The sequence below is a fragment of the Triturus cristatus genome, chromosome 6 (genome assembly GCF_964204655.1).
Source record: "Triturus cristatus chromosome 6, aTriCri1.1, whole genome shotgun sequence".
In the NCBI taxonomy this organism is placed as follows: domain Eukaryota; kingdom Metazoa; phylum Chordata; class Amphibia; order Caudata; family Salamandridae; genus Triturus; species Triturus cristatus.
This window is the reverse complement of record NC_140589.1, coordinates 1,935,361,267-1,935,433,355: the sequence shown is the minus strand read 5'-3', so window position 1 is coordinate 1,935,433,355 and position 72,089 is coordinate 1,935,361,267.

Here is a 72,089-nt window from a genome sequence, read left to right as displayed (position 1 = left end):
CCGCCTGACCCAGGACCACCTCACTTTCAGGAAGCAGCTCAAAACCTGGCTGTTCGAGCAGTAGCGGACCCCCCTCCCCCAGCGCCTTGAGACCCTCTGGGTGAGTAGTGCGCTATATAAATGCATTGATTGATTGATTGAATGGGTTTACAGATGGATAGGTCTCTACTGATGCCTCTGAAGAGAGTAAAAGGTTAGTGTGGAAGGTTTTAGACAAACACTAGGCCTTCTGCTTCCAGATTTAGGCAGGATACACTTTGGTGGTGGTATTGTCTCATGAAAGAGTAACTCCCTCTCAAACAGGCCCATACAGAGTGAATGGTTCACATCTGAAGCCGTGCACCTTCTTTCCTGACAGCCCTATACAGGTTACACAGTGGCTGTAAATGAATTCATTATTAGGTCCATATCTCTCAACAGATATTTTTTTAAACTGAGAGGGTGCTTGCTTCAGATCATAATGAGCTATCTATGTGCTGACACTTCTGAACAGGATAAGGGATGCATGTACAAAGATCTAAGAAAAATATTGCCTCTATTATCACACCTTAACAAGTATCAGATTATATATACATTATTTTCAGGAGAGAGAAGCTCATTTTCTTATACGTGTATATACTCTAAATGCATTACAAACCACCTCTCTACTGACACCTCTGTGTATGTTAAATACAGAATGCAAAAAACTCTTCTATAATTGAAAACAGTACCAGACAAACACTGTTCTGACAAAGTGGCCTCTATACTGAAAGCTTTCAACATGTTAAATGCTGGTTATAAAATAGTTTTATTATAACCCTGCTCCTCCATAAAATGTTTTAAAAAATGTCAGAAAACCACATGTATTACACTGCAGAATACAATACATTTTAACAGCCTTAAGATTAAATAAAGTGCAATTTGATAAAACCTTCAATGTCCATCATTCAACATTATAGAGTATGAACGCTTCACTTTAATGTTAACAAACACGCTGTACAAAATACCTTTGCACAAGGTGAAATCTCAGTGCTAAACAGTTTAGAGACCAATTCATTCATTATCCAAACATATGATCTCGGAGTGACCTGAATGTATGGTTAAATGTACTTAGTGCACACTCTTTAGTGTAAAAGCACTCTAGTATATATTTGACTGTATCTAGGATACCCACTGTCTAAAAATAAATGTTCTGCGGTTACAGTATGCATTAGCCATGCTTGAAAAACACCTAGAACTTAAATTAAAACTATCCCTATAGATTCAAGAATATGCACCTATAAACAGCATCAGCTAACTTTAAATTGAAGCACTTTTGAGTTCTATTTTGCTTTTTAAACATCCAGATCACTCATAATGGTATAGTAAACAAATATTTTAAAAGCTTTTCCTAAATTCATTATTTTATCTTAATATTTAGTCAGAGACTTCATGATTAATTTACATTACATTTGTAATTACCTGCAAATGAAGCTGTGGCTTGAAAGTAGCCGAATACACCAATCACTTTTAATCAAAAGTCAAATGACCTCTGCAGAGCACAAGGTAAACAGATTACACTTGCTTCTCCCCCACACCACCAAGGACATTCTCCGGTGCTGCTTCCTTTTCATTTTGCAGAGAGAAAGCCAACAATTGATTGCCCCTTGATATAACCTCAGTCTTGCATTCTACACATAAGATATGTATCTGTTTCACAGGACTTGTACTACATGTATCATAATCCCCTTTAATAGTTTTTGTAACCTTTTATTTTTGATTAATAATTAACATTCACTACCTATACTTAACTTGTATTGGTTTATGCTTGTTTTAACCAGTTAACAACACTTTTGCTGTTGTTATACAGATTATTTTCTTTCCCTGTACAATCTGACTCATGACACTCAAGCGAGATCAAAAGAAACATCTCATGCCAGGGTCACTTGTGCAAGTTCAATGCGACTCTCGCAAGAAACTTGTGGGATCGTACAAGGACTCCTTATCAAGCTTCACCTGTTGAAGCTTGTCAGTGACTCTTGCGAGACCCTAACAGGATCGTAACAAAATTTAAAAGTCAGCCATTAGAAAAGCTCATACTTTTTTAATCAAGTAATTGTGCACAATACAGAGAACAATTGGTCACAACCTAACTTGCTCTTGTAACTGCAAAACCTACCGATTACATTTATCATTTTTCCACCCTCTCATTTTTCTTTCCTGATATACCACTATCTTGCCCTTTGAGCTTACTCATTCTGTTGAGCACTCCTCTTGTGACTGAGATCTCAATACTGCACCAAGGTTCACCTCTGGATTTTGGGACACAGCTTCATCCACTGGGCTACAGAATATGCTATTAATTGTGATATTGACAAGAATCTTGGATTGCCAAACTTGGACAATACTTGTATTGGCCATAAAAGTATGAAGTGACATAGTTGTTACCAATTGTTGAAAGCAATTTGGATTGCCTGATGATTGTGCACTGTGGTGGCAATGATCTAGGCACAATCACATGTGTTGCACTTGAAATACAAATGAAGGAGACCTTTTCTCAATTGATGTCTCTCTTTCCTCAAATTGATTTTGTATATTCTAATATATTTCAAAGACAGAAATGGCAATGGTTCAAATAGTTTTGTCCTAAGATTGAGAAGTCCCGGAAACATGTTACATGTTACTAAAGCAGTTACTACATTTCTTCGTGACTATGGCATGTGCTTTATATATTACAACAACATACAGTTTGATACGCCTGTGTCTACAGGAGAGATGAAGTGCACTTCACAGCAGAAGGGAACAGGATATTTATTTTTTTCCAAAGTTTTATATAGCGCGAACTTGACCTGAAATCAGGTATCAGAGTGCTTTGCATGAGCACCAGTTGTGTTACGTGAGGACACATTCATTTTTGTTAGGCACAGGAAGATTAAGTGATTTGCCCCAACCGCTAGGCTACTTCCTCTCCCCACTTCCTCAGTAACATCACCGAATGCATCAGTTTCTATGTGTAGCTCAACACTCCTCAGTGTAAACACAAAAACGTGCAGAAAGAAGCAAGAACAGTTCTGTAAGAAACAACAGAGATACAGAAGAAGGAAAGAGATGTGCAAAAAGAGGGAAGAGCAGTGCAGAAAGAACCAATAAACGTGCAGGAAAATGGAAAAAGGGTGCAGAAAGAGGCATGAGAGGTGCAGAAATAAGAAAAAGAAATGCAGAAAGAAGCAACAGGTACTCAAAGAAGCAAGGGAGGTGCATAAAGAGGGAAGAGAGTTACAGAAAGAGGCAAGTGAACTTCAGAAGGAGGCAAGAGAACTACAGAAAGAGGCAACAGAAGTGTAGAAAGAGGCAAGTGAGGTGCAGAAAGAAACAAGATACGTGCAGAAAGAAGTAACAGAAATACAGAAAGAGGAAAGAGGGGTATACTTAGAGGGAAGAGGGGTACAAAAAGAAGCAAGAGAAGTGCAGAAACAAGCAAGAAAGGTGCATAAAGAAACAACAGATATACAAAACGGGGGTAGTGGGGGTCAGGAAGATGCAAAAGGGATACTGAAACAAACAAGAGAGGTGCAGAAAGAAACAAAAGAAGTGCAGAAAAAAGGAACAAAGGTGCAGAAAGTGGCAAGAGGGATGCAGAAAAAGCAAAGAGGGGTGTGAAAGACAATCAAGGGATACACAAAGAAGCAACAGAAGGTGTACAAAGAAGCAAGAGGAGTTCACAAAAAGAAGCAACAGAGGTGCAGAAAGAGGCAAGGGGGTGCAAAAAGAGAAAAGAGGGGTGCAGAAAGAGGCATAAGTGGTGCAGAAAGAAGAAGCAAGAGATGTACAGAAAAAACAAAGGAAGTGCAGAAAGAATAAACAGAGGTGTAGAAAGAGTCAACAAGGATGCAGAAAGAGAAACCAGCATGGGTAATGCCTTGGTGATTACATGAGTGCATAGGTAGTACCTGGCTAATTGCATGAGTGCCGCAATGATGTCTGAGTAATTACAGCAGTGCATATGTAGTACCTGGATCATTAGAAGACTCCATGGGAAGTACTTGGGTGTTTTTATAACTGGATAAGTGTTGGGCCTAATTTGAATCAACAGACTATTGCATGACTCAACTACAAGTCTTTCCATATTGTTAGGAGCATGCATACACATGTCTCCACGTTTTCAAAGCAACATCATCACTAAAACAAATATGTATACAATATTTTATAAGTCCAAGAGTACTACCTGGGTGATTACAGAAGTACAAAGATAGTTCCTGAATGATTCCAGGAGTGCAAAGGTAGTGCCTGGGTGATTTTATGATTACATAGGTACTTCTTGGGTGATTGCAGGACTACTGAGTTAGAACCTGAGTGAATAAAGGAGTGCAAACATACTGCCTGGGTCAGTTCTTATCAACATAGGTATTGCATGACTGCAGGGATAGTACATAACTAGTGCCTAGGCGATTGCATGACTGCAGGCTTAATATCTGGAGGATTATTGGAATACATACAAAGTGAATGGGTGTTTTTATACGTCCATGAGTACTGCCTGAGTGATTGCAAAAGTACTATGTACTACCTGAGTGATTACAGGAGTGCAAAGGTAGTGACTACATGATTTTATAAGTATGTGACTACTGGCTGAATGATTACATAAGTACAAGAGTAGTGCCTGCATGATTCAAAGAGTGGAAAGATAGTGCCTGGATGAATGAAGCCCCTATACCTAATGCATTGGTGATTGCATGAGTACATGGGTAGTGTCTGAGGGATTAAAGGATACATAGGTAACACCTGGGTGATTGCATGACTAAAGGGGTAATATCTAGGGATTTACATGACTAAATAGGAAGTGAATGGGTGATTTTAAAAGTATATGGGTACTACTTGGGTGATTGCAGAACTACTAGGGTAGTACCTGAGTGAATAAAGGAGTGCAAAGTTAGTGCCTGGGAGATTTCTTATCACATGACTACTGGCTGAGTGATTACATAAGTACAAGGGTAGTGCCTCCATCATTGAAGTAGTACAACGGTAATGGCTGGGTGATTATATAAGAGCATGAGTGGTGCCTACATGATTGAAAGAGTGCATGGGTAATACCTTGCTGATTGCATGATTGCATGGGCAGTACATAACTAGTGCCTGGGTGATTATTGGAATACAAAGAAAGTGAATGGCTGATTTTATAAGTCTGTGAGTACTGCCTGAGTGATTACAAATGTATTAAGGTACTACCCGAGTGATTACAGGAGTGCAAAGGTAGTGGCTAGGTGATTTTATAAGTACGTCAGCACTGGCTGAATGATTACATAAGTGCAAGAGTACTGCCTGCATGCTTGAAAGATTGGAAAGATAGTCGCTGGCTAAATGACCCTCTGTATATCTAATGCATTGGTGATTGCATGAGCACAAGGGTAAGGTCTGGGAGATTAAAGGAGTACATTGGTAACGCCTGAGTGATTGCATGACTACAGGTGTATTATCTTGGGATTTACAAGACTACATAGGAAGTGACTGGCTGGTTTTATAAGTGTGTGGGTACTTCTTGGTTGATTGCAGGACTACTGAAGTAGTGCCTGAGTGACTAAAGACGTGCAAAGGTAGTGTCTGGGAGATTTCATAACAGCGTGACTACTGGCTGAGTGATTACATAAGTACAAGGGTACTGCCTCCATGATTGAAGTAGTGCAACGGTAGTGGCTGGGTGATTATATAGGTGCATGAGTAGTCCCTACATGATTGAAAGAGTGTCACAGTGATGCCTGAGTGATTACAGCAGTGCACCTGTAGTACCTGAATCATTAGAAGACTGCATGGGTAGCACTTGGGTGTTTCTATAACTTCATAAGTGCTGGGCCTAGCAAAATATAAAGCAACAGACTATTACTTGACTCAACTACAAGTCTCTCCATATTATTAGAAGCATGCATACATATATCTCTATGTTTTCAAACCAACATCATATCTAAAAGAAATATGTATACAATATTTTGTACGTCCAGGAGTACTGCCTGGGTGATTACAGAAGTACTAAGGTACTACCTGAGTGATTACAGGAGTGATTTTATAAGTGTATGTGTATTTCTTAGGTAATTGCAGGACTACTGAGTTAGTACCTAAGTGAATAGAGGAGTGCAAACATACTGCCTGGGTGAATTCTTATCAATATAGGTACAGCCTGCATATTTGCATGACTGCAGAGATAGGACAAACCTAGTGCCTGTGTGATTGCATGACTGCAGGGGTAATATCTGGGGGATTACTGGAATACATGTGGAGAGGTGTGGCTCACTGGTTAGAGGCGGCAGATCCGCAAGCAGAGAATCGGCCAGGGACCAGGGTTCAATTCCCGACGCGGCAGGGTCGTGGACCAGGGTCAAAACGGACTCGATAATTCTCGCCTCGGTACCTACTCTAACCAGGAACACACTCGGCAACTCTGGGCATTAGCTTGCCTCATCTCCACAACGGCCCCCCACATTCGCTGGGGATGCCTGGTTTCACCTTGGAGATACCCAGGAGGGACCATCTCACAGGGATAGCCAGGACGGGTTCCCCAGCGGTCTACAGCGCCACGACGCCTCAGGGCAGCAGTGCGCTTTACAAGACACATACATTTACATTTACATTTACATAGAAAGTGAATGGCTGAATTTATAAATTCATGATACTGACTGAGCGATTATAAAAGTACTAGGGTACTACCTCTGTGATTATAGGAGTGCAAAGGTAGTGACTACGTGATTTTATAAGTAATTGAGTGCTGACTGAATGATTACATAAGTACAAGAGTAGTGCCTGCATAATTGAAAGATTGGAAAGTTGCTGGCTGGATGAACCAATGTATACCTAATGCATTGGTGATTGCATGAGTTCAGTGGTAACGTCTGGGGGATTAAAAGAGTACATAGGTAAAGCCTGGGTGATTGCATGACTACTGGGGTAATAACTAAGGATTTACATGACTTCATAGGAAGTGGCTGGGCGGTTGTTTAAGTTTACGAGTACTTCTTGGGTGATTGCAAGACTACTGAGGTAGTATCTGAGTGAATAAAGGAGTAGATTAGGCTCCGCCCTTATGCATGGGAGGAGATCGTTCATAACTTGTCGGAGTTATAGGAAAAGGAGCATCAGCCACATCTGGCTCTCTTTATTCCTGGGAGTAGGACGAGGGAAGAGGACGCCAAGAGGAGGGATTATGATAGATCAGCTGACTGCTGGGCCATTCCTCCAGAAGGTCTTATGAGCAATACACATGGCCTTGATTTGGATTCTCTCCCTGACAGGCAGCCAGTGCAGGCTCCTCAGTGCTGGTTTGTCGGATTGCCGATGAGGGGTCTGGAGGAGCAGGAAGGCTGCACAGTTTTGAATGATCTGAAGCTTGTGTGTAGTGGATTGAGGGGCTCCTAAATAAAGGATGTTCCCATTGTTCAAGCGGGATAGAATGAGAGCCTGTACCTTGATTATTTTTGCCTGAAATGGGAGGAGAGGAAGTATTTTGAATAGCATCCTCAGCAAGCCATAGCATGTGGCAGATAGTTTATCCGCTTGTTAGTTGAAGCTAAGGGAGCAGTCCAATCAGATGCAGAGGCTTTTAATCTGGTCTTTGGGAACTGGAGCAGGGCCAAGGCATTTTGGCCAAAGTAGCTCAGAATTAAAAGGAGGAGAATTACCGAGGAGCATAAGCTTGGTCTTGTCCCCATTGAGTTTTAGGCAAGAGAGTTCCATCCATGTGGCTACTTCCTCTAGGCAACTTCCTAGGTCGCTTGGTGACTTCTTGGGGTGGTTTAGTGCCACCACGAGCTGGGTGTCATCAGCGTAAGTAATGATTTTTATGCCAAATGGACAGACAATCTCTGCCAAAGGGCTCATATAGACATTAAACAGTGTGGGACTCAGGGAGGAGCCCTGAGACACACCACAGCTGAGGGGCATACGTTTGGATACAACATCACCCTCAAAGACCTGAAAATATTGTTCTCCTAGGAAGGACTGTATCCAGGCGATGGCGCTTCCTGTCATTCCCAGGCTCCTGAGTCAAAGGATCAGTATGTCGTGGTTGACCGTGTCAAATGCGGCACTGAGGTTGAGAAGAATGATCGCTGCAGTGCTGCCTTAATCCAGGATCCTCCTGGCCCCCTCAGTTACTGCGAGGAGGGCGGTCTTGGTCCTATGTTGGGGACGGAAGCCGGTCTGTGAGGGATGAAGTAAGTTGTTGGTCTCTAGAAACACTATATGCACCGAGTTGACGTGCTTTGCACAATTGATGTTGCTTTTTCCTCAAACTGTCTTTGTATACTATTACATATGCCAAAGACAGAAATAGAAGTGGTCAAATCAATTCTGTCCACAGATTGAGAAAGCTAGAAAGAATGTCAATAAATCTGTTTCTGCTTACCTCAGAGACCATAGGATGGCTCCATATATAACAACAATCTACGTTTTGATATGGATGACATCTACAGAAGTGAAGAAGTACACATCACAGATCAAGAAAACAGAGTCTTTCTCAACAACCTAAAGCTCTTCATCAGCACTTACATGTAGCTACAACAAACTCACAATGAAAACAAGGGCTCTTTTTAGAGCCACCCTATATCATAATACTGATTATACATTTTTTTTACACATAACATTTTTTTAAATTTTGGGGGAATTTGCGAACCTGTTGCGAATTCACAAAACAAAAGCACAAACTCAATGTACTACAACACAACACACTTTTCAAGTTTAGCTATTAATTTTTAATTTAATATATTTTTAACAACTCTCTCAATTGTAAGCTTGTCATTAACTTCAATCACAGTACCTCTTAAAAACAACTTCACAAAAACAATACTACCTTCTATATTATATACTACCTAATTATTTATTTAAGGTGGTTTCGTGAAGCCAACGTGATGTTACACGGGGGGAGCACTGAGAGCTGCGTTGGAGTCGCAACTCCAAACTCGAAAGAAGAAAAAAAGCCTCACTTCCATTATTCGGTATTCACCCCAGGGACTATATCCCCATGGAGGCTTCCAATATTTATATATTTTTATTTTTAAAAAAGGGGGACCGCGTTGCCCCCCTCCTCAGGCCAATATTGACCCGGGGACCCCATCCCCCGGAGCCTAGCCTTGTTTTTTTTATGGACTTCCCTGGGCCACTATTAGCCCTGGAGACCCCATCCCCTGGGGCCTGGCCTCCTTGATGGGACCATGGGGGGAACCCCACTGCCCCTATGGTCCCTGCTGGCTCCCTGCATCCTGCAAGAGCTGGCATTGCTTTTGGGCAAGGGGAGCTGCTAACATGCAGCTCCCCTGCAATGTCCCGGGGGTGGATACCCCAGGACATTGCCGGAGCTGGCCCTGGGGGGTGGCGGTCCCCAGGGCCATTAACAGCTCCAAGAGGCCCCCCTCCCAACAATTAACATAGCCCCGGGGAGGTGGTGGTCCCCGGGGCCTGGGGGGCCCATGAGACCCCCCTCATTAACGAAGGAAGCCCCAGGGAGGTGTGGTCCCTGGGGCTGCTGGGGGCCACATGCCCCCACATACAATTAACTAAGCCCCGGGGAGGTGGCGGTCCCCGGGGCTGGAGGGGACCATGTGCCCCTGCATACAATTAACTAAGCCCTGGGGAGGTGGTGTCCCCGGTGATTGCCCCCGGGACCTGGCCCACCTGGGGGCTTAACTACAAGTAAGCGCGGGCTTCGTTTTTTTCAATTTTTTTCAATTTTGTCATCCAGATTCCCGCACACAGCGCAAATTTGGCTGTTTAAAAAAAATGTAAAAACGCTTCTTTTGGGCCTGGGGGTCCTTGTTGAACCCACTGAGCAGGCCTAGGGGGTCAGGGTGTTTCTACCCTTCCCCTTTTCTTGTTTTTTATCATGGCTGCCAACACATTCTGGGTTGGAGTATTGGCAGCCAATCAGAGTGAAGCTCATGCCCGGGAGGGTTCACAAATTCTCCTCGGTGCTCAGATATCGATATTTAGATTTTTTTAATTTCTCAGGAAGTACTGAACCTCCCATGCACCTCACAAGTGAAATACTCTGCACAAATCCCACACTACCCAGTGCCTGCCTCAGGCCCACCCCCCCTGGAAAGAGTGCCCCCGTTCCCTCCTTCCTTCCTTCCCCCATACACCAAAAACATAGGCAATCAGACATAGCCTGAGCGTTGTGTGTCTGAAAAACTGCCCCACCGTCCCCCTTGATATAATTAAAAATACAATATTAATACTGACTGCCCATACTCATTTGTTTCTAAATAGCCTTGCATAATCCTGCAGTGAATAACCCATTCACTTAAGAGGTTCCCCCCTTTTTCTGTACTTGTTATTTCTTCCAGGAAACCCTGTGCCTGGATCTCAGATAAAAGGCTACGAAAGGCTCCTTTATATTTAATTTTAAGTCTAGCCGTGTTCTGAAGGAAGACCTCTGCCCCTACTTTTTGAAAGGGAGAAATTAACTGCCGTAAATGCCAATGTTGTTCCACAGTTGCATGGGCAAAGTCTGGCTTAACAAAAAATGAGACCCCGTTATTAGATTTCGGAATGTTAGGACGGGCTTGGTCGTACACCAATTGTCTCAGCAGGACATTTTCAAACAATACCAATATAGCCCAGGTTTTTCATCATTAATGGGACTCTGTGAGCACGTTGGATTTCACTATCCTAGTCTAACTTCATTTGCTCAGGGAAAGTGTTCTTCAAAAGATACACTATGTACAGTCTGGGGTTACTACCTTCCACTCCCTCCAGAACCCCCAAAAAGCACAAGTTGTTTCTTCGCTGCCTATTTTCCTGTTCCTCCAATTTGAGCATTACATCAGACAAAGCATCTCTCTGGCCTGTGTTTTGAGCTTTTAGGGACTCTACCTCAACTTCCAGAGTCTCATTCACGTTTCCACAGATGTCAACTGCTCAGCGATGTCCCCACATTTTTTATTTATTTTATGGATTCCTGCTTGTACATTTTTAGTTGTAACTCTGACTCTGCGCCCGTCAGTCCTAAATTCTTCTTGTATCTGTTTGATGGACATAAAAATCTCTATTAATGTTTTTGTTTTTGCTTGTGTGTCCATATTTGGCTCTTCTTTCGGGGCGCGTTCCAGTCCTTCTTCTTAAGTTACAAGCCGGCTATCAGTGTAATCCCACTTTAACTGCTTGCTGGCACACTGCCACTGGCTGTCTTTCCTTTTTTTCCCCATAAACTTCTTCCTCTGTGTTGTTTGGATCATGTCTATCCAAGCACTGCTGCCAGAGTCTAAGAAACCCTTACTGCTGCATGAGGTATTTTCCTGCCCGGAGGGGTCTGACTCATCAGTTAGCAAGAAGAACTTCAAACCTACTGCATCAGGTGAAAGTTTCCTCTACATCGTTGCGCAATACTGGGGAGCCCGACACCCGATGGAGTCTCAAATCTTGCCTTTCCCATGCTTTCCTTAATCTGGATGAATGTCTCGCGTTCGGGTTTTTAAGCTCCAGTCCTCTCCATCCCCAGTTTACTCTTTTCCTCATTTTCCTCCTTTTCATTTTCATTTAAAGTCTCAGGACAGGAGGTCAATGAATCAGGAGAACTAGCGGCACCTCCTGATACCTCACCGGATTTTATGTCACCTGCCCCTCCATCACCCAAGGCTTTTTTTACCCTTAATACCGGTTGTACATTATTATTAGTATTTCTTTTATTCGGGTCAAAAGAACAGAGGTTGGCAAACATAGCAACTAGAGTGGGTTGCGCAGGGTTCCCGTCTATCTGAGTTACTGGCTTTGTAGTTATGTTTTTTGCTCCAGTGTCACGCTTTCCTTTTCCCCCGTACTGGTACCACTGCATTGTGCACACTTTGCCGTGACTCCATTAGCCTCCGTTGGCTGAAAGCCCGTCGGTAGTATGGGTCCATTTCAGGAGGTCCCAGCGGCTCGGGTTTTCCCCGCCTTGCCTTCTCTCATCACCATCCATGGTTTCCCCGTAGCAACCGACACCACCAGTCTCTGTGTTTCCAAGCTATGCGGTAAGCCCAAGCTCCAGCAAACCACCGCAGTGCCGCCTGTAGCAAAGGTGTTCAGCAGCCGGCTCTCTGTATCCAGCCTCAGGCTGTGCAGTCGCAACATCTATCCATCAAGGGAGATGGTAGGCTCGATGCAGCTAATCACACGCCATCTTTGCCTTCACTTTGAATGATAATTTATTGTTATTTGTAGACTTTGAGGTCATTAGGTTTATTTTTGCTCTCTATTTGGGTTAGTTTATACTTTTTTATTAACTTATGTATACTTCCTTTTTATATCTTTTTGATAGTTGTTATTTTCAGTAAAAATATAGAAGTTGGATATTATTTTATTAATTATTTGTTATTTATAGTTTTTAAGTTTAATAACAATTACATTTTAGTGTAAGTGAGTTTTGCTTAGTTGGTTAGGTATTAGTTGAAATGTATATATTTTTTCTGTGAGGGTTTGGTGAGAAAATCTATCAGAGTTTCCTTGTCTTACAGCATTTGTCATTTTTGAAGTAGTTAGTCGTTTAAATTAGTGTGCCTTTTACATTGTTGATTTAATTGTTTGTTTGATTTTGTTGGTTAAAGTTGTTTACACCTTTATTTTATTGGTTGGTTTAGTTTTAGTATGATATTTCTTCATCTCTTTGGTCCTTCTATGGTAAAAGCTAATTTAGGTATTCTTTTTGAATGTATAATGTATAGTTTGCTTCTTTTTAATATGTATACTTATATGCACTGACAAAAAGGTTACATGGATGTTATAGTTAGCCTTAGATTTCACTCCTACAAAACCAGTGAATTCAGCAGTTATGCTTACCTGAGATAGCTATAACTTATGCCCTTGCAATGCACTTCTTATAACTTAAGACCTTATATATTACATCACTCATGACATGGATAGTGACATCACTGATGACATCACCGATGGCACCACTGTTGACATCATCCAGTGACATGGATAGTGACATCACTGATGACATCACCGATGACACCACTGTTGACATCATCCAGTGAGTGTGCTTCATAAACGTTTTTGAAACTTAAAGATAGATTCTAGCCTACTGCATAAGTTAAATTACTATTGTTTCTGTAGTAGTAATTTAACATACTATTTCTAACATATCTCATCTGAGTGGCTGCATGAATGTTTGTATCAGTGTGTGAGTGGGTGTCTGACTGGCTGTATGGGTGTGTGAACAGGTGTGTGAATAGCTGTATGGATGTGTTAGTGGGTATGTGAGTAGCTGTACAGCCCCCGGTACAGCCCCCGAGTTCATCTGCGCTGCCATAAAACCGTACCTCCCAGGTCGCGAACTCCGCTCTGCCCACATGGCTCTCCTGACCATTCCTCGCTTCAAGAAAAAGAAATCTGGCGGAGCAAAATTCGCTTCTCTCGCCCCGCTCTTCTGGAACTCTCTTCCTGCCGCTCTCCGTACTTCTCCCTCATATATACAGTTTCGGAAAGATCTTAAAACCCTGTTATTTGAGCAAGCCTACATTGTCTAGCCTCTACTGCCGACTGCTACTGCACCACTTAAAGCGCCATGAAACCGCATGGTATAAGTGCGCTTAATAAATGTTTTTAAATTCAAATTCAAATTCAAATTCTGTATGGGAAAGGGGATGGCTGTGTGAGTGGGTGTGTTAGAGAGTGAGTGGGTGTATGAGAGGCTGTCTGGGTGAGCTAGTGGCTGTGTGAATAACCATATAGGTGAGTGAGTGTATGTGTGATTGGCTATATAGGTAACTGAGTGGCAATGTGGGTGGCTATATGGGTGAGGGAGTGGGTGTCTGAGTGGCTGTATGGGTTTGTCTTTAGCTGAGTTTGTGCACAGGTAAGTGAGCAGTTGTGAGGGGCTGTATTGGAGAGTGAGTATCTTTGTGAGTAGCTGTGAGGGTGAGCAGGCATGTGAGTGGTTGAATGGATGTATAGATGGGTATGTAAGTGGTTCGGTGGGTATGTGAGTGGGTGTGTGAGTGGTTGTATGGATGAATGAGTGTCTGTGTCAGTGGCTGTTATTGTAAGTGAGTAGATATGTGAGTGACTTTATGGATAAATAAGTGGGTGTGAGAGTAGTTGTATTGGTAAGGAAGTACAAGTGTGAGCAGCTGCATCGGAAAATGAGTGGTTGTGTGAGTTTATGTTTGGGTGATTGAGTGGCTGTAAGGGTGACTGAGTAGGTATGTGAGTGGTAGCATGGGTCTGTCAATGAGCATATGAGTGGTTCTACGGGTATATGAGTGGGTTTATGTGATGATGTATGGGTATGTGAATGGGTCTGTCGATGATATCATCAGTAATGTCATTTGAGATGTCATCTGTGATGTCATCAATAATCACACAACCGAGTAATATAAAATGTGTCATAAGCAGTGCATTGTGGGGGAATAAGTTATAGTTAGCTCTGGCAACTTTAACTGCTGAATTTCACTGTTTATGTATGAGAGAAATCTGAGCCTAAATGTAACATTCCTGCAATTTTAGTTTTTTCATAAAATGTCAAAGTTTTTATTTTAATTCTATTCCCTCTATCAAACAATCAGGTGTTTGTGAAAGCACGGCTGCTCACCCATAAGGGTCTTAAGGAGCTAGGGGTGGGGGGTGCAGGTTCCATTCCATCATGGAGGGGGTCTGTCAAAGAGCCAGGGGGCAGATTTATGTTTCCTGGCGCATCCCTGCAAATCAGCAAGGATGCGCCAGGAATGATGCGTCACGCAAGTTTACCCTTGCGCCACACATGATGCGCCGCATTTACAATGCGGCGCATCATGGCGCAGGAATAAACAGATGCGTGACGCATCCGATGGCGTAAGGTTGGCGCAGTGCTTCAGTTGCGTCGCAAGCGCGACGCAACTCCAGCACTGTTCCAACCTACCCTATCCCTAACATGGTGCGTCAAGCCTTACGCCTGCTTCAAGCAGGCGCAGGGTTTTGGCGCATCAGCGTTGGGAAAGTGACTCAGTCAAATCTTATAGATTTGACTGAGTCACTTTTCAGGGGCGTTCCTGCGAGGGAACGCCCCCCCCTCTGTCGACACGCCCACGTGAAACCTGACGCAGGTTTTACGTGGCGCAGGGCTTTACATCGTGACGCATCTCCATAGATGCGTCACGATGTAAATATGGCGCAACGTGGCGCAGGGTTTACACCGCCGCTGCGTCACAAAAGTGACGCAACGGCGGCGTAAGAGTGGCGCATCTTCAATATAGATCTGCCCCCAGGTTTCTTGCAAAGATGGGGACGATGTTGTCTGTCTGTGGTGGACCAGAAGGGCATTCCATGCTTTGTCCGCGAGGAAGGAGAAGGAGAGGCCTCCCGATCTGGTCTTTCTGGTGCAGGGGACCATGGTGTAGGAGGGCAGGGCTGATCGTAGGGTCCTTTGGGGTATGTGGAATTTGAGTCGGCTGTTCAGGTATGCTGGTCTGGTGCTGTGGAGGGCCTTGTGTGCGTGGGTGAGTATCTTGAAGGTGACTCTCACCTCAATGGGGAGCCAGTGGAGTGTGCCCAGGTGCTGAGAGATGTGGCAGTGTTTTGGCAGGTTGAGGACCAGTCTTACGGGGGGTTCTGGATGTTCTGTAGCTTACAGGTAAGGTTTTTGTTTATTCCGGCATAGAGTGCGTTGCCATAGTCGCGTCTGCTGATGACCAGGGCATGAGTGCCGGTTTTTCGGTGTTCCAGGGGGATCCATTTGAAGGTCTTATGAAGGAGGTGGAGGGTGTGAAAGCAGGAAGACGAGACGGAGTTGATCTGGCAGGTCCATTTTGAGCTCAGAGTCCAGGATGATTCCCAGGTTGCGTGCATGGTCCGTGGGGGCTGGCGGATTTCTGAGGGCGGGGGGCCACCAGGTATCGCTCCAGGTGTCAGGGTTTGGGCCCATGATGAGTACTTCTGTTTTGTTGGTGTTCAGTTGTAGGCAGCTGTTTTTCATCCATTTGACTATGGCTTCCATGCCTTCTCGAAAGTTGTGTCTGGTGGTGTTCGTTTTGTTGGATAGGGAGAGAATGAGTTGGGTGTTGTCTGCGTATGACACAATGTTGAGCCCATAGGTTCTGCCGATGGGGGTGAGTGGAGCTATGTACATGTTTAAAAGCTTCGGGCTAAGGGAGGAGCCCTGGGGGACTCTGCAGGTGGCAGATGTAGGGTAACCCTGGGCTTAGTTTGCGTAGGAGCACTACACGTAGCTACGCACATCGTAGCTGATAGCACAGCATCTTGCACACTGCAAGTTACGATAAAATTAGAATGTCTATCTTTATATGCTATAAAGCATATAGTCATTTCACAAAAGTGAAAATGATATATTAGCAAGCAGTGAGAGAGGTGATGATTTTGGGATCCTCCCTAACCTAGGGAGAGAACCAAGCAGATGCCTTGAAAACAAAAAGCACATCTCCTTGAACGATTCGGCGGTGGTCCCATCCTCTGAGGACCACCCCAAGCACAGTTATTGGCAAAAATCCAATCCCAACCAAAGGCCCTGCAATGCATTATGGGACAAGATTAGCAGTGGGCAGTGAATATTATAGTATCCAATATCAAAATAATTCTACACAGAGCTGCAGTTCAACTAGTCATTACTAGATGTCCCTCACGAGTCAAATGCAAAAGCATTGAAATTATTTTTACATCAAGCTGTAGTTCCACTCATCATTACTAGATGTCCCTCACGAGTCACGACACAAGTCAAATGCAAAAGTTTCATGAAAGGGTTTCAATGCTTTTGCATTTGACTCGTGAGGGACATCTAGTAACGACTAGTGGAACTGCAGCTTGATGTAATAATAATGTCAATGCTTTTGCATTTGACTCGTGAGGGACATCTAGTAACGACTAGTTGAACTGCAGCTCTTTGTAGAATTATTTTGATATTGGACACTATAATATTCACTGCCCACTGCTAACCTCGTCCCATAATGCTTTGCAGGGCCTTTGACTGGGATTGTATTTTTGCCCATAACTGTGCTTGGGGTGGTCCTAGGAGGAAGGGACCACCACGGAATCGTTCATCAGCATGATATGCTCTTTGTGTTCAAGGCATCAGCTTGGTCCTCTCCATAGGTTAGGGGGGACCCCAAAATCATCACCTCTCTCATTGCCTAACATTTTTCATTCACAGTTCACTTTTGTGAATTGGTTATATGATTTCTAGCATGTAAAATTGTTGTAGCAATGCATTTGTGGGTTTTGGTGCTATTATTGCTACGCTACGTGTGGTAGCACAGTTTTTGCACTGTGCTATGTCTAACTGTGTTCTACCGGAGAGGAAGGAGCTGATCCAGTCCAGGGCCTTGTCCTGGATTCCTGCATCGTGAAGTATGCCTATTAGGGCGCGGTGAGAAACTGTGTCGAACACTGCTGAGAGGTCAAGGAGGATGAGGGTGGATGTAGTCTGTTGATGTGAGGAGGGCGGTTTCCGTACTGTGTTTTTTTCTGAAGCCGGATTGGGAGGAGTCGAGGAGGTTGTGTTCTCCGATGAATGTGTCGAGTTTGCTGTTGATGGCTTTCTCGACGACTTTCGCTGAGTACGGGAGCAGGGAGATTGGTCTGTATTTTTTTAGGTCGGTGGGTTCCGCTGCGGTTTTCTTTAGGAGGGGATTGACTTTGGCGTGTTTCCAGTCATTGGGGAACGAGGCGATCATCAGGGAGTGGTTGATGGTGTGGCTGAGCATGGGTGCGATGGTGGCTCTGTTGAAGATGTGATGGGGACAGGGGTCCGTGGGGGCCCCTGTGTGGATTGACTTTATTGTCTTCAGTGTGTCTTCGGTGGTGAGGGCTGTCCAGTTGTCAATCGCTGGTTTCCTGGTGTCGTGTGATTGGTGAGGGTTCAGTGTGTTGGTTATCTTTGTCGAGGTTGTCGCAGATGCTCTTGATTTTGTGGTAGAAAAAGGTGCTAAGTTTGTCACAGAGGTCTTGTGAGAGAGGGATGTCAGTAGACTCGCTTGTAGGTTGGACCAACTCCTTGATGATGCTGAAGAGTTTCTTGCTGTTGTGTGTGTGAGTGCAGATTCTGTCTGCAATAGCTTTTTTCCTTGTTTCTCTGATGAGTTGGTGGTTGTGTTGGTGTCGGCTATGAAGTTGTTGTGGGCTTCTATGGATTTGGTGTTCCTCCAAGCCTTTTCGAGGTGGCAGCAAGTACGTCTGGACTTTCAAAGTTTAGTGGTAAACCATCTGGCTTTCTTGGTACGGGTATTGTTGTTTTTCTTGAGGGGGGCTATGGTGTTTGTGCTGTCCAAGATCCATCTATGCAGGGTTCGGGCTGTGGTGTTGGGGTCATCATTTTCCGCAATGGTTGGGGTGGAATTGTTGAGTGAGGAGGTGAGCTGGTCGTCGGGGATTTTGGTCCAGTTTCTTTGTGGGAGCAGGTGCTGGTGTCTGATGATGGTGGGTGTTCTGAAGGTGAAGTGAACACAGCGATGGTCGGTCCATGGGAGTTCGGTGGTGTGGCTGAAGGTGATGGAGTTTCCTGTAGTGAAGAGGGGGTCGAGGTTGTGTCCTGCTGAGTGCGTGGGCTCGGTCATGATCTGGTGGAGTCTAATGTTTTGGAGGTTGTAGTTGGTAAATGCGATGGCCTGTGGGGAGATGATGTCCGTGATGGAGTTGGTGAAGGGTCCACGGTGTCCAGGGGGTTGGTAGATGAGGGTTCCTTGGAGGGTGGCGGTGGGGCTGGCCAGTATCTTGAAGTGAAGGTGTTCCATCAGTTCTCTGGGCTTGTCGGGAGTGTGCTCAAGCAGAGGGTGGATTTGTGGAGGATGGCGATTCGTTCTCCCGGGCGGGTAGGGCAGTCCTTCCTTGAGATCTTGTATCCTTGGGGGATGGCGACGGCGATATCCGGTCCGTAAGTGGTGTTGGTTCAGGTTTGGGTAAAGAACGCTACGTCTGGGGTGGAGCTGTCGAGGAAGTCCCAGATTTTGGTTGCATGTTTGTGGAGGGATCAGACGTTGAGGAAGATGTATTGCAGGGTCTTCGGTTCGGATGTGTTCTTGTGGGCGGGTTGTGCTGGATCTGTGTTCTTGGCAGTGCTGCAGGTGTGCGGGCAGCGGTGACAGCTGAAGGGTCCATGGGTTTCGGCTATTGATGCTAGCTTGCAGTTGTTGCTGCGGCCTTGTTTAAGTGCGTGGAGTGCTGCTGGGTCATAGTGTTGGCAGGGCAGAGGTCCAGGGTTCCTGGCGCTGGTCACGGTCGGGTCACTGACGGGCGCAGAAGAGCTTGCCTTTGGCACACCTTTTGCATGCCAGCGGCATGCCAGCACAGCGGCTGTCATTAAGTAGGGGTTGGGCGGGCTGGACAGCTGGGAGGCAGGAGTGGGGAGGGGAGCTGGATTGGTCACGCTGGTCATGCTGGGGGAAGGGGCTGTGGGGGCAGCAGCGGAGTGGGAGAAATGGGCAGGAAAGGAGGAAAAGTAGGTACAAAGGGAAAAAGAGAAAACAGGAGAAAGCAAAAAAGTGCAGAAAAATAGATTAGAAAAGAGGGTGAAAACGAGTGAAAAAATGAGTGAAAACAAGTGAAAATGAGTGAAAAAACGGAGTGGAAAGCAGGAGACAGAGGTCCACTGGGCCACCAGGGATGAGGCACAGGCGAACCTGCAGGTAGAGGAGGGCCTCGAAAACTCACAGTAGAGAGTGCAGGGGATGGGGTAGGCCTTACTCAATGGTAGAGCTGTGAGGGTGCGAGAGCTGTTTCACTGATACTGAGTCAGTGGTCTTGCTCCTTCCCAAATTATAATGTCCCCGTAACCTTTGTTTCTCCAATGAATTTTAAAGGTTTTTTAAATTCTATTTCTTAACTATAACATCCCTCTAACCTTTGCTTTTTTCAGTAAATATATATATATATATATATCTGAGTCCAAGAAATGGTTGGAAATAACATCTCTTACCAAATACATTGAATTTAAGAGAATTCTATGTGGATTGAGAATCTTTGTAATGCCAACATTTAAAGATGTCAACCCATATTTATTTAAAGAATGGATGTCAAACACAGAAGCTTGCTCCTTTAAGTTAATTGAAACATTAATAACACATGCTAAACAATGTATGGATGAACAAATAGCGACAATAGATATCCTACTGAAAGAAATTGAGGCGGTTAAAGACCAAGAAGACATAAAGGCTCTATTTGATAAAATGGAGGTACACATTGCAAAACATGAAGAGGAAGCAAGTATGCATAAAGCCCTTAAATTCAACCATGATAAACTGGACTACCAGTGAGGCTGAATATATACCTTTGCCAAAACATTTGAACATTTGAGAGATAAGGAGAAGTTGAATGCAATGGCTCAAACAGCAAGAGCCCAAGTTACACAGATGTCCATTCTGAGCCATGCTCCTCAGCCGATCAAACACTGAAAGAAGTGCTGGATTTTCATGAGGAGTTGCACTTAATAAGAATGGTCACACCACAGGGTGGGAGAGGAAGAGGTCACCGATGGGGAGGTGCAAAACAAGAAGGGGCAAAAGGTAAGAAATGGCCTAAGGGCTAGGGTGGTCTACCTCAAATCTGGGGAACCAAGTTTGATTCTTGGCAATGACTCTCAATATCCTGTGATTCTGGGCAAATCACTTGATCTCCCAGTGCCTAACAAAAATGAAGATGTCCTTACGTAAAGTAACTGGTGCTCATGTAAGGTGCTCTGATACCTTATACAAACGGGTCATGTTTGCTCTATATAAAACTCTGAAAACCCCCAAAGATACAAGAAGTAGCAGATTGTGAGGAAAGAGACAAAACTAGTAACACACTTGTTATTAATATATTGAATGTCTCACTAACTGCCACACAAGAGAAGATATTGACTCATGGTTTAAACTGCTGTCCTTCCTCTAGATGGGACTTTGTCAACCTCCTCATTGAAACATACACATTTGTAAGGAAACTAAAACTGCATAATTATTATGTCATGCAAAAACCAACATGCAGTATAAGTGAAAATAGTTCCAAGAAAACAACAACCCAGTTTACAATTGGGGACATCGCTGAATTATTGGCTATGAGAAGCTTGGCTGATGATGGACTGCCAGGCCGTTCCTCACGGACACAGGAGGATATGGATTTGGAACAAGTTGAACAGATGGTATTTTCTACAGAATATACCATTGATAGTGGTCTGAAATCATGCAGCACATTCACTCCAAAGTTACTAAGTGGTAACCTTGTTGATGTTTTTCATGATCAGTTAGTGGATGATATTAACAAATGTAGAAGACCCTCAAAGCTGCAGAAGTCGCAGTAACTTTACTGCCAATAAGTGAGATGCGCTTAAAGCAAACAGCTTACTCATCATCAAGCCTTCTGACAAAGGTGGGAACATCATTTTTATAAATAAAGGCCAATATGTCAGGGAAGCCAATCGACAATTAAAAGTCAAAGATCATTATCAAGAGCTACAAATCAACCGTATTAATGAGTATCAAATCCAATATCTCTCAGTGTTGAAAGGATGGTTGGATCAGGGGCTTCAATCAATGGATAAACACACATATTTGAAGATAGACTTCCCTAAGAACCTAGTGATCTACTTTCTCCCAAAAATACACAAATATCTGCAGAATCAACCAGGGAGACCTATGTGAGTATGGTGGGCTCACTACTTGAGAGCACATCTAGATTCCTGGACCTTTTCCTGTGTCAATATGTGATAAGTCTCTTATATATTTAGGACACTAATTATTTTTTGTGTAAGATCAGCAATATACTATAACAGTTATAACATGGTTACAAAGAATGTCAGTTCATTATATACATCAATAATACATCCATTTGAAATAGAAGCTTGTCAATACTTTATGAGATCACGTTCACTGGCACATGCACAACATATCACCATGCTCATGATGACACTTTCCATCTGCCTTACCCATAACACCTTTCTTTTTAATAAGATCAACCTTCAAAAACAGGGTACTGCTATGGGGGCACCTTTTACCCCCATATATGCCAACCTTTCCCAGGATTGGTGTGAAAAAGAGGTGGCATGGGCTGACAGCAATATGCATTATATGAGAAGCGTTGTGATGATCTTTTTGTAATGTGGGATGGAGAGGAAACAATCTTACATGAATACATTGATGCCCTGAACAAAAATTAATTTAATATAAAATTAACTGCCAACTGGAGTACAGAGGAAATTAAGTTTTTAGATGTCAAGTTGGAAGTTCTGGATGATTCAATCTATACAACCATATTCCATAAGAAAACATCTTACAGCTCAAACCTACATGGCAATAGTGGACTCCCCAAATCGTTAAAATGGAGCATACCTTATAATCAGTTACTTAGAGCATGAAGAATCTGTTCTACAGATGCCCTATACAAACAGAAGCTAGAGCGATGATCCAAAGATTCTTAGACAGAAGATACCTAGAAAGAATCTTAAGGGAATACCACCAAAGAGTGTCCTTAATTAATAGAGATGAATGTTCTGACCCTGTGCATGCCACATAGAGAGACATCATGTTGGACTAACTGAGCTACAATACAATTCACACTGGTATGGGAGGAGCAAACAGAGGCGTTGAAGGCTGCATTCACAGTGGGGCTAGCCGAGGTCTTGGGTTGTGGACCTGGTGGGTGACGGGTTTGCTGACTTACCAAGTGTGCTACCAATGAGGTTGTGACACAGTTGCTATTGCCTGCCATCTCTGCACACGCTCAATCGGCCACCTCGCTGGTATCTATTGTAGACCGCTCACCTCAACATATTGCAGCAAATCTCACCGGAGAACTGAGGGGCTCACCCCCTGCAATTCTTCTATAGAAATCCTGTTTATTAATTAGGGTAGGTCTCCACCTCCAACCGCTGCCAGGGTTTCTCTATTTCTTACTTTCCTGTTTTTGTACTGCATGCTATTAAATACTGCTGCACATATTTCTCCTGTGCTTGAACTGTTCTGTATGTCACACAGTAAGTATGCGCCCAGCAATGAATCTGTTGAGCGGAGCATGTGGGCATCCATGCAGGATACACTGTACTGCTCCTCCGCTCTTCACGTCTGTGATGTCAGAGCAGTATTGCAATAAAAAAAGTTTTTATAAAAAGAATAGAGATGAATAAAGAACACGAGAAACAGATGGACTGGTCACTGGACTCAAAATTCGAGAATGAAACCACTCGCTTTTTCATTGATTGCAATAGTGAACATCACCAAATTTGCTCTCTTTTAATATGCAATTGACACATGTTGCAACATGATAAGCATCTCAGACACCAGCTTGGTCGCCATCTCAATTTTACTTTTTCCAAGGCTCTGTCACTAGGTGATGTTTTAACAAAATCTATGGTCATTGAAAGTGATGGAGCAGAATGGTTTAACAACAGAAATCGGGGTTTTAAAAAATGCAATATCTCTAAAGCTTGTACATTTGGAGTTAACAGAACATCAAATGGCACATTTGATGGAAGAATTGTCACCATTAGAGTAAGAATCACATGTGAGACAGAATTTGTTATTTACATTTTGGAATGTGGTAGCAAAATGCGATATGTTGGGAGCACGGTGAACAAAGTTAAGGTTCAAATTCTACAGTATAAAAGGCCCATAAAACATCAGGACAGTACCCATCCTATGGCAACAAATGTTTGGGAGTTACACCAATGTAAATTGAGTAGCCTGCATTACTGTAGTTTTAGGTATATTAGGGCTTATCCCCAAAAAGGAAATAGAGAACTGGAGCTCCGGCGTTGTGAATCGAAGATGATAATTTTGTTGGGAACAGAAAAACCATGGGTACATAATCTGGATGCAGAGTTTCACATGCATTTATATTAGCTTATGTACATTATGGTAAAAGAGAAGAGTAGATTGTAATGTTTGTTCTGAATGTCAAAGAATATTATTAAATAGAAAACATCAGGTGATGGTAAATGTACATCTAGAACAATAGGTTTGTTGAACAATGATAATAGAGCTTCAAGGGGAACAATGCAGGATTGAGCAATTTGCACTTTTTAAGGTGGTTTTGGTGATTTTTAACACACATCAAGAGGAGTTGTATATATATATATATATTCACTGAAAAAAACATGGGTTTCAGGCATGTTATAGTTAGGAATTAGCATTTAAAAACCTTAGAAATTCACTGAAAAAAACATGGGTTTCAGGGGCGTTATAGTTAGCTGGACATTTCACTCGTACAAAACCATTGAAATTCCCCCGTTATAGTTAGTTTAGCTAGCTATAACTCGCGCGCCCGCAATGCACTGCTGATGACGTCACATATTACATCACTCATGACATGGTCAGTGACATCACTCATGACATCACTGATGACATCTCACATGACATCACCGATCGATGACATCGCTGATGACATCATCCAGTGAATGTGTGTTTTTCTGAAAATTAAATATGTTTTATAAATGTATATCTCAAGTTCGATGGAAGAATAAATGGGTAAATAAGTGTGTAAATGGATGATTTGTTTTGTAAAATTGATTGTATAACGGACTGATTAAGTGTATCTTAGTGAATACATGGGTTAGCGAGTAATGTTTAAATATGTAAATATCTGTATCAGTCTCTCACTTTGTGTATAATTGGCTGCATGGGTTGGTGAGTAGCTACACGAGTGTCTATATGGGTTATTAGTTGGTTTTTTGAGTATTAGTATGAGGGTCTGAGTGTCTGTATCGTTCAGTGGGGGTATTACTTAGCTCATAGATGCATGAATGAGTGACTCTTGTATGTGTTTTGAAGAGAGCATGTGTGCAGGACTGTATGGCTGGATGAGTGAGTGAATGGGTGTGTTAGTGAGTGAATGACTGTCTCAATAGTGTCTTTATGAGTAACTACATATGTTTTAAACTAGTGTTGCAGGGATTCTGCTTATACACAGAACTATGCGTAGAACCCCAGGACCTCAGTGAATTGTGGTGTACCAGAAACTCACCTCAGAACCCAGAACCCAGTATCCGGCTAGCATAAGCGTCCCATTCGTTATCCGAGATTTAGCTCGGCGGTCCCAATGAAAAGACAACCCAGAACAAGCGACTCAGTGTACTCTCAGGAATGGTGGGAATCGGAAAAACCTGTTCGTATATTATTCTCACATCAGTCCACAACAAGAATAAACAGAGACATGGTGAAAATAAAAAGAGTTTATTTTTATAGACCACGTGTCCTAAGATGCAGTACTTTGGCTAATACAAGCAGACAAATGATTATAATTAAAACCATCAGCATCGTTACAATACCATAGAATATAAAGGGAGTGATCATATTATAAATGACAGTGGATACCACCACCTTCCCTTTAATAAGAAGCTAATATTATTATTATGCTAATAAAAGGTCTCTTAGGCTTGAATAGGGGACCCCATACCTCACAGATCAGCTTAGTGAAATCACATCACAGGAGCATCAGAAGTCTTCTCGCAGGAAGGCTCGTCTTCGGTCTGAATATTACACATGATGTCTGCAATATTAAAAGCACCAACTTTCAGGTATTCGCAGCTGCCTGTATGTTATGGCTAAATAGTGAGTCGATCAACCTAGAGTGGAAAACATGCATTGTCTAACGACCCAGACTGTTCTTGTTACACCATGTACAGACCAAGGTCGCTGCGCAGAGCTCGGGATGGTAACAACAGATTGCTCTCCTGTGAGGCAAAGCGCGAGCCAGCAGTTTGTTTAAACAATAACATGTAGATGCAGTGTCGTGCACAAAAGCAGCAAGATGGCTTTCTAACATCTAACGTGGTTATGCTAACTTAACAATGTATGTAATTATCAAGGGATTCCTTACTACATGCCCCCTTGATCGAAGCACTAACCAGTAGGGAAGAAATGAGAGAACGCAGAGTTCAAATTCGACAGAGCAGAACAAGGCGTATTCAAATTGAAACCAAGTATCGGTTCAGGGAAAGTTCGAAAAAGAAAAAAGGAAAGTTAAAAAAAAAAAACTCAAAAAGGGAAAGGAAAAAATGAAAAATGCTGCCTTAGCCAGCAATCCAAAGTCACAGGCAATGTTCAAGACATGGTAGAAAAAACATAGTGGATGACAGTTCACTCAATCCATGAACGTGTATGCCGCATACGTAGCAACAGCTTCCAACAGAAAATCGTTGGCACGGCCACTAAAAGTTTCAGCAATCCAGTTAATCAAAGAAAAGGAACATACATATTCTTCAATAAGCGGAGCCTCTAGCAACATCAGAGGGCAACCGACGTGTTCCTCCAGGTAACTCATATCCAAGAAGTCATAGGCAGCCCTTGCGATGTCCCAATTACCCAGGATACCATGCGCCGCACCACAGGCCATAATCCGAACACCAGAACAGGCAAACTCGTGAGACACTAAGGGACTCATCAGTCGATCATAATCCGGCACCGGAGACACCGTGTTGGATAAGCACAAATCCATAGGCCATTCAAAGGGACAATCTAGGCAGTGGACGACAGGTTGCACGCAGGTAAAGTAGGAATCCCGGAAGGATAATCCATATGCCAGGCTCAAAGTCGCCAATGGCAGGGTACCATAACATACAAGCATCCTGTCACGAAGAAGATGCAGACGGGGCAGGTTGTCGTGTGGCAAAGAAAGTGCAGCCATTTCGTAGTATGAAAAGTAAAAGTAGCACACCTGCCACCAGCGCCAGAATCAGCGGGACACCGCCAAAGATGCTCGAAAAAATAGAATGAAAAAATGCCGGAATCACACCAAAAATAGTTTGGAAGGAGATCACGAGGCCTGAGCCTACAAGTTTAAAAAAATGAGCCAGGCCAGTTGTGGATGAGGCATTGAAGATTGTTTGGATCAAAGCTCCAAAATGCAGGGGGAGGTCAGTATTCAAAAGCGCCTGTACCTCAGTGCGCGTATTTGCCACGTGAAGGACAAATGTTTCTCGGGAGGAAGTCAATGGCACCTCCTTTTGGGACAATAGAGCTCTTATTCTGCTCATCTTGTTGAACTCTGCTTTCAAGGTCGGAATCGAAGGCCAGATGGAAACATCCAGCCGCCCATGCGGGGGTGGAAAGAGAACATTATTGCAGCAGACTACTCTCTGCGATACAGTTACTATATATGGGATTCCCACTAACATCCCGCAGCAAGCTTCATTATTCAAAATTAAATAACTACCGTTTGCAAGCAGCGTGAAAGATGGTGTAATCACTGGCACTGGGATATCTTTGAGGACGCAGGCCAAATTTGGGGCGTGTACATTGCATGCACCGTGTAACTGAATGTGCCTACATACCACCGAATGATCAGGTGTCGATGTACACTCCTCACCTTTCAGGTAAACCTCTGTACCGTCTCTTGTACATCTATACGTAAAAGGGAGAGACCAAACCTCATGTAGGAACGCAGTACCCAACTGTTCATATCTACCCAGAGCATAGTGTTTCATGCATGACGTAAACTTAAAAAGCGCGAAAGGGAATGTGATTAACCCATGTACTAACCACACGGCTGAATTCAATTCCGCCACAGAGAAAGGTAACGGCTCCAATTTTTCAATGTGTAACAATGAATATGTAGCATCTTTCATGGACATGAACTGCTGCTTTACAGTAAGGTTAAAGGGAAGGAATAACGATGTCGTATTCAGATAGTCCCAGGGGACCTTTCCTGCCTTTAACGTTTGTAATGTCCATGCAAACTGCATAACAGAACGCAACTGGTTTTGACCATGATACAATACAGACATATCATCATGTACAATATCGACAATTGAAGAAACAATATTGTCTAATGTATAAATTCTGGAAGAAAGTGTGTTAATGCTGTTATCTATAACGGCCAAGGCCTTTTCCATATTTGCTTGATCAATGGCCCTCAATCTTGAAGCCGCCTCAATTTGCGACAATTTCCACACTTCATTGTAAATAGCATACGCCCACCTCTTTGATCTGCCACCCACAGGACCTTTAACAAAATCATTCAAATCTATTTTGTCATGTAATTTCGATAAATGAACTTTGACAGATGCCAAGGTGGAATGTCGCAGCCAGGATTGACATAATTTCCCTACAGAGTAGGTAGTTACTGCATGAGAGGACTCAAACCGAGGGTCCACGCGCTGCCGCGTATACCCCGGTTTCAGACCTAGAAAACGACGTTGACAGGCATCTGAACTGCTTTGCCAAATTAACCACCCTTCACTACTAAATTTCGAAATATTGAAAGATGCATTAGAGACTAATGACTGCAAAGCAGGAAGGGACAGATCTGTTTGGTTATCCCAATTTGGGTAAGTGCCCAGATCTGGAACAGAAGGGAAATTTAGTTTTTTAGAAGTGGCCAATCCGAAACAGGTGGTCTGGAAGATGGTTGAATTTAAAAATAACATATGATTTGGTACAAGACAGGCACGATGTAAAGCTTCAGTTCCCTGAACCTGCCACGGTTTGGAACCCCAAACCGATTTAAGATCAATAGTAGCCTTCCACAAATCATAACCTTTGATTGACAACTCATCCATAAAGGACTTAGAATATAGTAATTTGGTGTGTGTCAGCCTAACCTTCGAGGCAGACTCAGACATCACTTTAAAATAAAAGGATGCTGGGCTGGAAACACTGAAATCAGTAAAATAGGTATACTTATCAACCAATGTAGGCGAACTGCCTAAAGATGGAGTGGGACAGTGTTCCCATTGGGTAAAATTTACAAAATTTCGAAATGTATTCGCTTTATGCAGGAAGTGATTGCCATAATGCTGAAAACAATACTGTTCTGCATAGTTAGCCGCATTTTCATATAAATCTTCTGCATCAAAAGCGGCATAATATTTCAAATCAGAAAACAGTGCTTCAATGGCGTGAACATCCCAATCATCAGAACGAATGTTCTGCTTAACCACATCACCCATAGAAACACGAAATACATTAGGTACATTGATGACCTCCGTAGGACCATGAATTTGGAATTTAACAGCATCCCACGCAATTCCATCCATAACGGGCCAGGCAGTAATATTCACAAAAGTCTGGTCCCTTTTCATGATGTGGGACGAGGAGTGGGGGGCCAAAGTTCCGTTGATAAGTCTAATTGTAGATCTCTCTTTGAGATAGTGGTCATTCACCAGACGGAAAAATACTATTACAAATCCAATGGACATAAACAAAAAAACACCCAGAAGCACCAGCCAAATGTATGTCCAAGGGGGAATCAAAAAATGTCTTTTGAACCAACTAGCAAAAATAGCAATGTTCGAAGGAGAACCAGAAGGCAATGAGTTAGTGTCAAAGGAGAAACGTGACTGGTTAACCGCCGTAGATTGTAAAACAGGCGAGTTACCATTTGTAGGATAAGCATACTCAGTCTCTTCGAGCAGACCACCAGCCGGCGGTATTAACAAGGGATCAGTAACTGACTGCATCTCGATGGCAACATCAGACAAGGTGGTAGAAGCAGGAACCAACACTGAATTTCTTTGCATCGTCTGACATGAAACTGCTGGAGTCAAACTAAGAAGTATCGGCCACTCGCTGAAGTTTGACATTGTCAATAGAGATGTACCTGTTTTCTTTGCGACCAGGAAGTGGAGGTAAAACGACTGTTCTTGTACCCTGCACTCCAAGCACTGGAACCGGTGCACGATAAGAGGGGCTGAACTCCTTCTTGTTCTCCACCTTCTCACGGACCAGGTCTCCAACTCGGGGTAGCCAGCCGACTACCGGAATCTGAAGCTCAGCATCAGACGTGGAGGGCAAGTGTTCCTTCGACAGAGTGTCTCTGGCTTCTTGTAGGTTCTGCAAAACAGCACAGTGATCATCTACGTCAAAGGGTGCGGCCGACGCCGCCATGTCTAGACCATCAAGGTCTGGGACAAACATTCTGATTCCGAAGAGCATCATGTATGGGGTCCGCCCACCCAGAGACCTTCTAGGGAGATTATTAAGTGCACGTTGGACGTTATACAAGTGGGCTAGCCAATTCCGGCCTGTGCCTAATACTCGTGCTGTCAAAGATTGCTTTAAGTCACGGTTCATTCGCTCCACCACACTATTACCCTCAGGTCAGTAGGGGGATGAAAATTTGACTTGGACCCCCAAATTTCTCATAGCCTCCTTGTAAGCCTTAGAGGCATACGCAGGGCCCTGATCAGAATGGAAGGTACCACACGCAAAAGTTCCCACAAAGACACGCAAATCCCTGATGACAGTCCGTGAATCAGCACTCCTTTGTGGCCATACCCAAAGAAAACGTGTACACGAATCCACTGCAACCAAGATATACTTGTACGCAGTATCAGAAGAAAAAGGACCGCAGTGATCTAGATAAACACAACCAAATGGTTTATTAGATATGTACAACTGTGTTTGTGGTGGGCGCGCAACAGTGGAAGGTTTAATCTGTTGGCAAATGTCACAATCAAGAACATAAGCACGCGCTTGTTTGTATAAACCAAACCACCAATAACGTTGTTGTAACAGAGATATAGTAGCGGACACGCCGGCGTGGGCTGACGCCAACCCCTCGTGTGCTGCTAGTATCAGAGATGGTCTGCAGTCCGCGTTGGGAATAATTCTGTCACCAACGTCGTTAATCCTCAGTAACGGGACGTTATCAGGACTTAAGTGATAAAAATAACGAGAAGGAAAACCCTTCGGGTAATCACTTCCCTTCTCTGTAGCAGCAATAGCTGCCAAGATGTCATCATCAATCTTACTTTTAGATCTTGTAACTGCTGCCACTAAGTATGTAGCCACAGCAGTTTTTGCTGCCTCGTCAGCCAAGCTGTTACCGACAGCATGGACACCAAGTCGTTGGTGACCAAGAGTGTGAACAACATTCACAAGAGGGAGACGTTCTTTAAAGTCTGCCACTCGAACCCAAAGCAATTTATGCTTAATTGTGCTACCTTTGGTATCATGATATTTGTTTTGAGACCAGAAGTGTAAGTTGTCATTGTAGGACTGGACACAGTAAAAGGAGTCACTTACTATAAGAGTAGTGACTCGGGGATCAGCAAACTCCAGTGCAAGCACCAGAGCCCGGAGCTCCGCCAATTGCGCGGTACAATCACCCAATGACTGCTTATGCACGGCATCAGATTGGAATTCACCATTCACGAATGTACCCACGACAATTGCGCAAGCCGCAGAATAGGCATGCTTTGATCCAATCGCCGGCTGCACCGAGCCGTCAGTGTATATGACACAATGGTATTCTTCGAGCGGGCGCAAAGACAGAGGAGCCGGATGAACGAATTCATACTGTAAGTACTCCTGAGTCTGTAAAGAGGCGTCAAAGATATAAGTGACATCTTGTGATGTCAGAGTCATGGCCCATTGTATCCACCGTGGATGCAAAGCTTTAGAATTTGGTACACTTGCTTTCGTCACTGCCTCCAGGGCAGGATACGGGGTTACAACCAGTATCTGTTTTCCATGTGACAGTGCGCGTTCTTTAAGGATCGTCATCTGTACTGCCGTCAGAACTTTCTCGACAGTGGAAAAACGCAACTCAGCAGAGGTGTACAAGTGTGATTTATACGCAATGGGGACTGTATCGTCCTCATTGAACGTCAAGTACGTGAAACCCACTGCGCCCGGTACTATTCTTAATACCAGGTTAGTGTGGTTATCACGCGTCAATAAGTATTGAAAAGCAAGAAGATCAGCCTGTAAAGACTGTAGAATAGCAGAATGTTCTAGCTGCCAGCTAGACTTCGAAAAAGAAGGGTGTACCAAGGCGTAAAGCGGCTTGATACGCTGGGCATAATCAGGAATATACGTTCGTCTGAAATTCAGAAAGCCCAGCAAAGACTGTAATTTTTTCAGTGTTGTAGGAGCACGCAGGCATGCGCACTTCTCCAGAAAGTGAGGAGCCAATCCCTTACCTTCATTGTTGAGCTCGTAGCCCAAAAACAACACTGCATATTCCGCGATGTGAGACTTCGCAAAATTAAATTTGTAGCCATAATCCGCAAAACTCACAATAATATTGTCGACTCGAGACAGATGCGGCATCAGCTCATCATCCGTGAGGTAGATATCGTCAACATAGGAGTATGCGTCGGGGTCAATTCTTTCTAAGAGAGAGACCACGCGAGCGGCAAAGACGCCAGGGCTGTTTTTATAGCCCATGGCTAATCTTGTGAACTGTTTTTGTTTGCCGCCTGAAGTAAACGCCGTCCACTGGCTACTCAGTGTGGACAGGTTATGGCTAAAAAAGCTATTGGAGATGTCAAGAGTCGTTTTAAATCTCTTACGCACGAGACTGTCGACAAGAGCCGAGCTGTGAGTAGTTTGTACCGCGCAGGTCCGGCAATGCGAATTTAAGTGCCGGTAATCCAAAACTAAACGGTACGACCCGTCAGGCTTCGTCACAGTGAATAAAGGGTTATTCATAGGGGACACACAAGTTTCAATAACACCCTGATATTCCAATTGGTCAAGGATTGCAGCGACGTGCGGTCTAGCTTCACGACGCATAGGATATTGGGGCTGTGGCTGGGGCATAGACCGCAATGGAATCACATGGCAGGGGGACAACCGGTCCCATCCTACCTGAGTACAATACAATGCCGGCGCTAGCGCCAGTGCCCACTCCTCAGCGTACACTTCAGCCTGGTCCTTAGGCACTGTGTGCGCAAAGGACGGGAGGATTACCTCCTCCCCTCTATGAGCTTCTAAAATGAAAGCTGGGGGCCAATCTGCCTCCGCTAGGAGGATATCATAGGTGGTAGTCAGAATATCCCAAAAAATCCCTTTTATTGTACGTTGTATGCCACCCTCAATTAGTAAGACTATTTCGTAAAGTCTGTCAGGGGGAGCCACTCTGGTGTCAGCTGTTTCAACAGTAACCAATGTATCAGTTGCTGTCGCCGCCAGAAATGGACGCAGAGCTTGACGGACTATGGTAATTTCCGCTGCGCTGTCCAGTAGCGTCAGCGCCCATGTCCGGTTCCGAAGCTGTGTCCGCACTATCTGAGGCATACCGCGCCGTCAGAGCAGCCACTTTCTTCTTCTGAAACGGGGGTCTTTGTCGTGCGAATTCGTCCTGCTTGCCTTTATCTTCAGTCTGTCGGGGTTGGTCACGTGTTTGTGGAGCACCCCGACCTTTGCCACCGCCTCCGCCACCGGACTGTGAAGCCGATGTTTCCTGTGAAGAACGTTGGTCAGAAACCTGAAATCTATCAGGAGACTTAATAGTAGCACGATCACGCAGATCATAAGTGCGCTCACTACCTGACTGAACGGGAGAGGCAGGCCGAGACCCCTGTTTCTGCTGCTGCTATCCCTGTTGTTTTGACCGGCAACTCTGTTTCGGAAAGTTTGGACGGTCATCCTTACCAGAGGCTTCTGCCTTACCCTGCTGCTTAATTTTGGGAGTTTTTACAACTGGTTTAACTCCTAAAGAGCTACGACCCAAATCTTTGTAAGCCGTCGAGATTATTTTCGCGAACTCCCGCGGCTTATCCTCTTCAGCAACTTTCTTCAGTTCATTACGAACTTGGAATTGCATAGCATCACCCTTAAGGTTACGCATTATCATGGTAGCCACCAGGTCAAACTGTCCGAGGAGCCGCATGCCTAATTCTATTGCAGACTCCGCACCGTGGTTATCTTGAACACGTTTAATAACGGAGGGCAGTACCGACATAGACGGAGTGCCAAAGCACTGCGAGTACGTCGCTGCAAAGACCTTGCCCCAGTTTACACAATCATCAATGTCGGGGACCAAGTCTTTAGGCAAACTAATGGTAAGGATCCTGTGTTTCTCCACAGGAGATGTATTCGGGTAAACCGCTTCAATTTGGTCAAATTTTTCAGCAAGCCAAAAAGGGAAATCATCCCTATTTGGGGGGCGCTTGCCCATAAGAGAATTAACCATAACAGGACTAATGACCACTGCGTGGTGGTCAGTATGCTGCCCCGCAACAGCAGGTGTCCCCACCTGCACATTGCGTGACACGTACTGCACCAAAGCCCTATGTACCGTAATAAGGGCAGTGTGCAGTACACGCAAATGAGCCACCGGCACCGTTAGGTAACGGGGATGAGGCGTATATCCGGCTAGTACCGGCCAAGTGGCCCCTGCAATTGACAAAGGGCCCATTCTCGGCGGTATAACCGCATGGGGGAGGGCGCCATTAAACCAAATAAGATGCTGCCAAGCAGATATTGGTATTTCTTGTGTCCTATACGGTGTATAGTTCGCAGGCACGGCAGTGGCAGTGTAAGTATGAAAAGAGTTATCGTCCTCACTCACCGCCGGAAGCGTCACCCAAGAGTAAAACAACTCATAAGGATGAGCCGCATCGGCTCCTACCACAAAGATTACGTTCATACCAGTGTCCGGCACCCCATACTGCATCAAATGACGTTTCAGAGGTGCCCGACTGTGCGCCGCTATATCGACCGCCATAAGGACAAGCTACACTCGAAGTAATCAGTAGCACAAGGGTTCAATAACCTTTTTAATGATCAAGCTTGAAGAAACCTATATCAACAGAAATAGGTAGGTGTAAATCCGTCAGACTTGTTATCCGGAAACAAGAATGAGGGTGTTGTGGACTAATATAAGCACTACTAAGGCGTTTCAACTCATAGACCAAACGTTAGGTGCGCCATGTTGCAGGGATTCTGCTTATACACAGAACTATGCGTAGAACCCCAGGACCTCAGTGAATTGTGGTGTACCAGAAACTCACCTCAGAACCCAGAACCCAGTATCCGGCTAGCATAAGTGTCCCATTCGTTATCCGAGATTTAGCTCGGCGGTCCCAATGAAAAGACAACCCAGAACAAGCGACTCAGTGTACTCTCAGGAATGGTGGGAATCGGAAAAACCTGTTCGTATATTATTCTCACATCAGTCCACAACAAGAATAAACAGAGAGACGGTGAAAATAAAAAGTGTTTATTTTTATAGACCACGTGTCCTAAGATGCAGTACTTTGGCTAATACAAGCAGACAAATGATTATAATTAAAACCATCAGCATCGTTACAATACCATAGAATATAAAGGGAGTGATCATGTTATAAATGACAGTGGATACCACCACCTTCCCTTTAATAAGAAGCTAATATTATTATTATGCTAATAAAAGGTCTCTTAGGCTTGAATAGGGGACCCCATACCTCACAGATCAGCTTAGTGAAATCACATCACAGGAGCATCAGAAGTCTTCTCGCAGGAAGGCTCGTCTTCGGTCTGAATATTACACATGATGTCTGCAATATTAAAAGCACCAACTTTCAGGTATTCGCAGCTGCCTGTATGTTATGGCTAAATAGTGAGTCAATCAACCTAGAGTGGAAAACATGCATTGTCTAACGACCCAGACTGTTCTTGTTACACCATGTACAGACCAAGGTCGCTGCGCAGAGCTCGGGATGGTAACAACAGATTGCTCTCCTGTGAGGCAAAGCGCGAGCCAGCAGATTGTTTAAACAATAACATGTAGATGCAGTGTCGTGCGCAAAAGCAGCAAGATGGCTTTCTAACATCTAACGTGGTTATGCTAACTTAACAATGTATGTAAGTATTAAGGGATTCCTTACTACACTAGTATTTGTGAGTATTGGTGTATATAAGTGAGTATATGTGAGAGTGAGAGATTGGAAGAGTTCCTGTATAAATAAGTATGTGTTTCTATAAGTGATTGTTTAAGAGAGTAAGTATGTGTACGTTTCTGTTGAAGTAGTTGTGTCTGTATAACGGTATATGCAAGTTGTAACTGATATTGGTATGACCATTTTTTTGAAAATTTTAGGTTCTATTTTTGAATGTGTTTATCAAAGGTTATATTAGGGTGAGAGGAGGTCTGCCACTCTATCACAAGGATGATGTCATCAGTGATGTAATTTGAGATGTCATCAGTGATGTCATGAGTGATGTCAATGACCATGTCATGAGGGATGTAATATGTGACGTCATCAGCAGTGCATTGCGGGCGCGCGAGCGAGTTATAGTTAGCTGAACTACCTATAACGAGGGAATTTCAATGGTCAAATGTTCAGCTAACTATAACTCCCCTGAAACCTATGGATTTTTCAGTGAATTTCTAATGTTTTTTATATGCTAATTCCTAAGTATAACGTGCCTGAAACCTGTGGTTTTTCAGTGAATTTCAAAGGTTTTTTAAATGCTAATTTCTAACTTTAACGTAACTGAAACCTATTGTTTTTTAAGTGAATTTCAAAGCTTTTTTAAATGCTAGTTTCTAACTATGCCTACAGAGGTAGGTCATGTGAAGAAAGAAGAAAAAACACACAGAAAGAAGAAAAAGAAATACAGAAAGAAGCAACAAAGGTCCTCAAAGATGAAGAAAAGTGCAGGAAGAAGGAAGACGTGCAGAAATAACAAACAGAGGAGCAGAAAGAGGCCTTTGTTGCAAAATCATCCTGTACCCTCAACTTTTTCAGATGGGTAATGGTGGTAACTGACTCTGACTAACCAGTCCTAGAGCCAGTGCTAAGCTAAAAGACACTTAGAATACAGTTAAAACACCTACATACACTAGAAAACACTATGCGTTGGGGTACCCCTGTCATTAGCATGACCTCCTCTGTAAGTCCCTAGTATATAATAGGGCAGGGGGATTAAAACTACCTCTTAAAATGCACCACAAGGCGCGTTTGCAGACTGGTGAAGGGAGGAAGGGAGCTGAGCTGTCATGTGCAAACACACCCTGTGGCCGTTTTAATTTGGAGGATAAAGTCCCCTTGAATCCTCAGTGTCTCTTGGTTACAACTAGCCCATCAGGTTGCAGCAAAAATGGGCACGGCCTGGACCACCTCTCTGCAACGCAGCACAGTAGCTCTTACTGGAAGCACCTGGTGGACTAGTTGGCCCCCATGGGCCCTCAGTATTGAATGGGAATTATTTCCCCAACTTAAAACGCACCATAGGGCGTGTTTGCACAAGCCACTTCAGGCCCCATCCCCTCCCTTCCCCACTGTGTAAACACGCCCTGTGGCCGTTTTATGTTGGGAGATTAACTCCCCTTGAATCCTGAGGGTCCCTCTGGGCAAATTAGCCTACTAGGTACATCAAGTAAGCACCATTGCAGAGAGGGTTAAAAAGGGGCACAACCTGCACCATCTCTCTTCAACGCAGTGCAGTGGCGCTTACTGGAAGCACCTGGTGGGCTAGTTGGCACCCAGCGTCCCTCAGGATTGAAGGGGAATTATTTCCCAACCTAAAACGCGCTACAGGGCTTGCTTGCACACGTCACCTCAGGCCCCGTCCCCTCCCTTCACCATTGTGTAAATGCACCCTGTGGCTAATCTAAGTTTAGATATTAAGTCCCCTTGAATCTTAAGGGTCCCTAGGGTCAAACTAGCCCACTAGGTACCTCCAGTAAGCGCCACAGAGCTGTATTCCAGAAAGGTGTAAAAAGGGGCATGGCACCTGTCTGCAACGCAGCTCCCTGGCACATACTGTAGATACCTGTTGGGCTAGTTGGCCCTCAGGGACCCTCAGTATTGAAAGAGAGTTAATCCCCAAACCTAAAATGCGCCACGGGGTGCGTTTGCACAGTGGTGAAGGAAGGGGGTGTGGTCTGAGGTGACATGTGTGCAAACACACCCTGTGGCGCGGTTTAAGGTGGGGAATCACTGATGACATCTCAAATGACATCACTGATGACATCATCCAGTGAATGTGTTTTTACTTAAAGTTTAAACATGTATTATATATAGCAAGGTGTATTGAAGAATGAGTGGGTGTATAAGTGTCTGGATGGTGGATTTAGTAGGTGTGTGACTGACTTTTTAAATGAGTTATTACATGTGTCTTACTGAATGCATGGGTTAGTGAATAAACTGTGTGAATGTCTGTATCAGTCTCTCTGCTGTTGTATAAGCTACTGCATGGGTTGGTCTGTAGCTACATGAGTGTATATATGGGTTATTGATTGGTTGCCAGAGTATTTGTATCGGTGCCTGAGTGTGTATGTGGCTGAGTGGGAGGTGTGTGACTCTGCATACATGTTTGAGTGGTTGTTTCACTGGGTGTATGGGTTCATGAGTCCATTTGGAAACAGCTGTATGTGTGGATGAGTGTGTGTATGGGTGTGTTAGTGAGTGAATGGATGTATCAGTGGTATATGTCCAAGTAACTACATATGTAAAAGGCAATGTATGTGAGAGTTGGAGTATATATATAACTATATGTGAAAGTCAGTGATTGTGAGAGTGTTTGTATAGGTGAGTGTGCACTTGTATCAGTGATTGTATAAGAGAGTAATTATGCATTTCTTTCTGTTTGAATAAGTGATGTGTAGTGTGTATAACGGTATAGGTCAGTAAATGGAAGTGTGATTGATTCTTTACACCACACTCCTGGGAGTTACAGAAATGCTTTGACATCGCCTAGATGAGGGAGGTACTGCTGCTCTTACACTATTAGATCTGAGTGCGGCTTTTGACACGGTGTCTCACACCGTGCTATTAAAAGCTTTACACTCTATGAGCATTACAGGTTCAGCATTAAATTGGCTCAACTCTTTCCTTACAGATCAAACATTCCAAGCTTTTTCCCCCACGTCCGGTTCTAAAAACTACTCCTCTCCCTATGGAGTACCCCAGGGCTCTATTCTCAGTCCTCTGATATTTAATATCTACGTCAGACCTTTGGCAGACATTGCTGAAGAGGCTGGGTTGTCCCTGTTTTCTTATGCAGATGACACCCAGATTATCTTTTCTCTCTTTGCGGAAAGAGAGGCTGAGCCATCGGCTCTCCTCCACATAGGACTGTGAAAAATTGCATCTTGGATGCAAACAAACTTTCTTAAACTGAACAGTGAAGAAACAGAGGTCTTAATTCTGTGGAAAATTAAAGATCTATGGGGCAGCCAACATTGGCCTGTGGAAATGGGCGACCGGCCCCAGCCCACCCAACATGTCCTCAACCTTGGCTTTATTCTTGACGACCAACTTTCTATGCATCAACAAGCCGTTAAGGTTGCTGTGACCTGTTTCACCATCTTGAAATGGCTTAGGAAAATTGTGTGGATGCTACCGGGCTCTACTCAATAAACCATAGTCCAGGCCATGGTCACCTCTAGATTGGACTACGGTAACGTTTTTTTTCTTTGGGCCAATAAGGACATGATCCGCAATGTGCAGATGGTGCAGAACACCGCGGCCAGATTGCTCTGTCAGCTTCGTAGAGCCGCTTCTATTTCTGGGCCCCTAAGAGATCTCCACTGGCTTAGGGTGGAGAACCGGATTAAGTTTAAGGCCCTGACCCTTATGTTCAGAATCAAATCTGGTACAGATCCTCAGTATCTACAAGCCTTAGTACACCCCTATCAGCCACTGCGTTCCCTCAGATCCTCCACTCAGGCAAAATTTTCAGTGCCAAGGATCAAACTTGTTTGCATGGGGGCCCACTCTTTTGCTTACGTGGGTGCTTCACTGTGGAAATCTCTCCCCCTGTCTCTTTGCATTGAAACCGCCTATCTGAAATTTTGCAAATCGGTAAAGACGTGGTTATTTGATCAATAATTGTATCTGCTTACTGATCCAAAATTCGCTTACTCTACATTTTTCTTGCTCAGTTCTTCTCTGGCTGGCGCTGGAAAACCCTTTGAGTAGCTGTTGCGCCTTACACATTCAAAATACCAATACCAAATAACAATAACAATTTGCATGACTCACTAGGTGTGTGAGTAACTCTGGATGAGTGCTGTTGTGTGAGTGTCTGTGTGTATGAGTGTATATGATAGTGTTGTATTGATGAGTGACTGCATGTATGAGTGATTGTATGGGTGAATGAGTGGATGTATGTGTAGACCTAAGAACCAGTGACTAGATAAGTAGTAACTGGTATTGGTGTGTCTATGATTTCAAAAATGGTATTCTGTATTTTGGAGACGGTGTATCAAAGTTATATTTGGGTGTGAGAAGGTGCATGAGATTGTCACATGGATGATTTCATCAGTGATGTCATTAGTGATGTCATCAGTGATGTCACTGACCATGTCATGAATGATGTAATATGTGACATCATCAGCATTGCATTTCATCAGCATTGCATTTCAGGGGCGTGAGTTATAGTTAGCTGAACTAACTATAACGGCGGAATTTCTCTGGTTTTGTATGAGTAAAATGTCCAACTAACTATAATGTTCCTGAAACCTATGGTTATTTCAGTGAATTTCAATGGTTTTTTAAAAGCTAATTTCTAACTATAACGTCCCTGAAACCTATGTTTTTTTCAGTGAATTTCTAAGGTTTTTAAATGCTCATTCCTAACTATAACGTCTGTAAAACCTATGGCTTTTTCAGTGAATTTCAAAGGTTTTTTAAATATTAAACTGATATTCTGCTATTTGTCATTAGTACTGTTTTTTCTAACTTTTCAACTACATGAAAGAAAATAAACTGTAAAACTGTTGTGTAATGTAATATATTTCACAAATGACAGTGTTAGTTATAAAATAATACACCATAATTTAACATTTTGAAAACATATTTTTCTCCCTTTTTTGCTGTTATCAGATTCTACTTAACTTCACTATTCACAGTGATGTTAGTGTAGTGTTCTGGTGTGAATCTGGGCTTCTATGGGAATTCTCTGCAGCATATTATCAAGCCAATTATCGCCGCTTTAGCTGCAGTTTTCTGCCGCTAAAGCGGCGATAATTTTAACTCCATGCTTGATAATATGCCTCTTGGTAAAAGGTACAGATTTGCATTCAGGTATTGTTAAATATAGAAACCGTTCTCTGTGAACTATAGTGCTTGAAGTTCATGAACACTGTTCACATTTATCATCCCATTTGTAACTGAGTCCAAATAAACATTCAATCTGGATTCCTTCTTCTTCTAATATAACCAAGCATAACCATCAGAAGCTTTTGTGCATCTTGTTGTGTATTAGGGCTGAACGTTGCAAATCCAGTACATTTATCCAAGAGTTGGCGAATTCCAGAAGCAGTATGGATCTTACGTCGGTCGGTTCTCAATTGTTGAAGTAAAGTATAAAGTGCAGAACATAATCTTTTGTCCTGACTTTCCACAATTTCACCATAAAGATCTTCTAGATAAAATATAATGTTTAGAATAACATTACCAAGCAGTTGACACCAGAAGCGTTTTCTAATTGGTATCCCACAACATCATCACTTGTTTGTATTTTCTGTTTCTTTACATCTTTTCTTTTCTCTTGAATTTTTTTCTGCTTTTGAACCACACTTGATCCATCAACATGTTTTAAACACACAACAGGTTTTTCATAAATAGGATATTCACCTAAAGCTGGTGCATAAAGTCTTCTTAAACAATTATTTTCTCTTACAAAATTTACATCAGCACTAACCTTGTTTTCATCGAAATCAAATAAATACAAACCAGACAATGTTCTAACTCGAGATAATGCAACATATACCATTCCCTCTTTAAACACAGTTCTTCAAACATTTACTAAAGCATTATCTACACTTAAACCTTTAGATTTATGAATGGTTATTGCATATGCTAAACAGAAAGTAAACTGTTTTCTACGAACATACAAGTCTTTTACCAGCAAAAAACGTACAGAACAACGCCCAATCTGTCATACCTCTGTAATCTGGTCAAATTTAATTTTCAAGACTTCAATTGCATTTCTGTTTTGATATTTTACAAATTCAACAACTTTCCCCATTGCTTCATTCACTAAACCTTCTTCAATATTCAAATCATGCCTCAAAATTACCAGACAGTTTATACAAACATCTAAAAAAAAATTCTAAGACAGCTTTTTGATACAGACTTTTCCAAAGAATCCAATTTAGTCTGTAGTTTATTTGAAAGAACAATTGTTAATCCCTGATGCTCGATTTTATCAATAGCTTCAATGTGAACTATTTCTTGATTTTCCAATTTCAGAAGCTCTTGTTTAAATGTAGAACACTCTTGCACTGTAGGCATTAAGCAAACTATAGACTTTTTTCCGCAATTTTCTTGTACATTACTACTGCTGATGTGTTTTCAGTTGTAAACATGTTCTGTAGTAGACAACTTTGTAATGTTTGTTTACCATGTTTACCATGTTTGCTTAGAACACCAATTCTTACACCTTTCAGAATACTTCCATAATCTTCATCACTTGCTTCTCGCATATTCTGAGTGAGTTCTTTATATTCAAAATGTAACCAGAGATTCACATTTCCAATACTTCCCAAAGATTTCCTAGTGTCTTCATGTAGAAGGTTTTAAAGACTATTTCTCCTTTTACAGGAGTTAGTTGTAGCAGATCTCCAAATACAATTAAATGTTTTCCTCCAAAGAGAACATCGTAATCTGTTTTTAATACCTGTTGCATTCTTAAATGTACGAAAGCAAGCATTAAGTTTGAGACCATGCTCACCTCATCAATAATTAAAAGTTTCATCTTCTTCAGCACTTGTGACACTTCATAAGAAGCTTCTCCAGACAACTGCTGATATTCTAATTTATTATCATGCTCAACTGGTAACATCAGTAATCTATGCAAAGTAATTCCTTTAACATTGTGCACAGCTAATCCAGTTGGAGCTGTTACCACACAAGATAAATGTGAACCAGTAGTTTTTTTAAGATACCTGGTCAAAACATTACTTAAAAAACGTTTACCCATTCCAGCTTGACCACTGATGTACATCAGAATAAGTTTAAATGATGAACATACACATTCTTTTTTTTCATGTAACAAACCATGTTCTATCTGTTCTCTCAATTGTACATATATTTCTTTCTATACAATATTTACTTGTTCTTCTAACTTTTCTAATGTAGCATTCTCCTCTTGTGCTTGTTGCATTGCAATTTCGACTTCATGCATAGCAATCACTGCTTCATTTTCCACAATTGGTTGTCCAAGTGGATCTTGACTACATGGCCAGAACTTTGACTATCTTGAGAACTTTCTTTAGCAACTTCCGCTGTAATAGTCTTTTCCTGTTCAACTTCATCATTCAACATTTTTAAATATGTACAGAAAATTGAACATGCAATGCTATCTTTACATACATTAAAAGAATCTTCGTAGCTGTCGAAATCTCCAAGTAATTCACTTTCGCTTCGTCATGGTTTGAAGAGTTGGGGAAGTGCTAAATAGTAAAATTCTCGCTTATCTGGAGTTTCACAACTGAGTTTCTTGTGGTTGATAAGGTTACCTTGTGTGTGTTTTACTAAACATCCATGACATCCAACTACTGCATATTTTCCTTCTTTTAAATTCTGTTTAACATTTCTTTGAAAGCTGTAAAGTTGAAATACTTCATACAGACATAGCTGTTCCAGATGTTTACTCTTTTTTTTGGATATTATGTATTCAACATATTAGTTTTAAGAATTTCTGTACTGTCTGGTTCATTTGCTGCTAAGTATTCAATTTCTTCGAATGATTTCAACACTCTATTTCATGAGCAGGCAAGACCTAAACGTACCCAAATGATCCCTCGTGATTTTGAATATAAACTTGATGAGCACAATCGGTCTGAACATTCATAGGATCCAATTTCTCTGTGAGAAAGTATTTTCAAAGTAAAGCTGTACAATTTTTTGCTAAGGCTCTTCTCTTGTGCAATTTCTTCCCACATATGTTTCATCTCATTTTTTTCTGATTTCGTTATATACGATGTAACGTAGCGTGCAACTGCAATCGAGTTGTCTGCAACATATTGATGTCCATGATTGCATTCCATATTTTTAAAATAACCGGATTGTAGTCATTAATATACTTTGACAGTTCTGTTCTTTTTAAGTTGTAGGTATTCTTTGGAGATTTGCAAGTTATTGTGTGCCTTACAGAAGTAAAATAAGAATGTACTCTTTCTTTAGAAATTACTGGATGTGAAAATCCAAACCGACACTTGGGTGCCGATCACGATCCTGTAAAAACCGGGTACGAACCGTCGGACGGAGCATATTCTCCGTCCGACGCGTACCCGGTCGTCAAAATATACAAACATGGAATTACGATTCGCACGGAAACACCATTTCCGTACGAATTGTACAAAACCCCGACCGACGAAAATAAACGTACAAATGCGATCCGGGAAAGCGCCGACGTGACGTCGGGATGCACGCAGCCTGCCATTCATGAACCAGGAATTACGATTCGCACCGACGTCATCCCGCACGGTGAATATTTTCCGGGTGCCAAAAACTGCCGGGAAATCAGGACGACGCGAACAAGGAGTACCGGTACGCGACGGACAGACAGGACGACGCGAACAAGGAGTACCCGTACGCGACGGACAGACATGGACCCGAACCTACGTGTCATCCCGGCCCTCATAGCAGTCGACCTCCTCTACAGGTTCCAACGCAGATGCCGCAGAAGGTCAGAACAACAAAGGGAGGGGGGAAAGGGGGGGGGTGGCAGGACCAGGGCAGGCCACAAAACCCCCACCAAAGTCACACAGCACACATGCCCTGGACATACCTGACCCTCAGGCCCTGGTCACTACGAGGGGGTGGGCGCGTGTCCAGCTAAGCCAGCGACCGCCACAATGGAAGTTCTTGACGACGCGAACGGCAACACAACCAGACAGGTACGTCCCGTACCCACGCCTTAAGAGCGTGGGTACGAGTCGTATCACGCCCACACCTACGTCACCCCAACAATGGCAGGACGGCTCGTACCCACGTGGCAAAGGCCTGGGTACGGCCCGCACAAGCATCACATAGCGTGGGGACGGATATGTACGGACTGTACCCCCACCCCGTATGTATGGAGCGTACCCCCAACCCCAACAGTGTAAGTATGACACGTACCCCCACCCGCGTATGCAAGGAGCGTACCCCCCACCCCAACAGTGTAAGTACGACACGTACCCCCACCCGCGTATGCAAGGAGCGTACCCCCCATGCCAACAGTGTAAGTATGACACGTACCCCCACCCGCGTACGTATGGAGCGTACCCCCCACCCCAACAGTGTAAGTATGACCCGTACCCCCACCCGCGTATGCAAGGAGCGTACCCCCATGCCAACATTGTACGTACGACACGTACCCCCACCCGCGTATGCAAGAAGCATACCCCCCACCCCAACAGTGTAAGTACGACACGTACCCCCACCCGCGTATGCAAGGAGCGTACCCCCCATGCCAACAGTGTAAGTACGACATGTACCCCCACCCGCGTACGTATGGAGCATACCCCCCCACCCTAACAGTGTATGTACGGACCGTACCCCCACCCCAACCGTGTATGTACGACCCGTACCCTCACCGCGTACATATGGAGCGTACCCCCACCCCAACAGTGTATGTACGGACCGTACCCCCACCCCAACCGTGTATGTGCGACCCGTGCCCTCACCCGTGTACGTATGGAGCGTACCCCCCACCCCAACAGTGTAAGTACGACACATACCCCCACCCGCGTATGCAAGGAGCGTACCCCCATGCCAAAATTGTACGTACGACACGTCCCCCCACCCGCGTATGCATGGAGCGTACCCCCCACCCCAACAGTGTAAGTACGACCCGTACCCTCACCCGCGTATGCATGGAGCGTACCCCCACCCCAACAGTGTAAGTACGACCCGTACCCTCACCCGCGGACGTATGGAGCGTACCCCCCACCCCAACAGTGTAAGTACGACCCGTACCCCCATGGAGCGAACCCACACACGTGTATGGACTAAGCGTACATATTGTTAGATAGGAGGGGTGTGTGCCAATCACTCCCAGCAGTGCCCAGAGTCAGGAGGGGTGTGTGCAGAGTCCTCCCAGCAGTGCCCAGAGACAGGAGGGGTGGGTGCCTATCACTCACAGCAGTGCCCAGAGTCGGGAGGGGTGTGTGCAGAGGCCGCCCAGCAGTGCCCAGAGACAGGAGGGGTGTGTGCAGAGGCCGCCCAGCAGTGCCCAGAGTCAGGAGGGGTGTGTGCAGAGTCCTCCCACCAGTGCCCAGAGTCAGGAGGGGTGTGTGCAGAGTCCTCCCAGCAGTGCCCAGAGACAGGAGGGGTGGGTGCAGAGTCCTCCCAGCAGTGCCCAGAGACAGGAGGGGTGGGTGCAGAGTCCTCCCAGCAGTGCCCAGAGACAGGAGGGGGGTGTGCAGAGGCCGCCCAGCAGTGCCCAGAGTCAGGAGGGGTGTGTGCAGAGTCCTCCCACCAGTGCCCAGAGTCAGGAGGGGTGTGTGCAGAGTCCTCCCACCAGTGCCCAGCGTCAGGGGGGGTGTGTGTAGAGTCCTCCCAGCAGTGCCCAGAGACAGGAGAGGTGGGTGCAGAGTCCTCCCAGCAGTGCCCAGAGGCAGGAGGGGTGTGTGCAGAGGCCTCCCAGCAGTGCCCAGAGACAGGAGGGGTGGGTGCAGAGTCCTCCCAGCAGTGCCCAGAGACAGGAGGGGTGTGTGCAGAGGCCTCCCAGCAGTGCCCAGAGTCAGGAGGGGTGTGTGCAGAGTCCTCCCAGCAGTGCCCAGAGACAGGAGGGGTATGTGCCTATCACTCCCAGCAGTGCCCAGAGACAGGAGGGGTGTGTGCCTATCACTCACAGCAGTGCCCAGACATAGGAGGGGTGTGTGCCTATCACTCACAGCAGTGCCCAGAGACAGGAGGGGTGTGTGCCGAACACGCACAGCAGTGCCCATGAAACGCAAAGGGTGGAGTAGCCACAGATACCATGCCCACAAATTTCAGTCAGGTGCACAAAGACCCTGCAGTACATGTACCACATGTGTGCGAGGCTGGGAGTATACGCATGCATAGCGCAGAAAAGAAAACATGTACACATGAAGTCATGACAATAGTCCACATACACAAGTACAATGACTACCAAGAATGCCACGAATGATGCAGGTGGAGACATCGCTCAGCATGCATGTGCAAAGTAGAAGGAGTCCGTCACACACCCAGCTAATGTACACACAGCTCTGCGCTAAATATTGGGAACACCCTGCAGGGAAGATGTCAGGGTACACAGAGGAAGGAATACACCTTTGGACAATTTCACCATGCAGCAACTGCTTACATGAACACAGAAACCTAGCTAACACCGTGTGATGGCACACAGATCCCAGGGTCCCCCCTATGACCAGCACACTACTACATTTCCCACACAACCAACACATGATCACCACCCAAAATCATGTAGCAGCCCCACCAACAGCAATATCAGAAAAGCAGTAGTGTTCAAAGGAAACAAAAATGGCTTTAATCAGCAAGATCAAAAATTGTATGTTCGTAGAAAGTTCAATATTTACAAAGCCCATAGGGCAGTCCAGAAGTCACAGCTGGATGGGGACACAGTGGGATGCGTGTCCCCTAGCTTGCCTGCACAGTTACATTCCGTTGTCTTCCACAGGGGTGAGGGCATCATGTGGGGGGGAAGAAACAGGCACCGCAGGGACAGGAGGGTGAAGGGTAGGCATCGTGGGTGCAGGGATGGAGGACTCCACCACAGGGGGTGGGGCAGGGCCAAAGGTGGAGGCCAGGAGCTCGCTGCACACCTCAGCCAGGTCCGCCAGGGAATCCCCTGCACCCGAAGGAACCACAGGCCCCAAGGAGGGGGGGTCAGAGTAATGGGTCCCAGCGCCACTGGGGGAGGGTGTAGACAGGGGGGGGAATCAACCACCCTGACCGAGGACTTCCTTGACCGCTTGCGTGGTGGCGTCACTGTGGGGCTCAGGGACAGAGCGGCCATGAAGGAGTCTTTGGGGGAGATGTGGCCAGGAGAACTGAGGGGAGGGGATTTGGAGGGAGTGGATTGGGTGGAATGCGTACTCCCACTCTGGCTGCGTGTCACACGTTTGCCCCCCGACCCAGTGGGTGTGCCTACTTCACCCTGTGTGTGCGTGTCAGGAGGTGTGCGGTGGACCTTCCCTGCTGGTGTGGTGCCTGTGTGTGTTGTGGTGGGTGCATGCTGATGTCTGGGTGTACGTGGGACAGGCATGGGAGTGGGAAGTGAGGATGGGGCAGGGGTAAGGGGTGGGACGTAGCGCTGCAGGAGACCCACTGCTGCAGTCAGTGTCGAGTCTATCGACCTCAGCAAGCTGCGTTGTTCAGCCTGCGATGAATGAATGCCCTTGAAGTATGCCTCCATGTTGTTGAGGACCTGGCTGTGGCCATGGAGGACATTAAGGATCGCAGCCTGACCAACCTGCAACTGCCGCTGGATGTCCACAGACTCGGCATTGGCGGCAGCAGTGGAGACAGGGGCAGGGGGTGCGGTGCCTGGCAGGAAGGAGACATGTGGTGACCGGGCACGTTGGGAAGGGACACGAGCAAGTGGGAGGCGGCTGATGGCAATGGAGGGGGCGGGGCGAGATGTAGTGCCGCTGTCAGCTGCTGGTGCAGCCGCCGCCCACTCGGAGAGATCATCCTCGGACCCGTCAGCTTCATACTCTGTTGTGCCAGTCGACAGGTCCCCGGCTTCACTCTCCTCCGCCTCAGTCCCACTTGATGTGCCAGCCCGATGTCACCGCTGGCACTGGTGCTCGGTCCCTCTGCTCCGTCTGTGCCCATGTCTCCCTCCGTGTCCCCCGACGATGCTGTGGGCAGGGTGAAGAGACAGAAATTAATCATACACCTGTATACATATGTCACATGAGTCAAATCTACATAGGTCACAGTGCATAGCCTGAAACAAAAGAAGAGTTACATCTACAAAACAAGGTACATATGTAGGGCATGCAAGACACAGTTGTTTGACCCACCATGCCACCGAAACACTATGGAGAGCATGACACAATAGCAAATGAGATGGAATGGAATTTTGACTGAGGAGCAAGGCCCTGGGGACAATCCAGCACTGAATCTGCACCACACAGCGTGGCAGGAAATAGGGATGAGCAGGGACCATATCCAGGAACAAGAGGCACATGCAGCATAGGTTATACTGAAAACATGCCCACCATGACTGGCCCACTGCACCTTGAGTGCATGTCCAGACAAACATCATACACTGGCCAGTCCTAGCAAGGAGATATCAGGTTGTGACATGAAGGCCATGCCCGCACCACCCACCCCCTACATGAGACCATTATTTGGAGACACAGGAAGCCCTTACATCCCTTAGTCTGGGTGAAATACACTAGGCCTGGGCGGCAAATTCCGTTCCGCTCGCGGAATTTGCGTAATTTGCGTAATTTCGCGTTACGCGGAGATAGCGAAATTGCTCAAAAGTCTGCTTTCCGCGATTTCGCGAAATTTTTGCTTGTTCGCGTTCTCAAAATGCATGTTCGCGAGATATTTCTTCTCGAGCACGCAAACAGCAATTGCGAACAGGAAAAAACCATCGCGAACAAGCAATTCCGCGTGTTCGCGGAATTTCTGCGTGTTCGCGGAGATTTTTACCGTTTCGCGGAGATTTGCGTAACGCAATTCCGCAAATTCCGCCCACCCCTAAAATACACATGGGATGCAACAATTCAAGGTTGCACACAAAATACCCAAGGTGCGCCTGTCCAAATATTCATGTACAAATGGGCATCATCAGATGATTCTAACAAGACACACAGGCAATGTCCACCATGAGTATGAACAAGGAAAATCAGGTCAGTCTGTACAGTGGACACTTGTACTACATTTCACGTCAAAATACATTTGGCCAGGGGACAATGGCACAGAGCACAACCTATGCTGTAGACACAGAGATTGTCAACATATTCGGATTACACACATGATACCTAGGAAAATATGCCCCTGGGGACAGTAGTGGCCACACAACTCCATGCTCCTGAATGGGAATGACTGCAACACACGCTACCATCCCCGCACTATGCGTACCGCACACTCATGCACATCATGTCACAGGCCACCACTTAGGACATGCGTGCTGTAAGGCCTCACACTTGAGAGACTAACTCCCATGTCTGGACTCAGCATAAGTGCCAACTGACATGGAACCCACAAGACCAGAACTGGACAGGGCACAGGCAAGGTCCCAAAACCTGTTATACACCACCCCCACACATGATGCTGCAGGCATTGTACACGTGGAGAAGGTGCCAGGCTACATAACCTTGTGACGGAGTGACTCCACACAGACCAGGGAACACATTGCAAGGAGGGGAAGGGAGGCAGGAGAGCACTGCAATACTGTGGGTAACAGGATCTGCACAGCACCAATAAACCCTGGCAGTGCATCCATGGAACAGTGCACCTACAAATGCTGGTGAAACACAACAAACACACATGTAACTACCCCCTTCCTGCTGCTGCATCTCCTGTAAGCGCCTGTCCAAGTCTGGAAAGACCACCGCCAGCACACGCTTGTGGATGTGGGAGAGACGGCGGCGCCCGCGGTTCTTATGGCTCTCAGGTGAGTCCCCCAGCAGGACCCGTGCGATCCTCCGCGTCCAGCACCGGATATCCTGCCAGCGTTTCCTCACCTGGGACAGGCGCCGCTTCCGACCATCTGCACTCCTCACGGCACTGACGGCGGTCAGCCAGATCTGCTCCTTGGCAGAGGCGCCTACCTGTGAGGATGAACAAGTGACACTACATCAATACACCTGCAACATGTCACAGAGACACATATGAGAACAAATTAGCTGGTTACAACAAGGCATAGTATGCATCCAACGCATTGCACCTTTGCCATAGGGACATACTCCTCTGGGGAAGGGCAAAAGCAGTACGTGCCAGTGAAAGTACACAGGTGGAATGAGGGCAAAGACACAATCAATCATCAAGGCTCACACTGTGCATCACACACACCCCTCCTGTCTCTGGGCACTGCTGGGAGTGATAGGCACCCACCCCTCCTGTCTCTGGGCACTGCTGGGAGGACTCTGCACACACCCCTCCTGACTCTGGGCACTGCTGGGAGTGATAGGTACCCACCCCTCCTGTCTCTGGGCACTGCTGGGAGGACTCTGCACCCACCCCTCATGTCTCTGGGCACTGCTGGGAGTGATAGGCACCCACCCCTCCTGTCTCTGGGCACTGCTGGGAGTGATAGGCACCCACCCCTCCTGTCTCTGGGCACTGCTGGGAGGACACTGCACCCACCCCTCCTGTCTCTGGGCACTGCTGGGAGGACTCTGCACCCACCCCTCCTGTCTCTGGGCACTGCTGGGAGAACTCTGCACACACCCCTCCTGTCTCTGGGCACTGCTGGGAGTGATAGGCACCCACCCCTCCTGTCTCTGGGCACTGCTGGGAGGACTCTGCACACACCCCTCCTGTCTCTGGGCACTGCTGGGAGACATCAGGCATTCCCCCCGCCTGGGACCCCCCCTACAGTACATAGCATGTGTGTCACACCTGGACACAATGGCAGAAGTCACAGTCACCAAAAAAGGGACACAGTCTGTGCTAGTAGCTCTGCACTCACCTGATACCCTGGTCGCCCATACAGCAGGGGGTACTGTGGGAGGATCACATCCAGCAATGCCAGGTTCTCCTCCAGGGTGAATGGCTGTGACCTCTCCACAGACCTTGACATGGTTCCAGGGAATCACGAGCAGCAGCAGTGTGGTAGATTGGAAATATGTGCAGGCAAGTGCTCCCTCATGGGACCTGGCTGCCTTATATCTGCCTTGCTGTCCTGTTTCATGCACAGGAGTACAGAGTGATTGGTCACTCACATTTGCATCCTATGTTTCCTCCAATCCCTTCAAACCTAGCACAGTCAGTGGTTTCTTATTGTGTTTTTTTCTTCAGCATGATGTCAACCCCACAAACACATTGCAACAAAGTAGATTCATTCCAACTGACTTCTGCTGTGCACCTTCCAGAACAAATTCAAACTTAAAACTTGGTCTCCATGACAACCAGCATGCATGTAGGCCTTAATACTTGTCCCTCATGTGTCCCCTATGTAAAATTGAGCTTCACCCACAGGTACGGTGCGTTCTGGGCCCCTAGGGCACCCCAAATGCATAGCAACGGCCCGTACACGCGTGCGTACGTTCACTATCACCATGGGTGTCCTCGCGTATGCGTACTCGTACTGGTACGGCCCGTACACACGCCTGTACGCTCACTATCACTACGAGTACGCATACGCGAGGACACCCATAGTGATAGTGAACGTACAGGCGTCTGTACGGGCCGTACCAGTACGAGTACGCATACGCGAGGACACCCATAGTGATAGTGAACGTACAGGCGTGTGTACGGGCCGTACCAGTACGAGTAGGCATAGGCGAGAACACCCATAGTGGTATGGCCCGTACCCACGCCTGTACGTGCACTATCACCATGGGTGTCCTCGCGTATGCGTACTCGTACTGGTACGGCCCGTACACACGCCTGTACATTCACTATCACTATGGGTGCCCTCGCGTATGCGTACTCGTAGTGATAGTGAACGTACAGGCGTGTGTACGGGCCGTACCACTATGGGTGTTCTCGCGTATGCGTACTTACTGACCGTACACATGCCTGTACGCTCACCATCACTATGGGTACACATACGGCAGCACTCCCATAGTGATATGGGAACGTACACAGGCCCTCTTAGCAGCAGTACGGCGGTTTTCACACATCACAGTGGTGACAGGCAGCACACAGGAAGGAATAGGGCGGATATACTTGTCCATGGATGGACATCAAGGCATTGTCTGGGCAGTACTACATGTGTGGGGCACAGGTGTGACAGGCTGTGATGTGGCACATTACTCCTGAGTCGAGAAGGCACCAGATGTATGATGAGATGTGTACAGATGTAATGTGTGACGGTGCAATGTGTGCCAGGCATGCCCTTGACTCCTTTGACATGTGTGCATGTCGTACTGCACACTTGGGATGACCGGCACTGGCATGGCACGGACACCAACACACGGAAGTGTCCCCTGATGCCCGGTACAGGGGTTACCACACCTGACTTGTCACTACCCACGGTGCACGATGTGACTATGTCATGTATGTGTGGGGGTTTCCCATTAGGTTGATGTTGGAGCACCCTCAAAAGCTGCAGCTGTTGCAGCAACCAACATGTGTCTGTGTGTAGATTGACATTGCACACTGTTCCGCACACCATGCCACATGTGGTATCGAATGTGAGGTGCGTATGTATGCGTGGGACACGGAGTAGCGTAACAAGGACATGTCTGCATCCTCTCTATGAATGTGTGGTGAGTCATGACATGTGCACCTTCATGGCAAGGTGTGTGGGCTGTCCTAGTGTAATGTCATGTGACCTGTGGCTCTAGTGTTCCGCTACCAGTCTCTGCAATGGACATCCTACTTCTGCTGATGTGTGGGTGTATGTCACTCCTGTCTTGCGTCTGGCTGTTCACTTGCACTGGGACACAGCTAATCCCATGCCATGGCATGTGGAGGTTCTCAATCTCCGTGTGTAGCTGGGTCTTGGTAGGAGTGTCACCTGCCAGCCATACGTGTCCAGGGCATGTGGCACATACCTGACTCCGTATGTAGCATATGTGTATAGACAGATTAACATGTGCTCAGTACAAATTATTTGTTGTTGTGGTGCACTCACTCTTCCTTGTCACTTCCAAATTACTGCAGAGCGCCGCCTCTTCCCCGAGCAATTACGGACTTGGCTGCCATGCGGGAGAATGATCGTATCTGGTGCTACCGCTTCCCCCAACGGTTGATTCTGGAGTTGACGGCGAGACTGGCACCACACCTGCAACCGCTGCACAGGTACTACGGCACTGACACCCAAGCTGAAGGTAATGGCAGCCCTACATTTTCTAGCCACGGGTACCTTTCAAAATACCATAGCTCATGTTGGGGGCATGTCCCAGAGCATGTTCTGCCGTGTGCTGCATGATTTCTTAGAGGCCATGTTGATTCACTTGGATGATTTCATACATTTTCCTACCCCTGAAATGTTGACTGGGGTCAAGCGTGGATTCTATGCCCTGGGAAGGATGCCCCATGTCATTGTGTCCATAGATGGGACACATGTTGCTTTGGTACCACCACAGGCACAGGAGGTAGCGTACCGGAATCGCAAGCACTACCACTCCATCAATGCCCTTGTGGTGTGTCTGTCCAACATGGTGATTTCACATGCCTGTGCTCATTTTCCAGGATCAGCACACGATGCCTACATCATGAGGCGTAGCAGGGTGCCTGAAATGATGACGCAGCTGCGCAACGAACGAGCATGTGTTGTTGGTGGGTACAGTCTGTCTGTCCTGTATTTTGCGTAGACTACCAGCACGACCGCTTCTCCTGTTCTAACGATGTCCATGTGCTTCCCATGTAGGGGACGCTGGCTATCCCAACATGCCATGGCTGATCACACCTCTCCGCAACCCCATCACGCCGGGCCAGCTCCGCTACAACACCGCCCATGGCCGGACAGGGCGAGTGATAGGGAGGACGTTTGGCCTGCTGAAGAGCCGATTCAGGTGCCTACACAAAACCGGCGGCGCGCTCCCATATGCCCCTGCGAAGTTCTGCAAAATCTTCATGGTCTGCTGCATGCTGCACAACATGGCAGTTGAGAAAGCTGTGCCACTCATCCTGGATCAAGATGACGAGGACCATCCACCCGTGGAGGACGAAGTGCTTGGCAATGGGGCTAGTGATGTGGAGGATGTGGAGCCGCAAGAGGACATCCGGACTCGGCTCATACGCGACTTCTTTGCTTAGTGGTGAGTACCAGTGTCTGAGTGTGCACGCATTGGTCCCCGTGTGGCATGTGTTGTGATGTGTGTCTCCACCTGCATGTATGGCACGTGAGTCAGAGGTGTGTGTGGGTGTGTCACTGGAGTGATGGTGCCAGTGATGGTTGTATTTCCCCAGTCATAATTGTGACCTAGCATGTTGTCATCCATACATGTGTCGAGTAAATGCACATGCAAGTGGCTGTGCTTTTTGTGGCTGACTTCTTGTGTGTCTCTCTTCCCCAGGTACTTGCGCATGCGGTCTGCTGCTTGCATTGTTGTGGCACTGCTATTCCTCATGGACACGTCATCGTGTGCTGACTCAGCGTTACAGGCACGGACACGTTTGGAAGTCTCCTTGGGGTAAGGGATGCATCAGGGGTGTATTGGGTGTGGCAGTTGTTCACGATGTATGCACACTGCCCCTGTCGATGTTTGGTTCCTCTGCAGCCATGTTGCATCACCATGGTACACATGACATGCAGCTGGGTACACCTGAATAGATGGTCAGACTTGTTGACAGTCATCAGGGATGGGATAGTGGATTGTGATGATGGCATTAATGTGTGTAACACTGGCCTCGGACACATACGGTTTGGATTGGCTTGACATGGTGTGGGACTTTCACATCAGCGGATCAATGGTGTATGGCAGTCTCTCCGTGAGCAGCTGTGGGTGTTTAGCTGTTAGCCGACACTTGTGTGCCACTTCCATGGCTATCACGCATTTGTGCTGCAGAAGGGGGGTGCATGTATGGCACGTGAGTCAGAGGTGTGTGTGGGTGTGTCACTGGAGTGATGGTGCCAGTGATGGTTGTATTTCCCCAGTCATAATTGTGACCTAGCATGTTGTCATCCATACATGTGTCGAGTAAATGCACATGCAAGTGGCTGTGCTTTTTGTGGCTGACTTCTTGTGTGTCTCTCTTCCCCAGGTACTTGCGCATGCGGTCTGCTGCTTGCATTGTTGTGGCACTGCTATTCCTCATGGACACGTCATCGTGTGCTGACTCAGCGTTACAGGCACGGACACGTTTGGAAGTCTCCTTGGGGTAAGGGATGCATCAGGGGTGTATTGGGTGTGGCAGTTGTTCACGATGTATGCACACTGCCCCTGTCGATGTTTGGTTCCTCTGCAGCCATGTTGCATCACCATGGTACACATGACATGCAGCTGGGTACACCTGAATAGATGGTCAGACTTGTTGACAGTCATCAGGGATGGGATAGTGGATTGTGATGATGGCATTAATGTGTGTAACACTGGCCTCGGACACATACGGTTTGGATTGGCTTGACATGGTGTGGGACTTTCACATCAGCGGATCAATGGTGTATGGCAGTCTCTCCGTGAGCAGCTGTGGGTGTTTAGCTGTTAGCCGACACTTGTGTGCCACTTCCATGGCTATCACGCATTTGTGCTGCAGAAGGGGGGTGCCAGTGTTGGACCCACATGTTACTCCACATGAAGTGTTCATGTGTACTTCAAGTTGCCTCTGCAATCCCGAAAACATGACTAATAAAGGTGTCCCTATGCCTCCAAGGTGCCTCTTCTCAGTCAATGCTGGTGTGTTGCCACGGTGCATCCAGCATGTCTGGCATGGTTTTCCCTGATAGTGGCTATGTGTCTATGTGTCGAGTAGCAAGATGCAAGCTGTGTGTGTGGGATGAGAGTGTGTATTGTGCATGATGTCCATGACTGTGTGGGTATTGTGACATGTGCCATCCCCATGCATCCAACGTTGGCCAGGCCCCCATTATCTGCATCCACCGGACTCAAGCTTGCAGGACATGGTTCTGCCACCTGTCTACACATACCTGGGTGCCCCCCAGGACACTGGACAGGATCCCTGACCTCTGCGCATGACTGTTGCTGTACTCAATATGTCTGTCAGCACGGTTGTGCGGCCACCCCCTCAGCTGGTTGGGCCCATCACGGGTGTGTATGGTGCTCCATGTCTGTCTTGCCTAATACACTGTGACCTGTGTGTCCTGTGCCAGACTCAGGCCCCAGGGTGTGGATGGTTGAAGTCAAAAGAGAACTCAGGCATGTTTAGACTTTACAAGACACATGTAAGGTAATAATGCAACCAGCAGGCATCTTCTCTTCATGGTGTGACTTTTTATTTTAGTGGGGGGGGGGTATGACATGAGGGGCTTTCCGGGTGTTTGGAATCCAAAGTTCAGTAGGGGAGTTGGTGTCCTTGCCATTTGAAATCCTCAGAGTCCATGCCACAGTCTTTGTCAACATTGGTCAGACAGTGACCAGCAAGGCCATGTGGCAGAGAATGTCTTTTGATGCTATGCTGCTGTTGCTCCAGTGGGCCAGGTGCCAGGCCAGGTGTCCTGGGAGATGGTGCTGTAGCGCCGACCCTCACGGTCCTTTCCGTGGACGATCCGGCCTCCTGCGGGGACCCTCAGCAGGCCGTGACGATGTTTGGGATGCTCCATCGGATGTTTCCTCCTCCTCCTCCTGATCCCTCCCTGTGGGTGGTGATGTTCTACGCCTTCTGGCACAGGGAGGGTTGCCCATGTTGTCGGCCATCCGACGGAGTGTATTGTGAATTCCCGTGTACACCGTCACGAGCTCAGCCTGTCCGTCCTCCATCCTCCGTTGGTGTTGCAGTAGACAGGCATGTAGCTCTGCATGTTGCTGGGCCTGCTGGGTCTTGATCCCCTCGAGGACGGACACAACCTGGGCCATGCCCGTGGTGTCCTGCCGGTATGTGTCCAGGATGTTTCGGACATGGGAATATACCGGATCCCCAGCCAACTGGTCAGGCTGGCGCCTCCGCCGTCCTCCACTCCCACCACCCCTGCCCACTTGCACCTGGCCTGCCCTTGTGGGCACATCGGGTCTCCGGGACCCCTGAGGGTTGGCATTGGCGTTGTCGCCTGCCTCCTCCTGGGTGCCCGGGACACCGTGTCCCTCCTGGCCAGCCTGGCTGCTTTGTGGTGGTAGGGCAGGGATCCTGGGTGTCTCCTGGGATGTGGCAGGAGTGGGGGTGGTGGTTGGCCCCGTTGTACCTGACGCAGGTGCTGCAGGTCGTTGGACACCAGAGGGGCCAGGTTGGTCGGGGTCGTCCAAGGAGTGGTGAGAGTCGTCGCTGCCGGTGGGATCGGCCTCCCGCAGAGCCGGGTCCTGGGAGTCTTCCCCCCCAGTGTTGGGGGGTGAACCACGAGGTTGACCTGTGTGTGAGAGAGACAATGTTAATTTTGGTCCATGCAACATCCATGTTTCATCAGTTTCAAAGTTGGAACATTTCCTCTGGGAATTTGGATCTGTCTTGTATTCCACTCACAGTGCACTTGTGCATGGGTGTGTCCCTTGGGCACCACTTTGGCGCCTTTAACTATGTGTGGCACAGTCTTACTTGCTGCGTCAAGTGTGACTGCAGTCAGCAGTAGAGTGGGCAGGTGTGGCGAGCCGTGCATTGGCGCCTTCCGTGTTGCACTGTACGTGGGCACATGAAGTTGTTCCACACACTTCAATGATGCAGGTAGCTGTCGTTGTGCTCGTGCACAGGTTGTGACATGGCCCTGTGTTTTGCCATGGAGGAGAGGGGGGGTGCTGGCACTGGCCACCCTTGTCTACATGCACGCAGTCCACCTGCTGACGAGCAGACATTCCCACACACCACAAGGCTGATTTGCTCTCCCTGTGTCTCCCTCCCTCTCTGTCCCCCTCCTCCCTCCCTCTGTGTCCCCCTCTCCCTCCCTCTGTGTGTCAGCCTCCTCCCTCTGTCCGTCTTCCTGTGTCTCCCTCCCTCTGTGTCCCCCTCTCCCTCCCTCTGTGTCCCCCTCTCCCTCCCTCTCTGTCCCCCTCTCCCTCCCTCTGTGTGTCAGCCTCCTCCCTCTGTCCGTCTTCCTGTGTCTACCTCCCTCTCTGTCCCCCTCTCCCTCCCTCTGTGTGTCAGCCTCCTCCCTCTGTCCGTCTTCCTGTGTCTCCCTCCCTCTGTGTCCCCCTCTCCCTCCCTCTGTGTGTCGGCCTCCTCCCTCTGTCCGTCTCCCTGTGTCTCCCTCCCTCTCTGTCCCCCTCTCCCTCCCTCTGTGTGTCACCCTCTGTCACCTCAGCCCAGCTTCCTGGGCACACACTGTTAGCAGTTCTTTGAATGGCCCTTGGATTGTTGCTGTGAGTTTGTTTCTGATCTCCAGGCACCCATTGGGTGTAGTGTCTGTGTCTGCGCTGCTGCTGTGGTGGTGTGTGCTGCCACTCTTTCACAGTGTTGGCTGTTCATTAGCTGCTGTCATGTGCAAAAACGTGCCTTCACCCCCATGTGTTAATGCAAGGCGTCCGCCATTTGCTGGCAAGTCTTTCCTGTGTGGGGACACACTGTTTGTCTGGCTGTGACCTAGGCCATATGGGCAGAGGGCATTGTTGTCTGCTTCTGAGTAGCTCTATGTGATTTTTTGGGCCCACCCTCCCGCCATCCGGGTTACCGTGTCATGTGTTGGTGTCTTCTGTGGAGTTTGGTTGAGTCATGCGATAGCTTGGGGTGGTTGCGGGCCTGTTTGTGAGTTTAGTTGTGGATGACGTTCCCCCCAAGTGAGGTGCGTTGTTTGTGTACTCACCCGGGTCTCGGAGTCCTCCTAATCCCTCCACTGTCTCCACCGGCAGTATGGCCATCACCCTCTCCTCCCAGGGATGGTAGTGTACGGGTCTGCGGGACGGCCCTCCTCCAGTGACGTTGGCCTGGTTGTGTTCATCCGTCATCTTGGCTCGGACCCTCCTCCGCAGATCGTACCACCTGGCTTGGCATTCCTGCTTGTTCCTTCTGGTGTCCGCAACAGCATTCACAGCATCGACGATGGTCTGCCACATGGCTGTTTTTTCTGACATGCTGGTCTGTCTGACCAATGTTCCAAAGAGGTGTGGCTCGACTCTGAGGATTTCATCGACAAGGACCTCCAACTCTCGGTTACTGAACTTTGGATTCTTGTTAGTGGGCATGGTGAGGGGTGTGGGTGTGGATGGTGGGGGGGTGTGGATGGTTGTGGGTGTGTGGGTGTGGTTGTGCAGGTGTTTGTGTGAATGTGATGAGGGGGTGTTTGTGAAGGTGGTTGTGTGAAGGTGTGCAAGTGTAAGGTGTGGTAAAGCTTCTAGTTTGGTGCTGTAGGTTGTCTGTGGGGTCTGGCAGCAGTGAGTCTGTTGCAAAGGCTCATGGTTTGTATGTGTGGGCCCTTTTTATTGGTCCATTGGTGGGTGTGGCTGTGTTTGAAGTTTGGGTGGGTGTGTTATAAGGAGTGGTGGTGTTTTGGGCCTCTGTTTGTTTTTGGCAGTTGCAGGTCAGTGAATGTGTTGTTTTAGTGGTTGTTGGACATGTTTAGTGGCTTTGTGCCATTCGAATGGTGTATTCTTGTGTTGTTTTGTTTTGTCCTGGTTTTGTACGTGCGTTTTTAGCGTGTGTACGGGGTGTACATGGGCCATTTTGTTGTACAGTGCTGTCCTTGTGTGTGGCTTGGTACGACTCGTACATGCGGTTGTGATGTTGGGGCCTGGGGTGCGCTCCGTACTTAGAAGGTTGTGGTGGGGGTGCGACTCTGACGTACACGGGTGTACATACACGGGTGGGGGTACGACTCTAATGTACACGGGTGCACATACACGGGTGGGGGTACGAGACGTTCAGGGGTGTACATACACGGGGGGTACGACACGTACAGGGGTGTACATACACGGGGGTACAACACGTACAGGGGTGTACATACACGGGGGGTACGACACGTACAGGGGTGTACATACACGGGGGTACGACACGTACAGGGTTGTACATACAGGGGGGGTACAACACGTACAGGGGTGTACATACACGGGGGTACGACATGTACAGGGGTGTACATACAGGGGGGTACGACACGTACAGGGGTGTACATACACGGGGGGTACGACACGTTCAGGGGTGTACATACACGGGGGGTACGGCACGTACAGGGGTGTACATACACGGGGGTACGACACGTACAGAGGTGTACATACACCGGGGGGTACGACACGTACACGGGTGTACATACACGGGGGGTACAACACGTACACGGGTGTACATACAGGGGGGGTACGACATGTACAGGGGTGTACATACACGGGGGGTACGACACATACAGGGGTGTACATACACAGGGGGTAGGACACGTACATGGGTGTACATACACGGGGGGTACGACACGTACAGGGGTGTACATACACAGGGGGTACGACACGTACAGGGGTGTACATACATGGGGGTACGGCACGTACAGGGGTGCACATACACGGGGGTACGACACGTACAGGGGTGTACATACACGGGGGTACGACACGTACAGGGGTGTACATACACGGGGGTACGACACGTACACGGGTGTACATACACGGGGGGTACGACACGTACAGGGGTGTACATACACGGGGGGTATGACACGTACACGGGTGTACATACACGGGGGGTATGACACATACAGGGGTGCACATACACGGGGGTAGGACACGTAAACGGGTGTACATACACTGGGGGTATGACACGTACAGGGGTGTACATACAGGGGGGTATGACACGTACACGGGTGTACATACACGGGGGGTACGACACGTACAGGGGTGTACATACACGGGGGGTACGGCACGTACAGGGGTGTACATACACGGGGGGTACGACACGTACAGGGGTGTACATACACGGGGGTACGACACGTACAGGGGTGTACATACACGGGGGGTACGACACGTACACGGGTGTACATACACGGGGGTACGACACGTACACGGGTGTACATACAGGGGGTGTACGACACGTACAGGGGTGTACATACACGGGGTACGACACGTACAGGGGTGTACATACACGGGGGGTAGGACACGTACACGGGTGTACATACACTGGGGGTACGACACGTACAGGGGTGTACATACAGGGGGGTAGGACACGTACATGGGTGTACATACACGGGGGGTACGACACATACAGGGGTGTACATACACGGGGGGTACGACACGTACACGGGTGTACATACACGGGTGGGGGTGTACATACACGGGGGGTACGTCTTGAACGTTAAGGGGCTGGGGGGAGTGTTGGGCGCGTATGCGGGCACATGTCTCCATGGTTGCTATGGGTGTTCGGTGAGGACGGTGTTTTTTCCATACGGTTGTAACATCGGACGCACGGGATGGATCGTGATTCCTCGGTCGGACTTCACTTTTCACATTTGTACGGTAAATTGTCCGAGGACGTGTCGGACACATTTTCCGACCCGAGGACGTGTGGGGAATAATTCCCAATGCGATTCGTATGGTCTTTTTCCCATGCGAATCGTAATTGGCAGTTTGTACGGCACTTGTACGATTCGTACGGTAAAAAGACCGGATACGAGTCGGACGGGGAATTTTTTTACCGGATCGTGATCGGCACCTTGGTATAAAATGTTCCTTTAGACTTGTATTTTTGTCTGCAGTACTTTCCACAATGGTGACTTTGGAAAAGTAAAACTTGCTGTCTCAAGCTTCTATCTCCTCCTTCTCTTGGAATCTCACATGTTACATACTGTTCAATGAAAGACAATACTATTTCATATGAATCAGTTCCAAATTTAGGTGCATCCTTGATCCATAATAGCATATGTATATAAGGAGCACCTCTCGCTTGGTACTCTTTTCTCCAAAATAAATCGGTGACTTCTCCAAGAGGTGGATTCTTTTTATTGCAGATAAAAGACATCATAACTTGAAACCTGTGATTAATGTATCAGCACACATTCACAGGATTCAAAGAACACAGTTCTCCAGGTGTCTTCATTTCAACATTTTTATATTGGAATTTGCTTCCCGTAGAAATTCAAGCAAATCTTTCCATGCATACTCCGCACAGCTAAGTGTCACAAACCATGTTGGTGTACCTAAGTTCGGTAACATACACTTCAGTTCTCCATGACGATGATATGAATTAGAGGTGGGCGGAATTTGCGAAAGTCACTTTCGCAAATTATCGCGAAAATGTTAAAAATCTCCGCAAACATGCGGAAATATCGCGAAGATGCAGAAGTTTTTTTCCCGCCCGTTCGCGGTATTTTCTGCGTGGTCGCGGCTTGCCAACTTACCCATGCGGTTGCTCGCGGGTGCGGCCATCTTGTTTTCACTTGTCTCGAGGTGCATGATCGCGAGAAGAAAGACGTGATCGCACGACCAATGACATTACCGCGGGCGCGAACTGTCGCGAGACAGCGCAAATGGCTACCAACAATCGAACATCTCGTGGAGAACGCGACCGGATCGGGAAAACTGGTCGGCGAACGCAGGGATTCAGGTAAGGCGATCGCGTGCGCGTGAGAATGTATTATTTTACAGCGCGAGCAAGTAAAAAATTTCCGGTAAAATGTGGAATGCGGAAATTTTGACATTTTCGCGCTCTCCGTGGAACGCGAAAATGTCAAATTATCGCAATTTCCGCGAGCGGAACAGAATTTTAGCCCAGGCCTAATATCAATACTCATTTGTACCTCGTTGCCATGCCATCAAATTAATTAACTGTGCTTCTAGATTTTCATCTGTTTGTTGAACTTTCTCCACATATTCTTTCGCTGAAAGAACTGATTGATGAGTTACAGTTTTCATTATGTGGTTCACTGCATGATAGGACAGAGAAGACAGATCACTTTCAAATAAAAGGTGAAATATATATGGAATACTCTGTCGAAATCTAGGATCTTCAGAGTATAGTCTTGTTGAGCGATATTCTGAAGCTGGAATCTGTACAGGTCAGTCATCATATCGTCCACCTTCTCCAGTAGGAAATAGCTGTGGAAAACAACGAGCTTCTAAGCTTTTCTCCCATACACTCATTGGAGTTCCATTTGCTTTTTTCATTTGAAACATCTCAATGCTGTTTCCTATTACTTCTTTTGAATGTAGAGGACATATTGTGTAATTTTCATAAATCTCTTCACTCCTTGACTTGTCCACTTCCTCTATTTGACTACTTGAAATTTCATATTTATCTTCCAAAGTTATCACCTGTTCTTCCACATTTACACTTTTATAATAAATATTATTCTCCACAAGATATAACGTAGCCTTTTGAACTTTTTTAACATCCACGAATTCTTGCCATATTTTCTGACTCTTTGTTGGTACTCCATTTACTAGAATGACTACTGCTTCATTCTCCTCTTTGTCTCCACCAACAATTTCAATATTTTTCTTAAAATCTAAAGGTAAGTACACCACTCTTCGTTTCAGCCCTCTTTGTAAGTCTGTTGGTGGCAGTTTACCTGTTTTAGGCTCCATGCGAATTACAGTTTGAATATGATGAACAGATTGAATTAGAACTGACTCATATCTGCCAGTTCCTCCGGAATAACTACTAATTCTAACTTATTATGTACTGCTCTAGTGGGCATTTTGTTCTCTTCTAATTTGTTATAACAATATTTACAAACACGTTGACCATTGCCTAACTCATATTGACCTTCCACTAACAAGTAAATTGCAAATTCCTTCCATTTATCATTATTCTCCTCTTCAGATTTCAAATACAAATCAACATTCCTAGTTTGAGTTTTATAATTAGTACTTCGACAACAAACACAAACATAGTGAGGAATTTCAGAGCACACTATGTTAAGCTTTCAATTTCTTCGTCAAACTGATCAATCGTAATCACTTTCCCATCTTCTTCAACATCTGTAATTGTCAAACTTTCACTTTCTATGCACTGCTCTTCTGAACCAAAATATCGCAACTCAATATCATCACACTTTTTTTGTACATCTAATACAGAACCGTGTAAAAGAGCTGTATTCAGTTCACTTAAACATAATGCAGGACTTTTTACATAGTACACTTTCCTTACAAACTTCCGCATTTCTGAATGGTGTACTGCTAACATCCTCAAGTGATGAAAAACACTTTTACACTCTTTTCTTGAAAAAAAAGCCAGAGAATGCCCAAGTTTCTCAGTATATTTTCTTACATTACATGAATCTAGTCCTTGTAACAACCTAATCTTCTGTTTAACACTTTTCTGTGCATATTCTCGTAACAAATTTTACATTATATCAATAGATTGCTGTCGAATACTACAAATACTGCTACAATCCCACTTGTACACAGGAGCTTGTTTGCATTTCCCTTGCACTTCTTCAGCTATTAACTGTTTTGCACTAATACTAACCATTTCTTCTTTTGGAACAGGACAACCATTCTTAACTTCATAGCAACGACCTCCAGTATAAACTGCAAATGGTAAACTATTTTCTTGAAATTAACTCTCTTCATTAAAAAAAGGTTCACGATTAGACATATGTTTCCATTTACCACTGAAGATATTACAAAAGGTGCTTCTGTTCACAAGTCCTTTTTTTACTTTTGTCTTTTAGAAACTTCATTGTGTTATCCAACAGTTTCATCCTCTTCAAAATCAAAATGAATATTTTTTGTATTAACTTAAAAGCAATATCCGCTATGCTTTCAATATGCTGTTTCTATTTCAATTGCAGCAGTTTCTTTTTATATTTCCGGCATCCTTTTATTAAATTCTAAATTACTCAATTTTGAAAAAGTCTTTGACGAATTTCTTGAAATTGTTTTTGTCTACGGGTAACAAATACTATTTCCTCATCATGATTTTTTTCTTGCAATTTATAGTATAAGTCTGCTTCTACTTCCTTGAAAAATTCTTCTTTTTCGTTTGTGTGATGTTATTTTCAGTGCTCGTAATACTTTTAAAAAAAATTGTCTAGTGTTTTACCAGAAGAAAGTCTTTGTGTAGTACTCTTATTTACTTTTAATCCACATTTTTGACTGTTCTTTAAGTAGATTGCCTTTTTGTCTTTCCTTTTTTTCAGTTCTTCTAGGCATTTTCAACTTTTAATCCAAACAAAATATTTTTCTGAGAAACAAAAAAAAGTTTAAATTATTTGTTATATCTGTTCAATATGTCAAAATAATCACATACAATTAGATAAGTTCCACTGACGGCTTGCAGAGGTAATGCTGCATGGTAGTGGAGTGGACTAAGAGAACAGTAAGATGGCAGATAGTGTCACCGGCCATACACCACTTATTTATTGAATTATTTAGATTTACCTTCCCATTTTATATGTGACTCCACTTCCTCTTACTTTTCCCTACCCCCCGCACCCCACCCCACGATCCCACATGGGGTGGGATCCCACGTATTTTGAAAATTTGTTATCTGTATACTTAGAGTAATATTGTCAACTAAATGACACATGTAAACGTTACCCTTATTAGCTTAACACTTCTATCGGCAATTTAGCAAACATAACACTGCTCCATATTAACAAAGATACGGTACAGGCTTCCATTTCATTGAGGATGTACATAACCAAAAACAGAACAACTTTTAGTGACCACCAAAAATGACCGACATGGTGATGGAGAGGGGGGAGAGATTAAGTAAGATGTAATTCCCATTTTGGTAATGTGCCAGCCCACTCTTGGAGGGACCTTAAACACCAGCAGAAAACCTTGTAATTACCTTAATTTACATTTACGTGTGCTTTAGTACTGTAACCAGCACTCTGTGCTCCTGTAAGTACTGTTTATAAAAGTAAACAGAGTTTTATCTAGTATAAAAATAGCACACAGTGGGAGTGAGATGTCCCCCCCACAAGCTACCTCGCAGAGGGAGAGCTGTGGGCTGACAGCTCCTAGAGGGACAGATGCATGCCAGGTCGCAGAGGGAGAGCTGCGGGCTGGTGTACTGGCTCGTACAGGAAGAGGTGCGAGCCGACTGGCAGGCTCATAGAGGGAGAACTGCAGCCCATCGGCTCACAGAGGGAGAGCTGCGGGCCAGCTCACGGAGGAACAGCTGCAGGCTGACTGCTATAGGGAAAGGTGCGGGTCGTCAACTTGCAAAGGGATAGATGTAGGACGGTGATGTGGAGAGAGGGAGCGTGAAGGGTGTATCTCGCAGAGAGAGAGAGCTGCTGTATATTTCCAGTGTTGGCTTGCAGAGGTACAACTGTGGGCCTGACGGCTCCCAGACAAACAGCTGCGAGCCGACCGATGATTCACAGAGGGAGAGTTGCGAGCCCATGGCCTGGCTCATACAGGAAGAGCTGCGAGCTGACTGGCTGGCTCATAGAGGGAGAGCTGCAGCCCATCGTCTTGCAGAGGAAGAGCTGCGGGCCAACTCACAGAGGAACAGCTGCGGGCCGACTGCTATAGGGAAAGGTGCAGGCCGTCGGCTTTCAAACTGATAGGTGTGGGACGGTGATGTGGGGAGAGGGAGCATGAAGGGTATATCTCGCAAAGAGAGAGCTGCGCTATATTTCCATTGTTGCCTTGCAGAGGTACAACTGTGGGCCCGATGGCTCGCAGTTGAACAGCTGCGAGCCGACCGATGGTTCGCAGAGGGAGAGTTGCGAGCCGTCAGAATGGCTCATACAGGAAGAGCTGCGAACTGACCGGCTGGCTGGTAGAGGGAGAGCTGCGGCCCGTCGGCTCACAGAAGAAGAGCTGCGGGCCGGCTCGCAGAGGAACAGCTGCGGGCCGACTGCTATAGGAAAAGGAGCGGGCCGTCGGCTTACAAACGGATAGATGCGGGATGGTGATGTGGGGCGAGTGAGGGTGAAGTGTGTATCTCGCAGAGAGCGAGCTGCGGTATATTTCCAGTGTTGGCTTGCAAACGTACAACTGCAGACCTGACAACTCGCAGATGAAGAGCTGCGAGCCGACCGATGGTTCACAGAGAGAGAGTTGCGAGCCAGCAGGCTGGCTCATACAGGAAGAGCTGCGAGCCAACCGGATGCCTCGTAGAGTGAGAGCTGCGGCCCGTCGGCTCGCAGAAGAAGAGCTGTGGGCCGGCTCACAGATGAACAGCTGCAGGCCAACTGCTATAGGGAAAGGAGCGGGCCGTCGGCTTGCAAACGGATAGATTTGGGATGGTGATGTGGGGCGAGGGAGGGTAAAGGGTGTATCTCACAGAGAGAGACCTGCGGTATATTTTCAGTGTTGGCTTGCACACGTACAACTGCGGGCCCAACGCTCGCAGACAAAGAGCTGCGAGCTGACCGATGGTTCGCAGAGGGAGAGTTGTGAGCCAGTGGGCTGGCTCATACAGGAAGAGCTGTGAGCCGACTGGCTGGTTCGTCGAGGGAGAGCTGCGGGCTGTCGGCTCGCAGAGGGAGAGCTGCAGGCCGACTCACAGAGGAACAGCTGCAGGGCGACTGCTATAGGGAAAGGTGTGGGCCATCGGCTTGCAAAGGGATAGGTGCAGGACGGTGATGTGGGGAGAGGGAGCGTGAAGGGGGTATCTCACAGAGACAGAGCTGTGGTATATTTTCAGTATTGGCTTGGAGAAATACAGCTGCAGGCCCAACGGCTCACAGAGGAAGAGCTGCAAGCCGACCGGTGGTTCACACAGGGACAGTTGCAAGCCGGCGGACTGGCTCATACAGGAAGAGCTGTGAGCCTACTGGCTGGCTCATAGAGGGACAGCTGCGGCCCGTTGGCTCGCAGAGGGTGTAGTGTAGTTCCTATATTCCTGATAAGCTCTGCGCATTGGAATAATATACACTATAGTTTTGACATAGGATTGAGGTCAGTATGTCTCTACCGAGTACAGTAAACTTAATTAATTGTGTGTGCCAGTTAACTCAGAGGTCACTAGAAAATTCTTGAATAAACAAGAAGGAATTAGTTTCTGACAACCGCATAAACATGACAACTTTGTTTCCCTTAGAATCGGAACAATCTCAGAATCGTGGAAACAATAAATAATAGTTTCACTCAGTCAATCGTGCATGCTTCCTTTCTACAGAGTTACACAGAAATGGATAGATGGGCGTTTCAATAAAAAGGGTTTACCAGATTTGTCTGAATGACAGATACCATGTGGTATTTAATTCTCGTAGATGAGGTAAACCCAAAATTTAGACGATGCGCTCACAACACCTTATCTCCAATAGAGTTCTCTCTATGGTGCTTGGAGTAACGTTGGTGATTTGGCTTGCCATATCGGAGCAGTAGGAGAAAACACCCTGCAATGGGTCCAAAAAGTAGTGGCAGTCCGCCAAACACATAGTACACGAAGTTGGGAACTATTCCGAGGACTGCTTGAAAAGGTGCTAACAGTTCTGAACACACGGTCTTAAATAGATGTACAATACCGCTCGTATCAGTCATGTTTAAGAGGCGTTCTAACATTTCTGGGAAATGTATAGGGCAGTTTGTATTCTAAAGGGCATGCATCTCGTCAGAAGTCTTTGCGACTTGTAGATCATAGGTTTCTTTGGCCGAGGTCAGTGGCACAGTTTGTTGTAAAAGAATGGCTTTCATTCTGCTTAGATTATCAATTCGTATAGAAGTATAGAAGAGATGTTCAGTGAAGGCCATAGAGGTGACTCCCTGACTGTCTGTATTTGTGGAAAAAAGACTTGCATACAGCAAGTGACCCCGGATGTAATTGTTACTACATATGTGTTACCTGGCAACATGCCACAAGCAGCTGTGATCATTCAACATGAGGTAACTTCCATTTGAAAGTAGTCCAAAAATTGGATCAATCACTGCAGCTGGTGAGCCTTGCAGGTGACAGGATAAGTTTGTAGTGGAACCATTGCAGGCCCCGTGTAAATTAATACCCTGACAAAGGATAGAACCGCTTAGTGCGTTTTCACAGTTTGTACCGCTAAGAAACACTTCATGCCCCCCACTTCAACATCTATGTGTGTAAGGTAAATCCCAAGATGTCTTGATGTATTTTTTACCCAACCTTTCATATTTGCCTGCTGGTATATGTTTTACGCAATACTGAAAATGGAAAGTTGTAATTTTACCATGTATGATTCACTCAGTAGCTGGTTTTTCTTCCAGCGTGAATGGTAATTTCTCTAGTTTTTCAATGCACCGTATATCTGCTCCCCTTTGTGCCAGTTTGATCTGTTTATCAGTGAGATTGAATTCTGAAAACAGTGATGTAGTGTTGATTAAATGCCAGGGCACATAGCCTGAATGCAAGTTTTGGAGCATCCACCCTAATAGCATTATAGAAAGTAATTGAGACTGACCATGTTGCAGCATGACCAAGTCTTGTTCCATGATGTCTATGGCAGAAGACACAATGCTGTCCAATGAATATATCCTCGACGACAGATTTGTTAACCCTTTGTCTACTATAGAGAGAGATTTCTCTAAATTAATACGATCAATTTCTCGTATTTGTTCTGCAGTCTGTGCTTGGGTAATCTTCCATATTTCATTATAAGCAGCATAGATACCGGCATATATGAAATGTTTTTGATGCGGTTTTCTTGGTCCTAGCAAGAATTCCCTATGGTCTGCGCCTTCTTTAAGTAAAGATAAGTGTTGTTTTACATCCTGCAGTGTAGCTCTCTGTAGCCAATCAATGCAGAGTTTCCCTACACTGTATGTTGTTACTACCCCTGGATGCTGTCTTTGAACATAGCGTGGGTCTGGCCTATTGATAGTGAAACCCTGTGTTTTGTTCAGGAATCAAACTTGACAGTTGTTTGTGTCTGTGGGCCAGAGCAACCATTTTTTCCATTCTGGATCTGATCTGTTGTGATGCAAAATATTATGTACGTCGACCTCCCCCCGTGTAGTGCTATTACTTGCAGGTATCGGTATGGTCGGTGTATTCATGTCTTTGATCCTAGCTAACCCAAGGCATGACGTTTGTTGGACAGTGTCATTCAAAAACATAATTTGCTCAGGGATGATACAGTCTCTAACATCTTATTTATTTCTCCTTGGCGTATGTCTTAGGTTTGGGATGCCCCATCGCTGGGGCAGCCATGCGCAATACAAATGTGACTAATAATAATAATAATAATAAACAAAGTTTCTAACCCCCGCACTTGCCAATCTTTTGTACCCCAGACAGATTTTGTCTCAATGTTGTCTTTCCAAAAGTCGAAACCCTGTCTAGGCAGTTAGGCAATAAAGGCTGCAGAATAAATCTGTTTTGTATTGGTTAACATATTTTTTGTTCCTGACTTATTCATATTCTTAAAAAAAATGATTCAGGATTTGATAAGTTGAACCCTGAAAAATATGGAAATTTCATTGCAAAGGTTTTTGAGCTACCCTTTGGATGTGTAGGACAATGTTCCCATTGGTTAAACATAAATACATTTCTGGCTGATGCAGTTTTTTGCAAGAAATGATGACCATAGTGGTTATAACAATACATCTGTTCATAGTCTGATGAACCCTCTAAATATTCATGATTTGTGAATGCTGCAGACATTTCTAGATCAGACATCATGTTATTAACAGTCTCGAAATCCCAATCATCAGAAAAGGTACTAGAGGCAATAAAGTCACTTAATAAAATTTTAAATAAGTGTGGAATCTTCAAATGTTCCGACGGGCCAAAATGTCATATTCAGTTCTGTCCCAAACTATACCATCTGGTATAGGAACGGCTGTGATTTTCACTGCTGACAAGTCTCTTGCTTCACAATGGGATGATTTGTGTGGCTGGAGAAGTAAGTTCACTCTTTTACTTGCTGTGTCCATTTGAATATATCTTCCATTTATCAGCATACCCAGAGTTATTACCAGAGCTAACCAAAGTAGAAAGAAGAATATCCCCAAAACAATCCATAGTTCAATCCATGGTGAAACCAGATAAGTCTTTTTGAGGAGATGAAAAACCTTTGTTGCTTGTTCTTTGAAAGTTCTTTGTGCTGGCGTCGTTTCAGGTTCACTGGGATCCTCAGAAAATGTATCAAAGTTAATCAAATAGCCAGAGGCAGTTCTGTCAATGGTTTGAATTGCATAAGGATTCGTTGAAATCGCTGGAACCAGTTGATCACTTGTTACTTCGTTGTAGACAGGTGTATCAGGACAAACTGTTATTTGGGTCTCCAGAGGGACGAGTTCCATAGCTTTGTTGCTTAGTCCTTCATTTCGCTCAGTTTGAACCTCTTGGATTGTAGCTAGCGGAATGTGTTTGCTACATTGTCGGAGTCCACTTGGCCTACTGCTTAGTATCGGCCACATAGTGTGGTTTGATCAGGTCGATGGACACAAATCTTTTCTCCTTTTTACCAGCAAGGAGCGGCAGTAGTACTGTTCTCGATCCGTGGATTGCTAGGACAGGTACTGGTTGTCTGTAAGAAGGCCCAAATTCCTTCTTGTCCGTGATCTTTTCTCTGACTAGATCACCAAAGCTTTGGGATCCAGACAGGCCTTGCTGGGACGGTTGTTTTTTTCCCCAGTGGTGGTTGGCTTGAGGAACACGTTGCTTTGTTTCGATCTTAGTTCATTTAAGTCCTGTAAAACAGCCAAACGATCTTTGATATCAAACTTTTTATTTTCCACCACTGTGCCTTTCATATCAAGTCCCGGAATCAACGTTTCTAGTTCCAAATAGGACTTCATATGGAGTGACACCCCCTAGAGAACTTCTTGGCAAATTGTTTAATGAGCGTTGGACCCCATAAAGATGTTTGACCCACCCATCACCCGAAACTTATACCCTAGCTGTTATAGACTGCTTTATGTCCCGGTTTTTTCTTTCCACAACAGAATTTCCCTCAGGATGGAATGGGTAAAAATACCGCAATGCTACGCCCAAACTGGCCATGGCTTCTTTGTAAGCTCGACAGCTAAATGTAGGACCCTGGTCAGAAGTAGTGTGCCAATTGCCTATGTGCCGATAAAGACTCACAAATCTTTTATAACAGTTCAAGCGTCAGTCGAGCGCTGAGGCCACATCTAAAGGATCCTTGATTTAGGGTTTGTGGGACTGCATTCGTCCACAGGGATGGCTGCATGTA